General features: G+C 40.9%; 1 protein-coding gene across 1 annotated transcript; it reads right to left on the reverse strand.

Moving 5' to 3' along the window:
• Window positions 1–1,763: 1,763 nt before the first annotated feature.
• LOC114031666 (retinal-specific ATP-binding cassette transporter-like) lies at window positions 1,764–38,156 on the reverse strand. Its single transcript, XM_027846818.1, has 10 exons — window positions 38,071–38,156; window positions 33,362–33,455; window positions 31,805–31,946; window positions 30,266–30,405; window positions 27,540–27,596; window positions 24,562–24,689; window positions 20,591–20,788; window positions 9,555–9,644; window positions 2,782–3,022; window positions 1,764–1,786 (listed from the first exon to the last, which is right to left on the reverse strand). The coding sequence occupies exons 1-10, from the start codon at window positions 38,134–38,136 to the stop codon at window positions 1,764–1,766; spliced, it is 1,179 nt and encodes a 392-aa protein (XP_027702619.1). The 5' UTR covers window positions 38,137–38,156.
• Window positions 38,157–72,089: the final 33,933 nt, after the last annotated feature.

Raw genomic sequence — 72,089 nt, forward strand, 5'->3', positions numbered from 1 at the left:
GAAACTGAGAGTCAGAGAAGTTAGGTGACTTGCCCAGGGTCACCTGTGTGGTGCTAAGTGTCTGAGGCAGGATTCAAACACAGATCTTCCTGAATCTAAGGCTCATGCTAGAGCTCTCTCCCTCCTTATCTCTGCCTCCTGGCTCCCCCACTTCCTTCAAGGCTCATTTAAAGTAGAAGCCTTTCCTGGTCCTACTTAATTTAGTGCTTTCTCTCTGAGATTATCTCCAATTTATCCTGTCTATATCTTGTTTCTACATAGTTGTTTCCTTGTTGTCTCCCCCATTAGATTGGGAGCTCCTTGATAGAAAAAACAGTGACTATCTTTTGCCTTTCTCACTTAGCACAGTGCCTGGCCCATAGTAGGTGCTTAATAAATCCTTGGATCATGGATGGCATTACAGGAGCACAGATTTAGAGACGGGGGCCATGCTTGTTATATTTTTACCTTCATTTCAAAACCTGATGAACCTTTTCTGGTGAAATACAGAAGGGGACTCAACCTCATTCTCTTATCTGCTTCCCTCCCTGCCCCACCACACAAGAGCTTCCCATACTCGGATCATGGTGATCTGTGTGCTGTTGTCAAAGAAATGCCAGATCTGAGGCCCCACTTCTTCCCAAGCCTTGAGAAAGTTTCTAACACGCTCCAGTTCTTCAAAAGTCGAGTTGGCCTGAGAAACAAAGAGACGGACAGAGGAGCAAGGATAGAGCAGGGAGGAAAAAGAAAGAGTGCACGTGAAAATGCTTCTGTGGTTTGCTAAAATACCTGTAAGGGTGGTTACAGTGTTTGGGAAAGGCTGTCCATGGAAGTGTTTTTCCTTTTCTACATTGACCTGAAGATTCCTTAGTCTGCTGAGATTTCCCAGAAGAACCTACCATTTCTCAGGATCCCTGATTGGCAGAAACTAATGCTTTCTTGTTATCCTCAATGATCCATGGGATAATGATGGTGTTATTGTCTCCCTGAACTTCATGAAAACGTCTGGTTTCATTCTGTTAGTAAGCTGGTTCCTCCCTCTCTCTTCTCCAACCTATACTGATACCTTCTCATACAGCCAGGACACAGACACATTGGCTATTTGAACTAGCTAATAGCAGGAATGGCACACATTTCCAGTAAGGATAGAGCACAGGTGTCTGGTTGGGAGACCGCATCACTGAGATTCTGAGGCTGATATGCTACAATGAAGACCATAGCATGGGCACTGGAGTGGAGCATGCCCAGGCACAAGTGACAAGGAGAGGATGATGGAAATCCCAACAACCCACCAGCCCAAAATAAACATGACGATCATGAGGGGCAAATAAAATAGACGGGAAAAAAAAGTACACATTTTCTTGAGGGGCCAAAGGCAAGGAGGCATGAGGGGTGAGGAAAGAGGAGGCTTACGTGTTTTAATATCCGACGAACAGCAGGGGAATCTGGAGTAAAAAGGATTTTCCCCATCAGCAAGGGCTTTGCTGCCCTCCAAGCTATTTTAGTTAAAGGGTTTGCTTCCATGTTCTGGATCAATGAATTGCAAAAAGATGCTGCCAGGAGAGAGGAAGAGAGGGTTGTTGGAAGCACATCCACTATGCCAAAAAGCTTATCACCAAACGGTCATTATCATGTTCAAATCTGAGGCCCCATTCATTCAGAACTGAAGGACTGACAAATAGAGTAAGCTAATAGGCTGGGCCCATATAATAGCAAGTTCATCACTAGCAAGTAACCAAATGCCCAGTACAGTTCAATCAAGGTCTTTCCCCTGGAAATAAAAGCTAGGGCTTGCCCTGTTGTATTTCTTTAGAAGAGAAAAATTGGAAAGGTTGCTGGTGATTAGGCCAAGAGACAAAGGATATTATCCCCCCAAAGAAAAGGAGATGCAGAGCCAAACAGGCAGGGGCAACAGAAAGACAATGACAGTTTAAACCATCATTGATTTTTTCCATGAGTTCTATGCCTGACTTCCAAGGTGCCCTGAGCTGTCTTCCACCTATTCCTCATGTATCTTATATAGACCTAGTTATGTGGACAAGGTTGTCTCCCCCATTAGAATGTAAGCTCCTTGAGGGAAAGGATATTTGAGGGTATTTCTCACCTTTCTTTATAAACACAGGATTTTACATAATGCCTGGCACACAGTAGGTGCTTAATAAGTGCCTGTTGACTTGGTTTACCTTGATGCTGCCATCAGTGTCACAAGGCTGGCTTACAGCTGGCACCTCCCCCACTTCCTTATTTCATTTTTTAGCACATGTCAGTCATTTGCCCTGTTGTTATAAGAGCCAGGAAAGAAAGAGTGAAGGGTGGGGGGAGTTCCCTGGCAGGGCCGTGGCATTTAGAAAGTTAGACAGAGCTGCACACACAGCTCTCCCTTGCATTGTGTTTGTCAAAACACTCACAGTCATGTTGAATTGCCAGGGCCCTTCTAACTTGAGCTTTGATTGAAATTCTGTTCTGCCTCCCAATTCACCTTTCCTCCAACTTTTCCTCTAGAATTTAATCCTAGTTCAATTAGATCAGTGACCAATGCCCCCTCTGTTTTTTCCAGCCAAGTCTTGGCTCAATCCATGGCTCACGAACAAATTACTTTACAATTTCTATCCTTTCATCAATGGGGAAAGAGAGGCCCCTCTCTCCTGCCCTCACCTGCCCCCCCTAAACTGCCTAAGATCACTCAAGGAAGTCAATGTGTTCAAGCCAACACAGGATTCCCAACCACAGGCTAGAAGTATCTAACTAACCTGACCAACATGGTAGATGAGGAGTGCCTCAGGAACTTAAAAGAAAACTTACTTGTTCTTTTATCATAAGAATAGACAGGATCTTTTCTGGAAGGATCTATGCCTAGGAAGGCTTTGTAGTTGTTGTCTTCATACCAGTTGTAGGAAAACACTCTGGAACCACCCCGCTCTGGGTAACCACACAAGAGCTCAGAGAGGATCCTCATCAATTGGCTAAATGACTCTGGCCCTCCATTCTGCAGGAGGGGCCCTGTTACCCACAGCAGGTCCTGGACACTTGGCCGATGGGCTAGCTGGGGAAAAACAAAAAAAGTTGACATTTACCCAGTATTTTAAATTCTGAAATTTACTTTTGGTATGTATGTGTTTAATAACATTTATATCATTATCATATAATATATAATTATCATATAATATGACACTTATACATATATATTATAATCATATAATTATACCATAATTATTATAATTATATAATTTATATACACAAAGATTTAATATGGTATATTTAAAAGCTAGAAATGAATACATCAATATTACCAACTACATTTGCTTAATAACTATAAACATTTTAATTAATTCAAGTATCATGACAATTTTCAGTTACTCCCTCTATATATTGTATGAAAGAAGTATTTAATAAGTGCCTACTATGTGCTAGGCTCTTTCAAAATATTTTCTCATTTGATCCTCACAGCCACTCTGGGAGGTAGGTAGTGGTGAGGAAACTGAGACAGAGAGAGGTTAAGTGACTTGCATAGGGTCACACAGCCAGGAAGGCCAGAGGTAGGAATGGAACACAGGTCTCTCCTCACTCTTAAACCCAATATTCCTTCCTGTGTAAAAGCACCACAGATCTGAAGCTAGAAGGGGTCTTATAAGCCATCTAGTCTAACAGCCTAATTACACAGATGAGGAAACTGAGCCTGGGGAAGTTGAGCTACCTGCCCAGGACCTTGGGGAATGGACTTGAACTGAGTCTGCTGACTCCCGATCCCAGGTTCATTCCCCTGCATTCAGCTGAGTGAGTCCTTTATAGCATGTTGCTTTATTAGCAAGCAGAGCCAGAGCTAACAATGGAAGCAAAGCCTTGACTTGGAGCAGGATCTCCATGGCCACACAAGGATAGTCATGGTGGCGAGGAAACCTTTATGCAGCTGCAAAAATAAAGACAGACTGGTGTGCACAGGGGAATCAGGGTGGCTGGGGTGGCTGGGGGTAGGAGAGAGGGGTGGTATCTCACTAGTTGCATAAAGAATTTTAATAGTCTCCTTCTCTTTCCATTCCCCTTGTTTGTCTTTCCTGGAAATACATCCGGTGAGGGCTGGGAGAACCGGGGGCTGATGTGAACTCCTAGCCTACTCAATGTAGGCAGAAGTTTATACCCTCTTCTCTAGCAAGGAAGAGAGCTGTGGAAAGAAAGGTAGATTGCTAGAAAAGGCTAGTGCTGACCAGCCCAGGTAACCTAAGCACAAATCTCTCAGGCTGGACAAAGCAGAATCCAATCAGATCATTGGAAAACTCCCTCCTTGCACGATGAGAACCAATCTCACAACTTTGCATTGGGGTCTTTTTGCTGTTTCCGTTTTCTTTTGATGTCCTCTTTTTAAGGTTCCAATAAATGAAGAAATTAACTGAAGGGAGAAAACTCTCAGGCCTGCTGAGAGATTCCTTTCTCTGAGAATCCACAATTAAATTCAGCCAAAGACTCACAGAAAATTGGTTGTTTCTCTCTCTCCCTCTCTCCTCTTCTCTCTTTCCCTCCCTCTCCCTCTGTTTCCCTCTCTCCTCTCTTCCTCCCTCCTCCCTCTCCCTCTCTCCTTCTCTTTCCCTCCCACCTTTTCTCATCCCCTCCCTCCTCTCTCTCCCTCTTCCCTTCTCCTTCAGGAGAACAAGCACCACAATCTGAAGAAGAGAGATCTACAGCAGCAAGAAGAATGTGCAGGGCTTATCTAAGAGGCTCTATGATTCCTATTTGCTTAGCCTTTGGGGAAGGAGGGAGGAAAAGCCACTGTGCTTGCAAACAGTCCTCCCAACTTATCCTAAAAAGCAGTTGGGGATTTAAAACCACCATTGGAATTCAGTGGGGTGAGTCTGTGGCCAATCCTCCCACAGACATTCAGGGAGGTTTACTTGTCATCCCCTTCTTTGTCTGCATGCCAACATTTACCTCTGTAAACCGACACGTGTCCCAGAGAATCTGAGCAGTGAGCCACACCTGTGACGATAGTGTGCGCTTCACTAAAGCAAAGAGGTCTGGTTGTTTCTCCCACTGTGAATCTCATAATGCCTCTGGAAGGGATTATTATCATGATCATTATTATGTTTTGCCCATCTGGCCAAAACCACACAGGATGGGCAACACGGAGAGAATGTGGTTTCCCTTACTCAAGGGACAGCCCTGTGATCTAGGAGAACATTGGTCTGCTGGAATATTGGGGTCCTGGCTACAACAAACCAAAGGAAAGAGATGGTGTGCTTATCAAATTGGCAGATATCACAAAGCTGGGATGGGGAGCTAAGAAGTGACAGTCAGGTTCAAATGGACTTTTCTAGGGTCCAGCACAGGGCCAAATTGAATTGGAGTAAATCCAATATGGGTAAATGGTAAATTTACACTTGGGTTGAAATACCAACATCAAAAGTACAAGCTAGAGGAGGAAGCAATGGAGAATTCTACAAAAGATCTGGGGGTTCTAGTGGGACTGAAAAACCAGTCTGAGTCCTCTGAGCAATATGGCAGTCAAGATACCAAGTGCCATTGAAGGGTTCATAAAGAGAAGCTTAGGTTCTAGGAATCCAGTGATCATCCCACGAATTCTACCCTGAGGAGACCACTTGTGGAGGATCATGTGCCCTTTCAGGTGACAAGAAGATTGGTAGGACTGGAATTAAATACTGAAAGCACTGTCACCAGGGAAGATAAACTAGACTTGGTCTGCCTAGTCCCAGAGGGCATAACTAGGACAAATGGCTGAAAGTTTCATAGAAATAAATTGAGGCTTGTCATAAGGAAGATTTTTCTAAACAGTTCATTGTTGTTCATTAGGGCCTGACCCTTTGTGACCCATGAACCATCATTTTCTTGGCAAACACAAGAGTGGTTTGCCATTTTCTTCTCCAGTGGATTAAAGCAAACAGCAGTTAAGTGACTTGCCAAGGGTCATGCAGCTAATAAGTGATTATGAATCTGAACTTAGGTCTTCCTGACTCCAGGCCCAGTGCTCTATCCACTGAGCCATCTAGCTGCCCCTATCTAACAGATAGTCCTTTCCAAAAGGAGAAGAGGCTCATAGTCATAGGCTCAGAATTAGAGAGATGGAAGGGATATAACGAAGCCCCCTAGACAAACCCCTTCATTTTATAGATGAGGAAACTGAGGCCCAGAGCAGCTAAGTGAATTATTCAAGGGCTCACATATATTAAATCTTTAAGAAAAGGTTAGTTGACCATGGTTCAGGCACAGCTTAGACCAGATGCCCTCTGAGTTCCACTGTGATTATTCAAATCCATGACTCATATAAGGTCAAATAGTCATCAGCATTGGTTAATATGTGTTGGGTGCTCTACACTGGCTCATTTCACAAAGATTTGTCTTGCATTCTAAAGCAATAGAAGCAACTCCCTGTTAACCATATAAGGAACCAGAAAGGTTGATATGCCTTAAATTCCTTTACATACTATCAGGTCCACCCTTGTGTTGATAGGCACCAACTCAGAATTCTTGAATACTGATAAAGCCAGGGATGTTAAGCCAGAATACTCCCCAGACCTGGTAATGGGTCAGAGGCAATGTGTGCTCAATCTCCACATCCCACCTGCATAGCAGCTGTGTCTGGCCTTTGCTCATTGTGCCTGTGGAAGAATGACCTGGCTAAATTTGAAGTTGATTGTGCAAAGGCAAAGTCCAACTGGGAGTTCTTCTGGTCTTCCTTGGGAAGCCCAACTGATATATTCAGGGCTGAGAAGGCTGAGAGGTGAGAGGGAATAGGGGAAGGACTAGAGGTTAGCCAGCTTGTCTGGCCTATTTTACAAAATAAAACATGACACAGAAAAAGGGTCATTCTTGGTCTGAAAAAGTATCTTGGAAACAATGAACATGAACTTGGACAGACTTTGAGGGAGTGGAAGATAGAAGGTCCTGGCCTGCTCTGGTTCATGGGGTCACAAAAAGTAGGACATGACTGAAGAACTGAACAACAACAGAACAGGTAGAGTTATGACTAGAAGACCACAATATGGAATCAAAGCACCAAATTTAGTGAGCTCCAAAAGCACCTACATTCACTTAGGTGCTAGAAACAACTCAGCTTGATATCTAGTTAATAAAAACAACTGGCTGAAATAGAAAGCCACCAAGTGGCATATGCTTCCTTCTCCTTTTCTTTCTTCAGCCTTTGGTGCCACATAGTCCCAGGTTATCTCCCCAGCTCCAGAGTAGCCTCACTGTGTGAGCCTCTGTCTCCACACACAACTAACTGTCAGTATGCTCACAGTTGTGTGTAGTTTTTTTTTTTTTTTTTGATGCTTGCTCTGGGTCCTTCATGAAATTGGCCATTGGCCCTAAATAGGAAAAATGCTAGTTATCCCTCTGATAACATGTCACAGTGATGGAGGAGATGCGGGTCCAGGAGAGTCAGCTTTTAGTTGGAGAAGACAGATTAGTAATCTTAGAAGCTACCCAAACCTCCTAGACAGGTAGATTTCTGATTGACCTTGACCTTATATATAATTACTGAAATTATATATTTTTGTCCTTTATAAATTCTGCACTGTAGTCCTACTCTGATGCTTCAGCACAACAACCAAAATACCCTTGAGCTCTAGAAAGCTATCTCAGCCGAAGTTCTAGCAGGACCATATTTAAAGTTAGGCTTCAAATATATGTTCGGTGATGGATTTTGTAGGCAAGAGAACCAGGCTAGCAAAGTTTGAAGAAGTTCATCTCTAGAAGCTTGGCTAATGAAAGGAGGCTTTTTTTTTCTTCTTCGGCCAAAACAATTTGTTTTTTGACCAAAGCAATTCTCATACCCTCCCCCAGAGTGTGAAGGGGTCATGAGCTTCATCAGCAGAAGGAGTTCTCACATCCATTCGTGGATCTTTTGAAGAAATACCAGAAGATGAATTGTTTTGCTCATGAATAAACCCCTAGATAAAGTGGGCTTCAACAATTGTTGACTGAGGGGGAGAAGGGGAGGATGAAGTATACGCTAAATACAGAGGACTGGATGAACAGTGTTGGTGAGGACTGGAGACCATGTTAAATAAGGATGATTGCTATGGACAACTTGGGATGTCTGGCCTGGAGATCAAGAGACTTCACGGTGATATGATAAGATCATAGAACTATAGGACTTCATTTTACTGAGGCTCAGGGAAGTTATGTGACCTCCCCAAGGTCACACCAATCTTAAACATCGCAGGTAAGATATGAACCCAAGATAGATATCTTAAAATATTTGAAGTCTGTCATGCATAAGAAGGAGTAGACCTATACTGCTTGGTCACAGAGAAGAAATCACTAGGAGCAATGGGTATAAGTGGCAGAGGCAGATTTCAGCTCAATTTAAGGAAAAATTTCATAACAATTAGAGGACTCTCAAAGTACAGTGGGCTACCTCATTAAGTAGTGGGTTCCCATTCCTAGAGACCCTCAGATACAGAGGCTTGATGACCACTTGTTGGGGATATCATACATAGAAATGTGTTGGACTAGATCACCTATAAGGGCCTTTCTAACTGAGATTCTCTTATTCTATGAGCTCTTCAGTGCTCTTGGTGCTGCTGGTCTGTGAAACCATGGAATCCAGTGACTTAGGAATCAAGAATGCCCTGGGCCAAAGGGCCATGTCCTTCTGCAACATATTTGTAAGCAATACTACTCCTGGGAAAACTACAGCCCTTTGAAGACTGGGAGCAATTCTTTACAATAGTTGAGGAGGTTTTTTAAATAAGAGGATGACATCAAGTCCACCCAACACATTAATATTATGAATAGGGTCTTTTTTAGAAATTATAAGTATATATCTATGTTGCAATTATTTTGATGTTATATTAAAGGTTATATTATTATATGTTAAGAAAGCTTTTTTTTCCATCAAAATAAATTACATGAGAATCCTCTGACAAGAAAACAAGACTAAACTAAGGCTAATGGTACATGCCTATACTCCCAGCTACATGGGAGGCTGAAGCTGGTGGATCTCTTGTGCTTAGAAGTTCTGGGTTACAGTGGGCTATCCCAATAGGGTGTCCACATTAAGTCTGGCATCAACATAGTGAGCCTCTATAGGGGAGCAAGGAGTCACCAAGTTTGCCCAAAGAAGGATAAACCAACCCAAGTCAGAAATAAAGCAGGTCAAAATTTCAGAGCCAACTGGCCTATGAATAGTCCCTGAACTTCCAGCCTGGGTGAGAGAAGAAACCAGTCTTCAAAAAACAAAAACAAAAAACAGGACTGAGGGATCATAGATAAATTAGCAGGCTAATTTATAGCAGGCTTGAATAATAGCTCCTTTACCAACTAGAGATCCCTTGAGTCAGGTCGTAGGGCCACTGTTCACTTGTACCACACTTGAAAGTCACAGGGTGCTGGTGGCCTTGCTCAATGTATAAAACGAGAGAGATTCAGAAAATTAAAGAGAGGTAAAAAGCCTCTGAAACCCTTAGATGGGGCCATCAATTGCCACACTACAAATTGGAAGGCCAGGGAAGTCATGTTCTCCCAGGGATCAACTACTTAGTGAACCAAATGTGGGAAAATCTGGGAAAGCCATAAGATGTTTTCTTGGTCTGTATTATAATTACCACCATCAGACCACTTACCTCTTGCACTCTTGGAGACATAGTAGATAAAGCCCTTCCCCAGGATCTCAGATTGATACCTTGAGAGCTGCTGTCTAAGAGCGTGGGAAGCTATACGTGATAAGAAGAAAGAAAGGGGAAAAAAAGTTCAGCTGTAAGTTTCTGCATGCATGTATACACACATGCACATGCACACACACACACACACACACACACACACCCCAATAGTCACTCCACTCTCCTATGCCCATAAAAAACCATTTCCTCCCTGCTTTCTGATCATAGAGCCTATTTCTATGAGCTTGTTTCCAGAAACACAGCTAGTTGAGCAAATCAAAGGATATTGTTCTAGGCCACCCCACCAAGCAAGTCAATCACAAATAGTTTGATGGTGACATTAAATACACCAAAGTAATCCTGACTGCTGGTTTAGAGACACCAAGCAAGATTCCTGGAGGAAGGCAAACAGAGAGCAGCTGTGTGAGTGAGAGGAAGAATGTGAGTGGAGAGTTGCCAATGTGGTCACCTCAGTGGCTCTCTCCATCCTCCCTGACTTCCCCATAGATTGTTCCCATGTTTTCTTCCATTATGCTCTCTGCATTCAGGTTGACCCCTCTTCCTCTGTTCGACACCAGCTCTGATTTGTCCTGGGAGCTCTCCAGTTACGTGATCTGTCCAAGCTGCCGCCACTGGTGATTATCAAAGGGAAGGAGCACTCCTACAGATTCCCCAAATGCCAGCAACGCTCCCTTGGCCCTGAGTGCCACAGTGCCCAGCTGGGCAAGCATTCCCCACCTCAGTGGTTCGATGAGCTGCCTGTCCTGGCTTCAGGAACCTCCAAGGATTCCCAGGAAGCCCAAGAGCCAAACCTGACTGAACAAACTCAGTCTCTTTAATGTCATGATTATGACCAACAAAAAAATTCCCTACATCCCGTGCGCTTTTCACTTGATGAAAGCTGAACTCCAATCTTTGAGGGGACTAGATATACAAAGTACAACAGGACCTTTTGCCAGTGGATTTTGGCCTGTTCATATTTGTGAGGTTTTTAAAACAAATATTTATTGACATCGTTTGCTTTATATTACCCACATTTCCCTCCCCTTCTCCCTCTCATAGAGCCATCCCATATAATAAGAAGAAAAAGGACAACCCCCCCACAGTTGAGCAAAATTAACCATCACATCAAAAAAGCCTAGTATCATATAGTCTTCCACACCCACAGATCTCTACCTCAGCAAAAAAAAGTGGAGGCGGTGCCTTTGGGGCAGTTAGGTGGAGCAGTGGATAGAGCATCAGGCCTTCAGTCTGGAAGACCTGAGTTCAAATCCGGCGCCTCAGACACTTACTAGCTGTGTGACCCTGGGCAAGTCACTTAATGTTGTTTACCTTAGTTTCTACAACTGTAAATTGAGCTGGAGAAGGAAATTGCAAACCATTCCAGTATCTTTGCCAAGAAAACCCCAAATGGGGTCACAAAGAGTTGGATACAACTGAAATGAGCGAATGACAACAGAATGAAAAAGTTTTTTTTTCTCCCATTCAATAATATAGAAATGTTGTGAACAGCATTTTCTTTGGTGGTTTGGGAGAAGGTCTGGGATTTTTTCCATCTAAGATCACATTACATTTTTTTACCTCTCAGACCACTGGCCCGGAAGGATCTCCCTTCCATACACTTTGCAAATAGCTCTGACTTATATCAGATAAGTAGAAAAGAATGACCTTGAATTCTTACTACTGAAAAGACTGGAACAAATAAGCAGTGTCACTAGTAAATTCTTGGTACTCATTTATGAGGTTGCCTTAAAGGTTAAGATACACACACCACTCTCCAACAAAGGGACACCCAGAGAGACAATTCTAGTTTCAAGATAACATTGATTTCCATCTCTTCTCTCAAAGTCTTTTTAGGAAATCTTAGGTAAGAGAGAAGCAAATTTGTCATGAGGATGCTCAATTTCTCCGAAAAATATGACAATCCATTTCATAACAATAAATGCTCATTGTGTATTTTTCAGTTGTTTTTCAGTTGTGTCTGACTCTTCCTGACCCCATTTGGAGTTTTCTTGGCCACCATACTAGAGCGGTTTACCTTTTCCTTCTCCAGCTTGTTTTATACATAAAGAAATCAAGGCAAACAGGGTGAAGTGACTTGTCCAGGGTCACACAGCTAGCAAGTGTCTGAGGCCAGATTTGAATTCAGGAAAATGAGTGTTCCTGATTAGGCCCAATGCTCTAACTACTACTTCACCTAGCTGCCCTAGATCCCTCTTCAGATTTCAACAGAAATTGCCTGACGCCCAAATCCAGCACTTTTGCTAATATACTCTTCAATATTGGAGAGGATATTCTAATATGCTCTCCCATAAATCTCACTCAAGCAAACAAACCTAAAGGTAAAGCAATTAGGTTAAAACACAACCACCACCACAAGCTCTCCTTGCCTATGAGGAGGTTCTGAGCTCTTGGAGCTGAATTTCTGAAGGAGACATATATGTTGGCTCTTGGGCATGGCAACCCCATGTTAAACAGCCCATTACTATGGGGGATGTGGTCTCTTCTGTGCTGATAGAAGAGTTCAAAAGTGATGGGGGTAAGCTAACTTTTAAAAGATGTAATTCTCTGCCTCTCCCCCCTCAAAAAAGAAACCGAGATCAAGTCATTTTCTACTACTCGTGTGTGTATGGACAACTGTATTCCAGCTTGGAGCTGTTGTTCCAGGGAAGCCAGCTTTATCCGGGAGGGAAGTGTGTTGCTAGGTAACCAGGAGGACTGTGGAGTTGAGGAATGTTTGTTAGGACCTGACAGCAGTTAAGTGTCAGATGAAAAGAGAGGAAACTGGCTGCAGTGGTGAGGGGGCAACAAACAGGGACAATCTGAGACTGGGAAATGCGTCACGAGGAGAGAATTTAGACTAAGTCATTTCACTCAGGGGCAACAACAACAAAAAGGCCACTCTGTCCTTCCAGGAGAGGCCACAGAGACAAGCTGTTTCCCAAAGGCCTGGGGGAACAGAGTCTCTTTGACTCACCAGGGTGGGCATGTGAACAGACTGGCCACACGATGCTCTCAGCCTCTAGTGAAAATGGGCAAAGGGGCCTTTGACTCTTTGTGGGGACTTGAGTTCTGGTATGTGTGGCTTGTGGGAACCAGCCTGGGGGTCCAATTGTGGATGCTGTCAGGAGGTCACAGGATCACAGGAGAGCTAGAAGGGCTTCAGAGATCATCTCATACAGCCCCTTTCTTTTACAGTTGAGGAAACTTAGACCCAGGGAGCTTCATCCAAAGTCACCCAGGGAGCTCAGTAATAGAGGTAGTATTCTAAGCCAGATCCTTGGACTCCTTTTCTATTGCTCTCTTCACTATATCCCACCATTCCTCCTAATCTAAGTCTTGGGAGCTTGCAAGGATCTCCTCTACATCTACAAAATTGAGGTGCAGTATGGACAAAAACCTTCTAGCAATGGAATGAACTGCTTTGGGAGGTTGGACCTCACGGGAGGTCTTTGGGCAAAAGCTGGATCACCACTTGCTGGGGACGGTAGAGAAAATTCTTCTCCAAGTAGGAGCTGGATTAGATGGCCTCAGAGGTCCCTTCCAAGTCTGAGAGGCTCTCAGGAGGAATCTCTGACTTCCTTCAAAGTTCAGCTCCAAAGCCACCTCCTACCTGAGTTATTTCAAAAATGTGTGTGTGTGTGTGTCTATGTATACATACACATCTATTTATATTATATGTCTGCATATAGATATGCATATATGCATGCGTTTCATATGTGTGTATCTACGCATAGATATACATATGTGTACATGAACATGCACTATACATGAAAGGCAGCTAGATGGTGTAGTAGATAGAATGCTCAACTTGCAGTCAAGAAGACATTTGTTCAAATCTCGCCTCAGACACCAGCTGTGACTGTGGGCAGTCACTTAACTTTTCCCAGCCTCAGTTTCATCATCTGTAAAATGGGAATAACAACAGCACCTACCTCACAGGGTTGTTATCAGCATCAAGTGAGATAACACGTAAGGTGTTTTTGAAAACTCTATATAAATGTTGTGTATATGTATGTATATAGGTACACGTACATGTGTGTGTATGTCAGGATATGTGTCTCATATGTGTGTATGTACATGCACTTGCTATTTCCCCCATTACAATTTAAACTCTTTGCAAGTAGGGTTTGTTTCATTCTTTATACTTGTCTCCCATAATTGTTCATCGGTAGGCCGACCCAATATAATAAAAATGACAATTCTACCTAAACTAATTTATTTATTCAGTGCCATACCTATCAAACTACCAAAACATTATTTTGTAGAGACAGAAAACAATCATAAAACAATTCAACCGGCAGAACAAAAGGTCAAGAATATCAAGGGAATTAATGAAAACAAGTGTGAATGAAGGTGGCCTAGCTGTACCAGATCTCAAACTGTATTATAAAGCAGTAATGATAAAAACTATCCGGTCCTAAGAAATAGAGTGGTGGAGCAGTGGAATAGATTAGATACACAGGACTTAGTAGTAAATGACCAGAGTGGTCTAGTGTTTGATAAACCCAAAGACCCCAGCTTTTGGGACAAGAACTCCTTATTTGACCAAAACTGCTGGGAAAACAGCATGGCAGAAACTAGGTAGAGACCATCATCTTATACCATATACCAAGATAAGATCAAAATGGGTACATGATTTAAACATAAAGGGTGATCCCATAAGCAAATTATGAGAGCAAGGAACAGTTTACCTGTCAGATCCATGGAGAAGGGAAGAATTTATGACCAAACAAGAGATACTTGTCTCCCCAGCATCCAGCTCCATGCCTGGCACACTGGGGTTGCTTAATTTGATCTTCATAGCAAATCTGTGAGGTAGATGCTGTTGAATATTTGAAATGGCACTTGAGCTGATCGACTCCTTTGTGTGTGTGGGGGGTGGGGTATTGGGGTTAAGTGACTTGCCCAGGGTCACACAGCTAGTAAATGTCTAAGGTCAGATTTGAACTCAGGTTCTCCTGACTCCAGGGCTAGTGCTCTATCCATTGCACCACCTAGCTGCCCTAAAACTAGGGATTCCAAGAGGCCAAGTAGAGGAGGAAGAACATTCCAGGCAGAAAGGACACAGCCCTTGGAAAGTCTCAGAGAAGGAGATGGGATGTTGAATAGACAGGGACCAGCAAGTAAGCCACTTTGGTGTGAGGGGGAGGAAATCCTCAAGGAGCTAACATTATTCTGGGGGATGCCACATGGAAAGCAAATAATGTTTTAAAGAAGTAAATAAAAGCCAATTTGAGGAAGGAGAGACTTGGAGGGGCCTTGATCATTTTTGAAAACTCTTGGCTGAATGGGATCATCCTCTCTAGAATGACCTCCCTACTGCCTCATTTCTAGACCAGAGGTGGCCACCATCTAAACTTGACATAGAGGGACAAAAAGGGTGGGGGGAAGGGAGATGTTTGCTTTCTCGGGAAAGGTTATTTGGTCTTTCCTTTGCTTATCCCCAAGATGCCAGAAGCCTCAGCTGGAACTCTGTACCCTCCTTCAACCTGTAGCTATATTAAATGGCAAAAGGTTTGGGAAGGGGGAAAGCTAAAAGATAAGAAAGATAAACCAATATGGAACCTTGTTTCTAAATGCTGATGATTAGGGGCTTTTCCAGTGGACTTCTGCTCTCCTTTTGCCCTTGACAAAAGCATTTCCTAACAGGGACCTCAAATGGCTAGTTGAAATTTAACCAGCTCCAGTGACCTCCCAGAGGGCAGAGACTAGCTCTTAGTGGATAATCCACAAAGCCTTCTTTTTGGTGAACAGAAGGTCCAAGAATCTGGGGGGAGGGTGTGGAAAGGGCGGGGATTTACTGACACTGCTGAGCATTTAAAGGGGCAACCCCTTAGGGTTCCCACTCCTCCGGCCTTTACTCCTTGGAGAACAATATATGGTCTTCCCAGGAGTCAGCAAAGAAGGGCAAAAATTAAGTCAGAAAAGCCCAAAGCTGGAACCATGGAGTGGTTTGGGGAAAGAAATGGAAGCTGAACCATACTCTACTAGAAGCTTTCTCAAAATGGGTATAGAGAGGGCGGGGAGGGAAAAGAAATCATGAGCCAACCCTCTGGGGAGGCCAGATTCCCTCTATCAGCTCCTAGTGACTGGGGGGAGGGGAGGGGAAATTCAGGTTTCCCAGCAGTGTGGCAGGTCTTGGCACCAAGCTCAGTTCCCCTGCTGAACTTCCACAAATAAACATTCGACACAGAAGGGACTGATTTGCTTCTCAGCAAGATTTCAAAGTTGTTCAGCCAGAGCCCAAGAGAAAACAGGATGAATAGTCAGAAGGGGGAGGAGGCAGAAGGAGCCAGGGAGTGAGGAAGAGGAGGAGGAGGAAACGGTGGAGGAGGAGGAGGAATAGACCCTGGGCCCAATCAGATAGGAATCATCCCAAATCTCTTACCCAAAACCAAAGGAAAACTTCTTTTAAAAAAAAATTTTATGAGGTATGGAAACAACTCAGTTAGCTTTGCAAGAAGCACATATCTTGCCCAACTCTGGAGTTCCTGCTTTCAGCTAGGGGTGAAAGTCCTCCAACACAGATGACTGACTTTCTCCCCCAATCTAGGTAGGAAAGGAGACAGTGCAGTGGACTGGGAGCCAGCAATGCCTGGATTCACATCTGGCCTCAGTCACTGACTAGGCATGTGACCCTGGGCAAGTCCCTGGAGGCACTGGAGCAACAAAGAGAAAATGAAAACAGGAATGAGTAAAAACAAAGTAATTTGGGGGATGGGATGCCAGAAAGTGGGGAATCCTAGGTGGCCTGGCAGGTAAAGTGCCTGAGAAAAGACCCAAATTCAAATCCTGCCTCACATTCTTACTAGCTATGTGATCCTGGGCAAGTCACTTAACCTTTCTCTCAGTTTTCTCATGTGTAAAATGGAGATAATTAGAGCACCTACCTCAAAGTATTTAAAGGGCTTTGCAAGTCTTAAAGTGCTATATTAGTGCTAGCTAACAACAACAGCAATGATAATAATAGTAACAATAATAATAAACTATGTTGACCTAAGACAAGCCAGAAAGCATAAGAAATCCTGACACAAACCAGTCCCATTCACTTTATACTTCTCTCTGTAGGCTGCCCACAGGACTTTACATTCCATGTTCCCTCACGGGAATATGTCATTGTGTGCCTCATTTCCCCATCTATAAAGTGAAGGGGTTGGACAAAATGACCTTTAAGGTCTCATGACTCCTTGCTTAGGGGACTTGAGGGTCATGGGGAGAATGATTTAAGGACAATCTCATTGATATTGAAGGGAAGGGTCATTCCAGATGAGAGCTGAAGAACAGGAAAGCTGGTTTCACTGGGTCCCAACTCCAGGTTGCCCCTTTCCTCTTATCTAACCCTAATACTTTGGGCCTCAGATGCTGGCACTGAGCTCAGAGCTCTACCTGGCAGGGGTACTTAGTGGTTTAATAAGATTTTCTTTCTTTAAAAGAATTTTTTTAGAATAATCACTAACATGGCATTTAATAAAACTATTTCTGTATTTGTGTGTGAGAAATAGCATATGTAAACAGAAGACCCAGCTATCTCTGAACTGGAGGCTTCCCAAGCTTGAGTGACTTTGTGGTCAGATAAACATGGCATCCTGCCAACCAGCTGCAATAACAACGCTGCTACAGAAAGAGATTTCCTTCCCCTGATGGCAGCCCCTGGCTGGGCCCACAAGGACAAGCCAAGGCCCCCTGGCCCCTGCTGCCTGGGCCTCCACAAAGGCTCTGGCTGCTGCTTGGTCTTGCCAGCCTTTTCTCTTTTCCATGCCTTTGTTTGTTTGGAGTATGTGTGTTTGTGTACTTGGTCATCACACTCAATTGAGGAGGATTAAAAAGAGACCCTCATTTGTGGCTCAGAATGTATGAAGCTGCCACCCCCAGATTCATCGAATGTAACCATTCATTTTGGAGGCACCAGGAGAGTAAAGGGTCTGTTCTCACCTTCTTCTAGGAGCTGGGTTTCTTGGGAAGTGAGTTTGCACAATCCAGGAGCCAGGAAAAGAGAGTACTAGTAGTAGTAATAATAATAACAATTATTGTAGTTGTTATTATTATTATTAGAGCCGGAATTAATATAGCACCCTCAGGTTTCCAAAGCATGCCACATATACTATCTCACTTGACCTTCACAACAATCCTGGGAGACAAGTACTATTATTATCCTCATTTAACAGATGAGGAAACTGAGGCTGAGAAGGGTTCAATGATTTGCTCAGGGTCACACAGCTAGTGAAAGTCTGAGGCAGGGTGAAAACTCAGGTCTTCCTGACTCCATGTCTAATACTCTATCCACTATGCCACCAAGGGAAAGAAAAGCTGTCTCCCACAGTGCCATCTTCCATTTGGAGTCAAAGAAAAAAACCTTTTCTGCCCACAGAGAGTGTGTGATTATGTCCTGATCCAGCCCACTTCCCAGATCCTTCTGGATATAAACTTTGCTGAATATAACCTCTCTGAGAGCAGAGACTTCTACTTTGTTCTCCTCTTTGGGTCTCTGCTTTTGCACAGTACTTGGTTCATAATGGGTGCTTCAAACAAGTTTGTTGAAATGAGCTAAATGCTTCTAACTGAGAGGAAAGAGCTGAGGCTACAGGGTTGTAGTGGAGCTCAAATCAGTGTTTATTAAGTGCATACTATGTGCCAGGCACTTTGTTAGGCTGGGTAGGGGTGGGGGTGGGGCACAAAACCAAAATTGAAAAAGCCTCTGCTCTCAGGACCTCATATTCTACTGGCTTTTTAAAAAGAATGTTAATCTTGCTTTTTTAAGGCTTTTAGGAGAACATTTCTGGGAACTCAGAGAGAAGAGGTCTCTTACTAAAAAAAAAAAAGGGGGGAGGAGGGCAAAAGATCCAAATACTTGAGCTCCTCCAGGAAAGATTCCATGACAATCAATCCAATTCAATTCAATTGAACAAACATTTATTAAAGTGTCTGCTCAGTTTTAGGCACTGGGCTAGGACATAATGCCTACCTCAAGGAATTTCCATTTTTAAACATAATACACAGTAAAACTTTAGTAAATATTGTAGCACCACTTAGAAATATGTGATGGGGGAGTCCTACACACACACACACACACACACACACACACACTTCAGACCTAGTGTAGACATCCTCTGATTACTCCCTGCCATCCATAGGACTCTTTTTATTGCCTGCTGAGCTAAAACTCCAAGGATCTACTAGAGACAATGGCCACCTCTCTGGCCTCTTCTTCCCTCTTGCCTTGAGGTTTAAGGATGACTTCCTGATACGTCCCCCACAGCTGGCCCAATCAGTGAACTCACAGGCCTATGCCTGAGATGAGACCACCTCCTGTCTATGCTTCCTTTCCTTTGGTAAAGGGCTTTGATCTTCAAAGGCAGCAGCTGTTGTGGACCGGCCACAGCAGAGGCAGCAGCAGGACATTGCCTCCCCCCATCCCCATCCCTGCTTACACACACCTCAACAGGAGGAAAAGAGTAGCCCACAGAGAGAGACTAAAAGGGCCCTCTTGGTATAATCAGGCTGTGCTTGGGGGAGGTGAGGAAAAGTTCTTCCAAAGACAAGAGCTATTTACAAACATCCCAGTGAGCCTTGAATATTAACCTAGCAATAGATGGTAAACATTCTATGATTCTTTATTGCACAGCATTCTCTTTCTGTGTAGGAATAAAACTGTCTGTTCAATACTTGATTCATGTTTGTACTCTGGACGCCTTTCGGACTTTCTCCCACCCTTGCTTGGGAGGACCCTGTAAATTAGGACCAATAAGAAAATTGTTCCTCAGCAATCCGAAGTGGAGGTGTAATTGATGAACTGGGAGCACAGTTGCCACTATTGAGGAGACAGGCCACCCTAGAGTATTAAACTTAGGAAAAAGGCGGAGGGGCAGGACAAGGAGAGGGATTGGTGAAGTCCCAGGCCCTTTGGCCTCAGGATCCCTATCAGGGCCTACCAGGACCTACCAGGCTAGAGTAATGTTAATCTCAGCAGCAAAGGATTGAATTCAGGTCTTCCCGGTTCCCAGGGCAGCTCCATTGCAAAGCATTCCTTTCTTATAAATTCTCAAATACTATGTAAACGAGGACATGGTCATTATTCTAATCACCTTTATTATCAAAAGGCAACATGGCACAATGGATAGAGAGCTGGCCTCAGAACCAGGAAGACCTGGGTTCAAGTTGTGCCTGTGACACACACTCTGTGACCACTGGGTCATTTAACCTCTAAGGGCAGTAGGCAACTCTCTAAGATTACCAATTGCAGACAAGTTGCTGATTTCCATCAGGGGAGGGAATTTCTAAAAAAGAATTCCCTACACAGATAAAAATCAAAGATCTAGAAACAAACATCTATATATTTATTATTCATAAAATCTTGGATTTAGAATCGGAAGGGACCTTAGAGGTCACCTACTCCAACCCCCTTAATTTACACAGAACAAAACTGAGGCCTGGAGAAATTAAATGACTTTCAAAGTCATACAGGTAGTGAGTGGCAGGGCCAGAATTGAACCTAGAGCTGGAGAAGGAAATGGCACACTATTCCAGCATCTCTGCCAAGAAAAGTCACAAAGTCACAAATACTTAGCCACAATTGAAACAACTGAACAACCACAATGAAAAGAATCCATCACAGTAAAGATCAGGAGGAGCCTACGGAAACACATAAAGGAAAGGATATGTCCTTTGGTATCCATAGCCAACCCTTTGTGTTTTTCTAAAGGTAAAGCACTAATCCTGACCTCTGAAAATGTGTGTGTGTGTGTGTGTGTGTGTGTGTCTGTGTGTGTCTGTATATCTTATAGGTACAACCACTCATGTAACTTTGGCTTTCTATAGAATGTAGCTAAAGAATGAATATGACAATGACTTCTCAAGGCTCATTCTTGCACATGATTCAGTGTTGATTCACCACCTTGGAGAAGACATTGCACGAGTATTCATTCAAAAAGTTGGCTCCATGCCCTCCAGCCCTGGGGATGACTCCTGCCATGGGGGCACCAGCCAAGTCATTCACTTACCAGCTGAAAGAGCTTAAAGAAGTCCACATTGGAATACAGGGCATCTTCCACCCACTGCAGACTGCCTTGGGACAGGGGACACATGGCTCTCTGGACAGTTTGGGCCCCTCGTCGCTGGCTGAAGATGATGAACCGGTTTAGCAGAGCTTCACTGCAGGCAATGTCTTTCAGCATCAGGTCTGGGACACCATAAGCAAACTGTGGGGAATAACACCATATCCCCTTAATGATTCAAAGGCTTCTCTCCTTCTTATCCCAAGTGAGCAAACCCTATAGGCACTTGAAGCAAGGGATAAGGATCAATCTGGGCCAAGCGGTTGTGGCCCAGCACAGCAGCTGGGACAGCACTTTTTGGTACCAGGACTGCTGGCCTCCAGGGCACCAAGTTCCAAACAAGCTTCTAAGTAGATGAATTACTTTGTGAAATTCAGGTAATTCCCATCTGCTTAGCCTCTCCCGTACTTCACAGTTGGCCCATGGTCACACACTGAAGGGACCCCCCTGGCTCCAGGTCAGGATCTCCCCTGGACTTTACCTAGGAAACCTGCCCACCCAGTACACGTAAGTCCCAAACTGGGAAACCAGGTCACTTTTAAGTGAGGTCACAAGGCCACAGGCAGGATTTTGTATCAGTCTGGGCTACTTACTATCCCAACGGATTGTGTCTAGGTTTGTTTTGTTTTTCCTCTATGCTCGAATCCTCAAATGATCTTCCAGCTGAGAAAGTGGATATAGGAGCCCTTAAGTAGGCCCTTGGGAGTGGAATCTAATAACCAGTATTAAGGGTTTAAAGCCCTGTGTTTGATGATGAAGCAAATAGGCTGAGATGGTCAAGGAGGTAACAGAGCTAGAGCGAGAGTAAGATGTGTCCTTAGAGATCACAGGATGAGAAAGAAATGACTGAAGACGAGATTAAAGAATAGGGACTGAGACAGAGAAACTGAGATAGAGATAAGTGGCCCAGGGACACATGCACATAGGGTGAGCATGGTCGGGGTGTAGGGGAAGAAGAAATCCTAGTTTGGAGCCACACTTGGGCTCAATTTGTGTTCAGAACTCCCAGTGTGGACATACCAAGGCAGATCAACAGCTCTTTGGTAACTTCAGGTCTTAGAGAGTTGCCCTTGGACACTAAGAGGCTAAGTGATTTGCCCCGGGGCCACACAGCTGGGATGTGCCCAAGGCTGGACTTGAACTGGGGTAGTCCAGACACCAAAGCTGGCCCTCTCTCCATGACCCTAAGCTGACCATGTGGGACACATGTGAATAGAGCCCTTGTATGTGTCTGGTTGACCATAACCTTTGCTTAAGTTCCTGGGTTTGTCAGGTGAGCTGGAGCCTGGGGTACTGGGACCTGTATTGTTTGTTCTTTCCTCAGGAAAGGTTTTCAGGCCCTAAAGCCTGCAGAGACTGGGGCTCCAAATGTAACTGGTCTTGTTGGAGGGGAACCGGAAAGAAATTTCCCCCAAATTCCTCTTAATTTCTCTATTTGCCTTTTATTACCAACTGGAAACCAGCACGTACACTTCCAGGAGTACAGTTTTATGAGCCATTGAGACAGCAACGAGGAAAATGAGCAATCAGTGCTGACACATTCTTCCTCCCTACCCCCCCCCCCCCCCCAAAGCAGCAGGGGGCCTCAGGCCTCACACCGAGCCTCCCACAGAGCAGGGCTACATTCCAGCTGGAGGGGCAGGCAGCCCAAGAAGGACAGCACATTCAGGGGCAGCTGGCACCAGGATGCCCTGGACTGACGGGCTGACTCAAGAATGGTCTGACCTGTAGGACCCTTTGTCCTGTTTCTGAGAACACCTGACTCAGAGACAGCGAGAGAGAGAGAGAGAGAGAGAGAGAGAGAGAGAGAGGCCTGGATTTTTCTCCAAGTTTGTTTTAGCTCGTAAGATCACGAATCAGAAGCCATAGAGTCCCATCCCCTCACTTTTCAGATCAGGAAATGTGAAGGAAAGCATGACCTAATGGACAGAGGGCAGAATTCGGAGTCAGGAACACCTGACTCAAAGGGCTTAAATCCCTCCTTGGACACTCACTACCTATGTGACTCTGGACAAGTCGCTTCACTTCAGCCTCAGTTTCCTCATCTGGAAACTGAGGGAGTTACATGAGATGGTCTCTGAGATCTCTTCCAGACAGCCCTTAAGTCTATGGTCCTAGGAATCTGAGGCCCAGGTAGTGACTAGCCCTAGGTGATGAGTAGCAAATGGAAGAGGTAGAATTTGAACCCAGGTCCCCTGAGCCCCAAGCCAGTATTCTTACCATGAAACCAGCCTGAAAGTTCTTACCACCTCTGAGCAGATGCTGGGGGGAATGGGGTAGGCAGTTTCCAGCCACAGTCCTTAGAGATGGAAAAATGAACAGGAAGGCTGCATAGTGGAAGAGCTGATACAAGGCTGAGCTGGCCAGGGCCTTAGCTAAGAGGGCCTCACACATCTCATATGCAGTCTCAGCGTTCCTCATTTGCCCCACCATTTTCTACTTTGCTTTGTCTTTACAATCTTTCTCCAATGCATCACTGTGACATGGAGGTGACCATGGGCTCTGGAGAGCTATGCCTGGATAGCAAAAGCTTATGCAAGTCCTACCAACTTCAAAAGGCTTCCAGTCAAGCCCAGGGCACAGATGTAGGCTTGTCCCAGGAGGTTCACCAAGACAACTTTGGTGAGCTTTAATACCAGGTTGGCTATTGGCTGCATCTGAACAAGTTTTTCAGCCACAGAAGCTTAGGAGACAATTGACCAAGAAACAGAAGATATCAGAGGTCTTGTGATCATCAGATTATAGGTCTAGAGCTGCACATCGTGACCATCTCCCTCAATTTACAGATGAGGAAACTGAGGTGAGAGAGCAGGGTCACATGGCTAGTAAGTGTCTGAGGTGGGACTGGAATTCAAGTCTTTCTGACTCCAAGACCATTCTATCCATTCTACATCCTTCCTCTCACTCATAATATAAATATCACAGGTTTATACCTCATTATATAAATAACATATACACACATAACGCTTGGCTAGGCACAGTGCACAATTATGCTACAGGCCTAGGCCCTGCCTTCAGTGAGCATATGAGCCAACAGGAAACAACAAAATGGGTTGGATCCTGGTCAAGGAGATTTGGACCCAAATAACAAATGATTCACTGCTACCTGAGAAGATGGAAAGAGGGCCAGATCTCCTGTGAATAAGTTATAGGGAAATGTAAACAAGAATTGTGTAGGCTTGGAGCTATAGAGGAATTACAGCCTGCTTGAAGAAGGGGAGTGCCTTTTTGTATGAATTGGGATCCAGGTGGCACAGTCGATGGAAACGGGGCCTGAAGTCATGAACATTCATCTTCCTGAATTCAAATATAGCCTCAGACACTTCCTAGCTGTGTGACCCTGGGCAAGTCACCAACGCTGTTTGTCTCAGTTTCCTCATCTGTAAAATGAGCTGGAGAAGGAAATGGCACGCCACTCCAGCATCTCTGCCCAAAAAAGTCACAAAGTCACAAAAACTTAGCCACAACTGAAACAACTGAACCACAACAATAAAAAGAACCCATCAGAAGAAAGAGCTATCAGAAGGAACCTACAGAAGGTCATAGAGGAAAGGATGCATCATGTGGTATCCAGAGCCAAAATTTGCATCCTCTTCTTCTTGTCCCCTTTGTGTTTTTCTGAAGGTAAAGCACTAATCCTGACCTCTGAAAAGTAAGAAGGCTAAATAATGCAAAGTGTCCTCCTTTCTGCCTCTCCCGGCTTGGGTTTCTCTCGTGGCACCTTGGTCCAAACTAGTAAGTGAAATCATAGCCATTCTGTTCTCATCTCTCTCCTCCTCCTCCAAAGACACCCCCCCCCACTCCCACCATCATTCATGTAATAGGTGATAGAGCTGGGGAACACCCATACGCCCACAAGCAAAGGGCAAAAGCACATGCCCCTTTCTACCATCCTCATTACACTCAAGGCCCCCCACCTGCTCAGGACGGACTTGGGAGTTCATCAGAAGATAGACCACAGAGTCAGGCAAGCCAAATGTGTGCACCAGGAAGTGTGTCAGTGTCTCCTCTTCTCTCAGAATGTCCTTGATTCTGATACCTCTTCCTGCATATCAAGGAGAGAAAAGAAGGGTACAGAGAGAATATAAGCTCCTTGAGGGCTGAGTCAATCTCACTTTTGTAGTGTATCCACAGCAGCATTTACAGTGTGTGAGTGTGAATGAGTTTGAGATTCTTTCCTGAAAACTGATTTTCAGAAGCCCTGGGGGCAGGGCAATGGGGAACAGTAACCCACAGGGAAAGAAAAAGAAGTAGATACTGCAGAAGACACCCTTTTTTTTTTTTTTTGCAGAAGACACACTTGACTGACTCAATCTCCTCATCACACTCAGCTGTTACACATCAGCCAGTTTGAAATGTAGTAAGTGCTCAATAAATGAATATACGTGCTTCTTGATTAATCAATCAATTATAAGGCTGAGCAGAATTAAGTTAGAAGAATTCATTCAAGATTTTCCAAACTTGGGGTTCCTACAATTGAAACTCCACAGTTTTATTGATCATCTGACCCAATGAAGTAGGCATGAATACTAGAAGGGGTCCACAAGAGTGAGAACAGTAGTAAGAGGCAGTGTAGTGTACTGGATGGAGTGTTGGATGTGGAGTCAGGAAGATCTGGGTTTGAATTCATCAGAGGCACTTGCCTTGTGTTCCTGGGCAAGTCACCTCTCAGTGAATTCCTCATCTGTAAAATGACTCAGTGACTTCTAAGGACCTTGCCAGCCCCAAATCTGTGATCCTCTGGCCCTAGGTAAGGTATGACTAGTGCCCAGGCATTCTCTGTGTCTCAGAAATAGGTCCTAAAATGCTTGTTTAAATATTTACACAGGCTGAGCATCTCTTCTCTGGAATTTCTTTCTGGATACCTACACCAAGAGCTATCAGAAGATTTGAATAAGATGGAAAAGCACTACAGGTATGAAATGTCTTCAAGCTGCTGATAGACCCCAGCAAGGTCAGCCCTAGGCAAGACAGCAAAATCAGAGAAGTTTGTCTTCAGAAGCTGCCAATCTCCAATCTTTTTCTTCCCTTGGTGGCCACACTGGCCCCACCTTCTTCTGGGACCCATCACAATCTCTTCTCAGGAAAACATCCAAAACAAATTCAAAATAAAGTATAAATGACTCTCCCCTCAAGAATATGTGATTTTCATGGCCTTGCCCAGATACGTAACTAGGGCAAGGCTATATGAGCTTTGTCTCTGAGCATAAAATTTAGAGGGTATCCAAGGCACTGTCTAGAGATGGGCTTCCACAACCCAGTGTCTCTTTTACCTTATCCAGCCCCACCCATGTGGTAGCCTCCACTTGATGGCTCAACTCTAGATGAACCTCATTCTGTTTCACCCCTTTTGATTTGCCCCAGGCAAAGTATTTACTAGTAACTTATCCTCTGGCCTTGATACTCCTCAACTATGTGGACTATAGTTAAGGAAAAATTCGTCACCCTGATGCCAATTTGTTGAGGACCCTGTGGAAATTTAGCTAAGCTAGACTTGTCCTTAGATAACTGATATGGTCTACCTGAAGCCTTTATAACTTGGTAATAATGGTAATAGCTAAAATTTAGATAGTTCTTTAAGGTTTGAAAACCACTTTACATGCATTATCTTTCAATTCTCACAACATCCCCTGTGAAGTAGCTGTTAAATTATCCTCATTTTACAGTAGAGGAAACTGAGTCTAAGAGAATGAGTGACTTGCCCAGGGTCACAGACAGACAGGGTTGGGGATGGGATTCAAACTTAGGGCTTCCTGAATCCAAGCCCTCTATCCATCATCACCCCACCTAGCTGCTGCTAGTAGGACCCTCTAGACCTCAAACACTACTAGTCCTGAAGTCAGGCTAACTACCCTCCATGCCATAAGGAATCATGGAGGAAGACTTCAGTGGAGGTGAGTGATCCATAACAGCTTAAAGAGTTACCCCTCTCAAGGATGTTGGCATCTACCAGGGACTAAAGATTTTATTCTGCTAAAGGAATAAGGTCTATCAGCAAAATTCCAGTCAACAGCCACCAAGGGTAGGATGTTTTTTATGGGATGTGGGGCAATAGGGCCTCCCAGGTCCTCAAAGTCCTAACACAAAGCCCCTTTATTCCCTTTTCCCAACCTCTCATCAATTTGGGGTTGGCTCGGGAAGCAGTTTGTGGCCTGAGGTTTTCTAAGGCTGTGAAGTTGTCTGAGAAGGCAGTAGCAATACAGGAAGGTTTTGGGTTGGGTGGTTACTACACATCTGCCCTCCTGGACAGAACTCTAAGCTATTGACTCCTCTATCAAATGCCCCATTCAGCCTAGGACCATCTTCCTTTGCAGCCACTCCAGAATATCCAATCTGAAAATTTCTCTTCTTCTAGACAGCTCAGAGGAAGGAAGGAAGGAAGGAAGGAACGAAGGAAGGAAGGAAGGAAAGAAGGAAGAAAGGAAGGAAAGAGGAAAGAGGAAGGAACAGAAGAAAAAATAAATGGAGGAAGGAAGGATCGAAGGGAGGGAGAAAGGTTGTTGCTTGTCCTCTGTTCTCAAAGAGGACCATGACATTGAGAAGGTGATGTCATGACTTGCAAGTGAATTGGATTTAAGTGAAGCAGGGCTTTGAAAAGTCAGCAGCCTCACTCTCTCCTCCAGAGCCATCGGGGTCCAATGGCAAGATACAGATCAGGATGACTGGAGATGGCTTTTTTGTCCTTTTCAAACTGGGATGCCTAGAACTGAACCCAGTGCTCCAGAATTTGTTCTGACCAGAGCAGGTACAAAGACTCCTTATTCCCAGAAGCTATGCTTCTCTTAATGCAAACTGATGAGACTGGATAAGGAGGAACCCTTCCAGGCTGAGGGAGATGAAAAGGATGGGAGTTGGGCAGGCCACTGGAACTCAGTTTTGCTAAAGTCTTCCACACCTTTGCTACCACCCAGAAGGCGGGGCTGCTGATTTTGACACCTGCTTTCCATAAGCCCTGGGGGAAAAGGGGCAGGACTTAGATCCATCAACAGTCATCCATCTGAGTAAATGAGGGAAGAGTCCTCTGGCCCTCCCCAAGATGAGAGTCTGGGGGCCCCCCGAGAGTATGAGAGGGAGCTGATACCAGACAGAGGCTTAACCAGAGTCCTGAGGGAGAAATGTGAACTGGGGGGCCTGCAGCGAAAACAAAATAAATTTGGTTTAAAATGTCGTTCTTCTTGTTTCCTTCCCTGCTGAAGGTCAGAGGGGCCAGGGGGTGGGGTAGGGGTGGTGAAATGGGACGGGAAGAGAGGAGGAAGGTCATTGAGAGCAGAATGCTCAGGGTTGAGGTGGGGGTGCTTCCAAACTTAGGTGGGAGGATGGGTCTCCTGCAGAAGACTGAGAGACCACAGAGCTTGCTTGGTGGTATGGTGAGGAGGGGTTGGGAAGAGGAAGAGGGGGAGTTTGTGCACTTTTAGCCTTAATCTTCCCCTGCAGAGAATGCAGTAAGGCAGGTTTACTATGAAAGCAAAATGCTCCCTGGCTGCAACCAGGCTTTCCCAGGGGAAACTGACAAAACAAAAGGCTATACTTTTGAAGGACTAACTCTTCTCCCCTCACATCACATAGTCCAAGGCTCATGGGTGACTCTTCCAAAGCTTATGAGCAACAGGGTGTTGTCTTCAGGGTTCCAGGCATGGATCTGAGCAATTCTGGGAATGTCCTCACTTGTCCTCTCCTCCCCATCTCCTGCTCCCTGTAGCCTTGAAATTTGGGGATATTCAGATCTGGGGGATACACACAGATGAGTGCTAGAAAGCCCCAGCTGGTCCAAGTGGACTCCTCTTTTCTAGGATACCCAAATAATTAATAAGTGTTTAGAGTTGAGTGAACTTAGAGATAATCCAGTCCAATCCCCCATTTTCTGGGTGAACAAATTGAGGGTGATTTGCCCAAGGTCAGACAGATTGCATTAGGCAGTGCTGGGACCTGAGCTCAAGTATTCTGATTCCAAATTATTTTATTTTACACCCCAGTGATTGGCAGAAGGAACTATCTGTTCCCCAATTCAAAATCAATCTTTCTTTGTCTCCCACTGATTTATTTAATAGTCTTTAAAAATTCTCACTTGGACCAAGCTTTGCCCTAGAGAAGAGAAGCTTCACATCCCTCTCTTCTTTGCAGGTATGGGAGACTGTGAGTATCAGATATTGTATGTACTGTCAGACTCACAATGCGATGTTTTGGTTAGCTTTGCAGAAGTGCTCTCTCTTTCTCCCTCTCCCACTCCCTCTTTTATTTTTTGGAACAAGGATCAATATATAAGGGAGAGGGGAGGGGGTACATTAAGGAATAGATATGATATAAAAACCAAAGATACCGATAATTTTTAAAAAAATCCTCATTTGGCCAATTTAAAGAATACAAAATAGCATAAAATGTATTACTTTGAGCTTCCTGCCTCATACAGCCTAAATTTGATAGATATTTGAACAAATGTCTGTACCATTATTATTTTAGTCTTTGTATCTTCAGCACCCAGCATTGCACCTGGCATATAGTGAATACTTTAAAAACTGTTTGTGGGATGGGGTGGGAAAGAATGGGATGAAATGGGGTGGAATGGAAGGGAATGGGACAGAATGGAATAGAATGGTACTTTCTGGATTCCACTAGATTGGGGTCTGGAGGACTAGATTTCAGTCCATTTGTGCTGTTGACTCTCTGCCTGCTGTCATGGAGTTGACATGAAACATTCACATACTCATAGAAGCGTTGTCCTAGAGGTGTGGGGAACTTCAAAGGCCCTCTGGTCCAAACCTTTCACTTTATAAATGAAGAAACTGAGGCCCAGAGAAGTTGTGTCAGAGGTGGAATTTATACCCAGGTCCTCTGACTCCAGGACCAGTGCTAAAGTGTTTTGATTAAAATGCCATAAAACATCATCAGGGATGGAGGATGGCTCTAGGTTCTCCAATGTCATGCCAGCTCTAGCAGGATCTGGTCAAGGATGAGCCTACCTATATAATCTCTCAAAGGCTCTTTCGCAGCTTGGCTGCCGAGCATTAATTTTCAGCAACAATAACTCATGGAGACTCTCTCCTAAAGTGTAGAGGATCAATTCTTGGCCATATTTATGTCATGGCAATCTGATGAAGCCCGTAGACTCCTCTCAGAGTAATGTTTCTAAATACATAAAATAAAATAATTGGATTACAAAGGAAACTAATGGTGTCACAATACAGTTATCAATATATTTAAAAAAAACAAGTTTATAGACCATCCCCATTTAAGAACACTTGACATAGAAGCTTTGCCATCTACATAAGTGAACTAAATAACTACACCAATGAAATTCTAGTTCCTTAAAGCTAAAAATTCTTAATATAAATTATATGGAACCCAGTGTGGTCCTTTGGTAGTTCAGAGAAGAGGGAAATGGGAGAAATTTAAAAAAAAAAACCAAGGCAAAAGAACATAGGTACTGTGTGCAGTGGTTTTCAGCAGGTTGTAAGTAGTCAAATGAAATAAAAAAGCTTGACCAAGCAGAACTGGGCCACCATTCCATCTGACGCTTAAGATGACATAGGCCTGTGGCTTCTCCATAACAGTTTTAGAATTCTGGCTTAAGGAAGGAGAGTGGCAACTACACAACCCCACCATATATACTAAACCCCAACTTGCCTGCTATTCTCTCAGGATGAGTCCTGAGAGTTTCCATGAGCTGGGATAACAAACGTAGCTCATTCCAAATCTGGCCAAGGACTTTGCTTTCTGGTGCATTTATCAGGAGCTCTTGAACATCTTGGTAGACCCTTGCCAAGCTAGAGATAAAGGAGAAAGCTATGGTAATAAAGATTTTCTTTTATATTAATTATTTCCTAAATGACAACAATAGCTTGAGCTTGAAACAGCTCCACCTTTGTTTGTCCTGGAAACATCCTGGGAGTAGCATTCATTACCATCATCATTATTATTATCATTCTTATTCTTATTATTCCCACCTAGGAACAGTTGCAGAAAGAGATCTTCTAGTCTATCTGTTCCATCCATGCTGATGAATCAATGACTGGGGATTTGTGGCCCACATGCATCCAGTTGGGCCTTTGTTAGTGAGCCAGGGTCATCCAGACTATTCAAGGATCCATGTAGATATATTCTTAATTTCAATAATATATATGTATATTTGTAAATGAGAACTACTTCCATCCAGAAAGGTCTGTTTTAATTTTATTTGACAAAGGTTCCTGCTAAGAATTTCACTCCAGCTGAACATTTTGTGAAACATTTTTCACCACTCCCTTCTCAGGGCGGCATTTGTCCTAATCATGTATGAAGGGACTGGAAGCTGATTATAGATCTTATCGTTTCAAGTATAAACAGCTTTGGCCAAAAGAGCAGTTCATTATCACTTTTCACTATCTCCTCTACAAAAGGAGGCTTAACTCAGGATGTCAGGGCAAGTCTGGGAAGAAAAGGCTCCTCACCTTCACTCTCCACCTCAGGCAATAATATAAATCAAGTAGTTTTCTTTTTCCTCTAGATAACATTCACCTGCCAGGGATATCGTAGAGAGGAATCCATGTTTCACATGGCAGTATTAGTCTAGAAACAGGGGTTCCTAAGCAAGTATGTGTGAATTTTTCTTTTTAAGGTTTTTGATAACAACTTCAATGTCATTGGTTTCCTTTGTAATCCTATGTATTCTGATGCATTTAAAAACATTATTCTGAAAAGGGGTCCATAGTCTTCACCAGACAGCCAAAAGAGCCCCATGATACAAAATAAGGTTAAGAACTGCTGTTCTAGAGGACCTCTGAAGGTCCTTCCGGCTCGGGTTCTAGATCTTATGGGGCCCTTTGTTGTTCAGTCATGTGTGACTCTTCATGACCCTGTGGACCATAACACATCAATATTGTCCATGGGTTTTCTTGGCAACCATACTGGAGTGGTTTGCCATTTCCTTCTCCTAGCAGCTCTTGGGCATGAGCACCTGACTAATAAAAATGTTAATAAGGCCATAAATTCAGAGGTCATCTAGTCAAAAAATCCTTTTAAATTTATAGATGAGGAAACTGAGGCCCAGAGTGATGATAGCTAGAGATTTTGTCAGGCTGGTTCATATCAAGCTGAAAAAGGCCTACTCTGACCCTGGGTACATTTCCTTACTGATCTCCATCCTCAATCTGAACAGAGTGGGGGCTGAGGTCTCATGGTACTTACATGGAGTTGTTATAGTTTGACACGATGCCAGGAGATTCTCCCTGGGTGGGGCTCTGGAAACAAGGATTATTCACATTGCAAAAAATCCCTTGGAGCCATGGTAGCAGTCCAGCTGAGGGCATTGCCTTGTTGGGGAAATGGCCTTCAAGATGGAGAACCCAGACAAATAGAAAATCAGCCATTGAAACTTAGGTGCACAGAGCCATGGTGACTTAAGCATAAGAGCTAAAATGCCACCCCTCTGGGTCTTATAAGATATGGGACCCTATGAGGGTAAGCTGAAGAGACAAGATCTGGAATCCATATTTACCCAAAGCATTGAGTGCAGAAATAGAAACTCAAAACCTATGATCAAAAAGGTACTGATCAAGGAGTCAAGCATACCTCCCAACATTCTTGTGTCTTCCAAACACACATGCCAGGTTTTCAAGGTGTAGTAATAATATTAATAATAATGCAGCTTGGTGGGTACAGTGGATGGAACACTGGGCCTAGAGTCAAGAAGACTTGAGTTTAAATCTAGCTTTGGATGCTGAGACCTTGGGCAAATCTCTTTACCTCTGTTTGCCTTGGTTTCCTCAACTATAAAACGAGGATAATAATAATAACACCTACCTCCCAGGGCTGTTATAAGGATCAAATTAGATAATAATTGTAAAGTGCTTAGCACAGTGCCTGGCATTATATAAATGTTAGCTATTATGAGTATTCTTAATATTATAACGAATAATAATAATAGTCACAATAGCTAGTATTTCTATAGTGCTTCAAGGTTTGAAAAGTGATTTATAAATATCACATCACAACAACCCTAGAAGGTAGATGCTATTATCTCCATGTTACAGATGGGAGAAACTGAATCAGACAGCTGTTATGTGACTTGCCCAGGGTCACACAGTTAGTAAGTGTCTGGAGTAAAGCAATCTTCCAGGCTAGAAACCGAGAGGCTGCATTAATTAAGATCTTCATAGAGTAGCACCATATAACATTGCCCAGGCAATAGAAGAGACACTTTAAAATGTTCAGCAGGAAGCCACTGATCCCCTGATAAATATTTTATTTTTAAGCGGTATTGATAAACTGTATCTATAGCATATTCCATTTCCCTAAGTCTGTTCCCAAAATATTCAGACACTTTACTCATAATTTCTATCTTTTAAAAGAAAAATCTGTGAATCTAGAGACAAAGAGCTTCCAAATCCTTCAATTAGTTTATGTGCATAAAATGCACAGAGGTGAAAAAACATTACAGTTCAGGTAGCTTACACTATATGCATGAACATAAAGACAGCAAAAATCAGTAAGGAGGACAGAAAAAGGCCCCACAGGGATTTTCCAATTTTGATTTCATGACCAGGATAGATGAACGAATGAATGAATGAAATGCATTCACGAGCACTTACTACGTGCCAAGTCCCATATAGCATTCGAGACACCAATACAAAAGTTAAACACTGCCTGCTTTGAAGGACATTCTGATAGAGGGAGACAACATATACTGTGTATGAATGAATGAGTATTCCTAATTACTGCCCAAAGTCGAACCCAAATCCTTACATTCATGCTGGCTGTAGAGTGGGTTGGCATTCCTTAGCCAGATCAGGACAACGAATAAAGACAAAGGCCACACCAGTTCCACAACAAAACGAATCTGGTAACAAAGCAAAATTAGAGGAAAAAAAGAGAGAATGGGAACTCACACAAGATTATGAAAAAACTCACTTAGGATCAGCCCTCCACGTATGATGATTCTGTACTAGAAGACAGGTTAAAAGAATGAAACCAACATGAAACTGTCACAAGAAACAGTGTGATTTCTGTCTAGGACCTTGGCAAGTGTGCTGACCACCACGGTGTAACCAAAGGAGCAGTGGAGTAAGGGTCAGGAGATCTGGGTTTGAATCTTGGCTCTGATCTTCACTTACCATGTGACCCTGGGCAATTCACTTGGCAATCCTCTTTGAGTACCTATTTCCTCATATGTAAAATGGGAATAATAATAGTTCTGATACTCTACCAGAGCTGCTCAAGAGAAAGCATTTTTCTTTTTTCTTTTCTTTTCTTTTTTTTAGCATAAGGCTATATCTTTAGATAAATTTTATTCTGCAACTAACACCATTATGAATAGCTCAGTTAGTGAAAGGATATGATTGTTCACTCCCAATAAATACTTCATAATTGGGAAAAATATGACAGCTCATCCTATAAAATGCTTCCCAACAATTTTCATTTTCCGTGTGTTTATGTGTATGTGTGTGTATTTGGGAGTATTGTTGCAGTTCATCATCAGAGAGTCAGCATGGCACGGAAAAAACCCTGAATTCAGCATCAGAGGACTTGGGTTCACTTCCTAGCTTTACCACTTTGAAGACTTTGAGACTTTGCCACTTTGAGACTTTTCTTATCTTTTCTCATGACTTGCCTCAAAATCATGCCTTTTCTCTAGTTGGAGAAAGCACTTTTCAAAACGCTTTATAATTTAAATGTGATCTTTTATTAATAACTCCCCTATTTTTACCTTCTTTCTACTGTAAAATAGGAGAAAGGTGATAAAAGATGAGATCTTTTAGGTCAAAAACAGTATTAGAATTAGTATTTTAGAGCTGGCAGGAACCTAAGAGAACCCAAGTAACTGCTATTTGTGGCGAGGTTGGTTACAATTAAGATCTCCTAATAATCCTCCTTGTCTTCAACAATTCACTCCTGCCTGGAGACTGCCTCTAGTAGCCAACATGTTTGTAAAACAGATAAAGTGAAAAGGAGATGTCTTACAAAATAGTTGAACATTAGTTTTTATATTTAGGATAGTTCTGGCACTATAGAACCCTTGATGCTGAGGGAAGAAGGACCAGTCTGCTAATGAAGACTGAGTTCACTGGCATCTTCCCCAAAATGCACAGCAAGATATTTCTGACCCAAGGGAAGGAAGAAGGAAGCAAATAAGAAAAAAAAGAATCCAGAAGCAGACACCCCCAGTAAAACCATCTGGGTAGACAGGCTAAACCAGGATAAGGGTACTAAGGCCTCAAACCCATCTATAAGTTAGTAGGGAGTCTACTCCAAGCGTGGGAAGACTTCATGCAGTGGAATGAGTGCATGAGAACAATTTATTCCAATGGCCATGAAGGCGGATGAAGCAGGCACTGTGGACCACTTACAACTGGGTCAGACATCAAAGACACCAAGGTCATCCACTGCATCCCCAACCATCACCAGTCGTCTTGACTTCTGTCTTGCCACTGGACTTGGATGACTGGAAAAGAGAATGGAGCTGCCAACTTTGCACCTCTGCCTCACTTAAATCCATCACACCAAGATGTCAGTGGCCCTCTTTGAAAACAGACAAACAACAACAGCTGAGAGTAGAGGAATGGGTGCAGATTAACCCTCTCTCCTTCCCCATTATTTCCTCTAAGGGAAAGTAGTCAGACCCTCCTTGAAGTTTTTCCAGTTCAACTCATTGTCCTAGCAAGAAGAAATAGCATCTGCTTAGGAGAGTCTCTACTGACTGCCTGACTCTATTTCAAAAGAGAAAACACGGCATGCAGACAGATGATGTGTAAAAGTTTTTAAAAATATAAAAAATTATGCAGTAGATTATGTGGAAAAGTTTTTGAAAATTTATAAAAAATTCAAAGTGTATCCAGAAAAGAATGGGAAGGACGGGGGGAGAAAGCAAAAGAAACAGAGAAGGAAAGCAGTAGTCAGTCTGCCTGACTTCTAAGAATTTTTCCCTTTCCACACTTTCCTAAAAAGTAATAAAACAATGACCAGAGGTCACACATTTCTATTGCAAAATGCTTTCTTCATAGCAGTCCTGCATTATGTATTATCATCCTCATTTTACAGATGATGTCAGAGTGGTCAGGGTCACATAAGAAGGGAGAGTTCAGGCAGAGTTTAGAACCTCTGTGATGAGGAGTGAGAATGGTGAAAAAAAAAAAAAGATAAAAGAAAAGCACACCAATGGGCAAGGTACACAGAAGAGAAAGGAAAGAAGTTTGGGCAAGCAGCGTAAATTTGTTGCTAATGCATTACATTTTATTTACACTTAAAAAAACAAAATTGGATTTAATAGAAGCTCACAGTTTCATGTACTATCCTGCTTTTCTTTTTGCTTTATATTGAAATGTTTGTGTTGGGTGATATTTGTTAGTCTGTAATTATTAAAATATATAATACACACATACATACATATATACATATATATATATATATTTTACAGACAGTTCTGGATTTGAAGTCAGCTGCTCTGTCACGAGCTATTTACATGACTTTGGGTAAATCAGGTGCCCTCTCTGGACCTCAGTTTCCTTACCTGTAAAATGAGGGGGTTGATCTTGATGGCCTCTGAGGTCCCAGTGAGTGATGTACACACACCCGAAGCATCTCTCCTTCCCCTGAAGTCCAGGGGTACTTGTTGTCTAGGCTCCTCATTTAGTACTTAGCTTATAGATGTCCATCTGATTCCTGACACAAAACCCAATCTTTTTAATACGAATATTCCTCCTGTGATGCTGTGTGGCTGTGGATCATGGAATGGCACTATCCACAAAGAATCAAAATGGTGGATAACCCCAGGGGGAATGGGAAGACACCCAGTGGGCTGAAGGTGGTTGCAGCCCAAGACAACTGGGGCTCAAGTGTCCTAAAGGGAATGGTCCAGGAAGCAGAGGATCAAAAAAGGAGGTAGGCTGGTCATTTAGTGAAATGAAGGAATGCCAGATGGAATCAACAGAGTGGAAAGACCAAGAGGTAGATTCTGTGTGGAATACTCATGGCAAGATATGCACTGCATGAGAAGGTAAGCGCAGCCTGTGTTTAAACTGATTAGATGGAGTATTCACATGAATCATGATATGAGCTGTCATCTCCATAGCACTTTAAGGTTTACAAAGCACTTTACAAAATCATCTTATTTGGGGGCAGCTAGGTGGCACAGTGGATAGAGCACCGGCCCTGAAGTCAGGAGGACCTGAGTTCAAATCCGGCCTCAGACCAAACACTTGACATTTACTAGCTGTGTTACCCTTGGCAAGTCACTTAACCCCAACTGCCTAAAAACAAACAAACAAACAAAAAATCATCTTATTTGATCCTCACGACAACCCTGTGAGGTAGGTGCTATTATCATCCCCATTGAACAGATTAGGAAATTGAGGCACACAGCTAGTAGTTCATAGGATTCCATGATCACAGAACTAGAGGTAGAAGGAACCTCAGAAAGTCTAATCCAACCCCCTCATTTTACAGATGGGGAAACTGAGGCCCAAGAAGTTTCAATACCTGGCCCAAGGTAACAGAGGTAATGACTGTTGAAGGAATGGTCTGAATCCAGGTCTTCCTGACTCCAGGTCCAGTCAATCTATTTACCATACCCCATCAATTAACTAATGAAATCATGGAGCTATTGAAGTATTCTGCATTCTATTGTTATCTATCACAGATGTATGTAAAGTGTTCAAGAGAGTCAGAGAGACGATATGAAATATCAGGGCAGGTTTCTCCCCGGCCAGACTCTAAGCCACTTGAGGGTAGGGATGTTGTCCCATACCTTTGTGTCAAGTAGTGTCCTCAGCTAACTGTGTTCTTATTGTATCTGTGTTTGGGATTATGATTAATCAGGTGTTCCTGGGAGCAGGGACTGTGCCCTATCTGTTGTTGGCATTTATTCCTCCCCACCCCACCTAAAGCATTCTGCACAAGGGATACTCAAAGAGAACTTGCTTATTTTGCAGACATAATAAATAATAATGATGATAATAATAGTAAAACCATCTTGCTGGTGGACAAAAGTAGAGCGATTCCATGAGGGCACCTGTGGTTCTGGGCAAATGACAGCACTGCAGGGCATGGGAACATTTCTGCATATGGGACGCTTGTCAGATGGGTTCACAGCACCATGACCCTGGTGTTTTAATTCATTAAGTGAAACCACAGCTCTTCCTAAGCAGGAACAGAGCAATTCCCTGAGGCCCATCCCCAGGGCCTGCCATGTTCTCCTGACCCCCAGCTGCTCAGATTTGGATTTCCCCAAAGCAGGGGTCCTGAAGGGCTGCATGTGGAGCCACAGGCACCTGACAGGGTCTTCTTGCTCACCCCTTTCTTTCCACAGAGCAGCAAAATGAGGTTCTAAGATCACATGGGTAGCAAGGGGTCGAGTCAGGATTGGAACCCATGGCCTCTACCAACACATGGAGCTAGCTTTCCCACTGCCTCATCACTCTCAGGGCTATAGGGGTAGCAGAAACCTGGGTCCACGTTACCTTTTGCCTTTTCCTCAGTGTCCAATTCTTCCAAAGCAAAAGTCTTATCTGCCTCAGGAAGCCCATGCCCGTCTCCAAATGATGGCCAGGATGTCACTGGGGTGAGGCCTTCCTTGATGGAACTCACACCCTAGAACAGCAAAGGACACAAAAATGCTGCTTGCTGCAGGCTGGACAGGTGTTGGTGCTTTCCCACAACAACTCTGGAAGGGGAGTAAAGCCCATTTTTCTCTTCAGAGAAAGGGTTCTTCACCTGGGCTCCTTGGGCTCCTTTGAAATCTCAAGGGACGAACTTTCATGGGGGGAAAATTCTACTGTATCTTTATTTTCATAATCCTTAACTTAAATTTATGTTTTCTTTTCATTATTTTTTTAAATATACGTATATATTTTTATTTTTCAAAAATTTCTTTCAATTTTTTAAAATATTTTTCTGAGAAGGGGTCCATAGGCTTCACCAAATGACCACAGGGATCCATTAAAAAGATTAAGGACCCCTACCTTTGAGGCTTAGACCTTTTAAACAATAATTATGATTATAATAATAATAATAGCTAATATTTTTTGCAGGGTTGGGGAACCTGTGACCTTGAGGCCACATGTGGCCCTCTAGGTCCTGAAGTATGGCCCTTTGACTGAATCCAAACTTTATTCTGTGAAGTTTGGTCACACTTGAGGACCTGGGGGGCCACATGTGGCCTCGAGGCCACGGGTTCCCCACCCCTGGTAAAGCTTACTATGTGTAAGGCCCTGTTACAATTATGATCTCATTTGATCCTCATAACAAACTGGGGAAGCAGGTACTATAATTATCCCCATTTTACAGATCACCTTCGAGGTAGGGTGCTGTTATCCCTATTTTATAGATTAAGAAACTGAGGTGAACAGAGGTTAAGCGACTTGCCGAGGGTCACCCAATAGGTAAGTGTCTGAGACTGGCTTTGAATTTGGATCCTCCTGACTCTATCCATTGCACCATCTGGCTGCCATATCACATGATCTCAAAGCTCTTCACTGAAGGTTTGGTTCATAAGCCAAAGAACATCCAGAGGAAGTAGATGTGTTTCCTAAAGAGTGCTGGAAAAAGTGAACTGAATATCCTTTTTCTCACGTGATCTGAACATCTCCTCTTCTATTAGAGTCTGTCTTTTAATCTTTGCTTTATCTACTGACTGTGTGAAAGTTGGATATAGAGCTTAGAAACTGAATTCAAAACAGATGAAAGATGACCTTGGAGGGGATGGCCCAGGATCTGGAAGGACCACAGATTAGCTGAGTCTTGAAGAAAGCCAGGGCAATCCATGATATCCCTATTGCTTTGGGGGATTCTTTGATAAAAACATGGCAGCCCAAGGGTTGGCTCTTATTGATACTTCTCTACTTATCTCTTCCCTCCTGTTTTGCTGCTGGCTCTGCCTTGGGGGATTGCTTCCAAACAAGGGATGAAGGAGACACCTTTTTATTAGAGGTGAAATTGGAGGCCTTTTTAGGTGAAAGCCCTGACCCAAAAAACAAAACAAATCCTGCCCTGAGATGGTTATCAGGAATCCAGGCATTCAGACTCCACAGAAGAGGTCAAGCTGGGGAATGGTAGACACCAAAGGCCCCAGGCTGAGGAGTTAATCCTAAAAGGCCTCGAATATTAGGGGTTTTAAGACACCAAGGATAAATCCTCCTTCCTCCCTCAGCCTTTGGGAGCCCATGAGGTATAAAAGCTGATTTTAATCTGAGATACTAGGTGCAACTTCCTGCAGATAGGAACAGGCTCAGGATCTGGGGCCCAGACATATTCTTTGGTCAAAAGGTACTTAGACGCATTCATGCAGACACATAGAGTCCTCTTGAATTTGGCAGAAGGGGAAGTGGGGGGAGTGTGTCACATCACATATGCAAAGGCATATATTAATAAGCTAACACCAGTCCATCAGTTTCACGTATTTCCATTGAAGGGGAAAACTGAGATATATATACACACTCATACATATGTACATACACACACATACACACACACACATATATACATACATACATTTATATATATATAGTTATTGATATAAACTGGAAAGGTTTTCTTAATTTTTATTGATACCTACTGTTTTTATATCATCTTATTTTCCAATGTAACCTTCCCTCTCTACAACCTGGGACTCATCTAACAAAGAATAAAAAAAAAGAAAAAAAAAATGGGGAGAGGAAAGGGAATGCAGTTCAGCAAAATTAACCAATGCATCAATCAGATCTGACAGTATTTTGTGACATTTCATGCTTCTAATCTCTCACCTGTGTTGGATGACACTGGACTTAAGAGTAAGGCAGACCTGAGTTTGAATCTTGCTCCAGATAGTTACTAGCTTTTTTTGTGACCCTGGAAAAGTGCCTCCATTTCCACATCTACAAAATGAAGGGATTGGACTTTATGGATTCTAGGGTCCTTCTACCTCTAGATCGATTATTGTAGGTACAATTTCCCATCTCTTCTTTGGTACACAGTATTCATTTTCATTTTCTTTTTTTGTTCTTTTCACTTACATGGTTATAAAGGTATACAATGATTTCCTAATTCTGCTTGCTTTGCTTTACATCAGTTCACATGTCTTCCCATGCTTTTCTGAATTCTTCATATTCATTGTTGCTTACAGTACAGTCATATTCCCTTCTGTTCATGTATGACAATTTGTTTAGCGATTCCCTAGTCAATGGGCATTTGTTTTCAGTTCTTTACTACCAAAAAGAGCACTGCTATGGGTGTTTTGGAAAATATTCAATGTTTTTTACTTCTTTGGGGGTGTATACCTAACAGTGAGGTCAAAGGATGTATGGATTTTATTCATTTTTTTAAAGCTCTTCTTTCATTATCTTTGCAAATTTTCTGGATGTGAGGCAAAACTTCAAAATTGTTTTCATTTGTATTTTTCTTATACTGTATTATTAGTGATGTGGATTGATCTGTATATATGGATAAAGGTTTGTAATTCTTTTGAGAACTGTTTGCTTATAAATTTTGATTATTTATCTAATGCAGAATGCATCTTTGTCTTATATTGTTTCAGATACCTATATAACTTGGATATTAGAGATATTTTATGCCAATATTTTTTCTTTGTTGGCAGCTTCCCTTCTTATACTTATTGCATTTAAAATGATCCATTCCATCTTTTGTGATCATGTCTATACTTTGTTAAGAAGGGATAGAGCTGCCATCTTCCTTCTTTGCTCTGATTCACTTGCTGCTGAATGGTACTGGAGGAAGCCACACAATCACTACAAATTTATGTTACTTAATCTCAACTGAAGAGAAGCTGGGTGGATAGAGTAGACAGGTGGAAAATCCACTGCCTGGAGTCAGAAAGATTCATCTTCCTGAGTTCAAATCTGCCCTCAGACATCTACTAGCTATCTGACCCTGTGCAAATCACTAAACATTGTTTGCCTCAGTTTCCTCATGTATAAAATGAGCTGAAGAAAGAAATGGCAAACCACTTTAGTATCTTTGCCAAGAAAACCCCAAATAGGGTCACAAAGAGTCAGACATGACTGAAAATAACTGAACATAGACAACAAATCTCAACTGAGCCCTCAGCAGCAAAGCTATCTTTTTATTCCTCCCTTCACTATCCTACTCACTATAGATGCTATTTCAAACTTTTTCTTTTCTCTACAGGTTTCCCTCAGTCCCCCTCCCCATCTCTCTGAGAACCTTACCTGATAATTTACTAAGAAAATCAAGGCTATTCACCTCAAATTCCTTCTTCTCCTTTTTTCCTTATCTTGTAACACCCAAATACCCTCCCGCACCACTGTCTTTTTCTTTATTCCAATCTCTGATGAAAAGATAACCCTTCTCATCTTCCTTTATTCTTGATCCTATTACCTTCTGTATTCTCCAACAGACTGTCCCCACTGCCAACCCCTCCCCTTTTAATTTTCAGTCTTTCCCCTTCTACTGGTTCTTTTGCTGCCTACAGAGTCAAGTCACCTCCATCTTTAATAAACCTTCACTAGACCCTACCTCTCTCCACTAGCTATCAGTCTACATTTCTTTCCCTCTCCTCAGGGTAAACTATTTGAAAAAGCTGTCTATATTTGCTGCCTTCCTTCTCTCTCCTTTCACTCACTTCTAAACTCTCTGCAATCTAGTTTTCAATTTTATCATTAACTCAATTGAAACCGCTCTCTCCAAAGTTCCCAATGATTTCTGCCAGTCTAAATGCCAAATCTAACAGCCCTTTCTCAATCCTCATCTTTCTTGACTACTCAGCAACATTTGACTTTGTTGACAACCCTCTCCTTCTGGATACTCTCTTCTCTGTGCATTTCCATGATGCCTTTCTCTTTTGGTTCTCACCTAACCCTCCCTTAGTCTCCTTCACTCTATCTTTATCCTTTTCAGGCTTAACTGTAAATGTACCCCATGAAATTGTTCTGGGCCCTCTTTTATCTCTGCATTTGCTCACTTAGTGATCTTTACCAGCTTTCAAAGGTTCAATGATCATTCTAGCTGATGACTTCCAAATCCATATATCCAGCCCTAGTCTCTTTTCTAAGATCTAGTCTCATATCACCAATTATTTATTGGACAGTTTGAACTAGATGTCCTGTAGGCATCTCAAATTTAACAAATATAAAACGGAAGTCACTATTTTTCCCTCAAAACATAAGCCTTTCCTGAATTTCTCTATCACTAATTAGGAATTATACACAAAAATTTACCAACAGTACACTTCCTTCTTTCCAGCTATTCCACTGATAGGCCTTTACATGAAAAAAAATCAGAGAAACAGGTAAAGATCTTAGTGTACAGCAATATTTATAACAGTTCTTTTTGTGGTGGCCAAAAAGCTGGAAATTGAAGGGAATCCTCATCAGTGGTGAATGTGAATAAATTGTGGTATATGAAGGTGAAGAACTACTATTACATTATAAGAAATGAAGAAAGAGGTGATTTCAATGAGACATAGAAAATTTATGGAATCAGAACATATAATAATTGTTATGAATATATTGATATATGTATATAATATCAATATAAAAATGAATACTTTTTAAGACTCAAAATCTGATGTAGAGCAAAGTGAGCAGAAACTAACAATTTATACTATAACAACATTGAAAGTACTAAGAACTCTGTGAAACACAATTACCACTCATTATTCCTGAGGACCAATGATGAAACAATGTTATCCAAATCCTGACAGCGAGGTGATAGATTTAGGATTCAGAAATATATATATTTGTATACAGTCAATGAGAAGATTTGTTTTGTTTGATTATGCATGAATATTTGATACAATGATTCTGTTTATCTTTTTTCTTTTTCAATGGAGTGAGAGAAAACAGATTTCTTTTAATTAAACTAATATGAAGGGATGTGCTAAAGATTTGGAATGTTGTAGGAGCTTTAAGGTGAGGTCACTGTATTGTTAATTTTACTTAATTACATTGTTAGTTAACTGCATTGTTAGTTTTACTTGTTTTATTTTGTTATAAGACTTCTCACAGAGGGGAGTAATCTGTATAAAAACAAAATACATTAATAAAAACTAAAAAACCAAACAAACCAACCTTTTCTATTACTATTGTTGACTCTGTCATCACCCTGGTCACCCAGGTTCACAACCTTGATATCATCCTTATTATATCAACCTTGTTATCACCTCATTTTCATTCTTACTCATCCTACACATCCAACCTTTTGCCCAATCTTGTTAGATGGCCCCTTCTCTCTTACTCATACAGCCACCAATCTTTTCAGGCCCTCATCACCTCCTGGTAGGACTACTGCAATGGTTTCCTACCTGGTCTTCCTACATCAAGTCTCTGCCCTCTCTAATTCATTATGCATACAGCCACTAGTAATTGTCCTAAAAGGAAGCTCTCTCCATATTACCATGTTATTCAGAAAATTATAGTGATTATTACCTCTAATATAAAATATAAATTCCTCTAGTATTTAAACTTCTTCATAACCTAGCCCTATTTTGCTTCTCCAGGCTTCTTATATGCCACTGTACCATCCAGGCCAATAGGCCTACTTGCCATTCTTCACATAAGACCATTTATCTCCCAAATCTATGCTTTTGCATAGATTGTACCCCATTATTGGAATGCTTTTCTTCCTCAACTTCCTATATCTCCAATCTAACTTACTCCCCTTCATGTACTCTGAAAGCCAGTAACATGAGGTTCCTTGCTATTCCTCGCACATACATGACACTCCATATTTGTACTGGCTGTCTTCCATGTCTGGAATGCTCTCCTTCCTTATCTCTACCTCCTAGCTTGCCTGGCTTCCTTCAAGTGTCAATGAAAGTCTCACCTTCTGTAAAAAGCCTTCCCCAGTCTTTTAATCTTGGGGCCTTCCACTGGAGATTAATTCCAATTTTCTGGTATACATCTTGTTTGTACATAGTTGTTTGCATGTTATTAGACTGTTATTAGACTGTAAGCTCCTCAAGGGCCTGAACTATTTTTTGCCTTTCTTTTTATCCTCAGAAGTCAGCAGAGTGCCTAGCACATAGTAGATGCATAATAAATGCTAGTTGACTTACTGACTTTTCCTCTTGTAATCCCTGTTGTTTGTGTGTTTTTCCCCCCCAAGATAACATGGCAAGGGGCAGGGGGCTTGGGGTGGTGGGAGGTTTCAGCCAAAAGTTACAATAAGAACAATAATAGCTAGTATTCATATGGAAATTTAAAGTTAGCAAGGAGCTTTACAAATATGATCTCATTTTATCCTAACAACTCTGGAAGGTAGGTCCTATTACAAACCCTATTTAGTAAGTGAGGAAACTGAGGTCTGAGGAGGTTGAGGTACTTGTTCAGGGTCACACAGCTAGGAAGTGTTTGAGCTCTGGTTTTCCTGACTTCAGTTCCATCACTCCATACACTTCAACACCTACCTGTTACCACCTTCTGGCATTCAAGGCCTTTCCTGGTCCTTTACCTGTCAGTGTTTGTACGTATATTGTTGTAACTACATATGTGCATGTTGTCTCCTCCAAAAGAATGTAAAGTCCTTGAGGGCAGGGACCACTTCACTTTTGTATTTATATCCCCAGCACTTTGTACAGTGTCTAGTACATAGCAGACATTTTTAAATGCTTGTTGATTACGAGCCAAACTAAATGTAAAAGATATCTACTTAATTTAGTTCTCTTCTAACTTTTTTTTTTATGGTGTGACCTTTAATGTTCAGGTCATGTATCAATTTTGAGCTTATTGTGGTATAGAATGCTAGTCTAAATCTAATTTCTGCCAAATTGCTTTTTGGACACTTCTGAGGCTGCTGGAGTTAAGGAGCTACTGAGTGAATCCACATTTGCTCAGAGACATCCCTGTAAGTCTCCTCTGGAACAAGTCTACATTCTCACTTACAAGAAGCTTTAAACAATATTTTTGCAATCTTTCCTGAATAGAGAAATTCTTTACAGGCTACAGAATGCCTTCCCCCACCTCACCTTAATTCTATAGTCTTTCCTCTTTTGATTGTTACCAAGTTATCCTGTATTTGGCTTGTTTGTACACAGATGTTTACATGTCTCTTCCATTAGATTGTAAACTTCATGAAGTCAGGGACTGTCTTTTGCTTCTTTTAGTATCCTCTGTGCTTAACACTGTGCCTGGAACTTAGCAGGGGCTTAATAAATGCTAGTTGATTAACTATAAATCATACTCTCCCACCCCCAACAATGACAACAACAGTCTAACTCAATCTTTTTATCAGATGCAGAAATTTCTATCATATAATTTATACTTGAATGGAACTTGGAGATCTTCTACTCCTATTTTACAGATGAATAAATGAATGAAAAAATTATTAAGTCCTTATGATGTGCCAATCACGGTGCCAAGTAATACTGGAGATATAAGAGCAAGTCAGTCCCTGCTCTCAAGGAGCATATACTCTGATAGAGAAAGAGGACACATTTAGGAGAGTGGTGGCCAGGGAGGGATGTTTCAGAGTGGGAAGACCCAGGGAATGGTGCATGGAGACACAGCCTAATTGATTGATTCCTCCTTTGCATGAATGACAGCGTTGATTTTATGATATCTCCTAGAGGGAGAAAATGTGTGTGTGAGGGGGGTGGTCTCTGGGTCTATGGGTTGGGGCAGGAGGCTACATGGGAAAGGTATGAATGGGATGAAATGGGATAAAGAGGAACAGAGAGCAGAATGGTAGGTCTGAGGATGGGCAAGGTATGGAGAACTCTCCCCAGTCAGGAGCTCAAGACACCAGGGCAGGCACTAGAGTGCCAGATCAAAGATGAAGGCTGGAATAAGTAGACACAGGTTGAAAGTGGGCAGAGAGTAGGAATGGGCATTGTGATATAGATTTTGGCTCGGGAGTCAGAGGATACTGAGTCAAAACCCACCCTCTAATGCTCACTAATGTTGTACAAGTCTCTTCACCTCCCTGGGACTCTGTTTTCTCACCTGTAAAACTGATGGAGGTGGGGGATGGACCAACTGAGTTCCCTTCCATTTCTGGATGTATGATCCTATAGCAAGTGATTTGTTAAAGGTCAACCAAAATTCCCCATTCAGTACATTTTTTAGTACACCTCGCTATTCTTTCCAATGCCACTATCAACTGAAGCCCCACTCTTCCACCAATTTGCACCTATGTTTCAGCTATGAATGGAAGATCTGATTAGCTCAGATTCATCAATATGAGAGGCTCTGTCACTTGGATTCAAAGGCCTGGAACTACCAGGGTGTTTCAGACAGGACTTCAGAGGCAGTATTCTCAGTCTGCAATGTTTTCACGATTCTAGCATCTTTTCAGATCCTTATTTCAACATTTTCTTTTTAAATTATATATAAAACAATTTTAACCTTCTTTTTTTATAATTTTGAATTCCAAATTCTCTCCCTCCCACCCTCCACTCCATCCTTGTTGAGAAAGTAGGCAATTTAATAAAGGTTATATATGTGCAGTCATGCAAAACACATTTTCATATTAGTCATGTTGTAAAAAAAATTAAAAAGTAAAAAACAAACACCAGTATGCTTGGATCTACATTCAAAGTTTCATCATTTCTTTTTCTAGAGGTGGATAACATTTTTCATCACAGGTTCTTCAGAATTGGCTTAGATCTTTGTATGACTGAGAATAGCTAAGTCATTCTCAGTTGATTACTGTACAATATTTCTGTTGCTGTGTATAATGTTCTCCTGGTTATGCTCCCTTCACTTTGTATCACTTGATGTCTTTCCAGATTTTTCTGAAAGCTGTCCATCATTTCTTATTGAATAATAGTATTCCATCACAATCATATACCACAACTTGTTCAGTCATTCCCCAATTGATGGTCATCCTCTCAATTTCTAATTCTTTGCCATCACAAAAGAGCTGCTATAAATATTTTTATACATATAGGTTCTTTTCCTTTTTTTTTTTTTTAAACACTCTGGGATACAGACCTAGGAGTAGCATAGATGGGTCTTAGGATATGCAGTTTCATAGTCTTTTGGGCATAGTTCCAGAATGGTTGGATCAGTTCACTACTCCACCAACAACACATTAGTGTCCCAATTTTCCCACATTCCCCCAACATTTGTCATTTTCCCAATCTGATAAGTATGAGGTAGTAACCTCAGTGTTGTTTTAACTACTCAATGGTGATTTAGAGCATTTTTATATGACTATAGTTTTGATTTCTTCATCTGAAAATTGCCTGTTCATATCCTCAGATCATTTATCAGGTTGAAGAATGATTTGTATTTTTATGAATTTGACTCAGTTTTCTATATATTTGAGAGATGAAGGCCTTTATCAGGGAAACTTGCTGCAAAAAAAATTTTCCCCAGTTTTCTGCTTTCCTTTTAATCTTGGCTATATTGGTTTTGTTTGTGCAAAACCTTTAAAATTTGATGTAATCAAAATTATCTATTTTACATCCCATAATGTTATCTCTGGTATGGTAACAAATTCTTCATTTATTCATAGATCTGACAGGTAAACTATTCCACACTCTCCTAATTTGCTTATGGTATATGTTGTGAAGTGTTGGTCTATACCTAGCTTCTGCCAATCTGCCTTCCAGTTTCCCAGCACTTTTTGTCAAATAGTGAGTTCTTGTCCCATTTGTGTTTATCAAATGCAAGATAACTATGGTCATTTCCTACTGTGTATTGTAAACCTAATCTATTGCACTGATCCACTACTATATTTCTTAGCCAGTACTAGATTGCTTTGATGATTACCACTTTGTAATGAAATCTGGTACAGCTAGGTCACCTTCCTTCACATTTTTTTTCACTAATTCCCTTGATATTTTGTCATTTTTGATCTTCCAGATGAATTTTGTTACTATTTTTTGTAGCTCTATAAGATATTTTTTGGTAGTTTAGTATGGCACTGAATAAGCATATTAAGTTAGGTAGAACTGTCATTTTTATTATAGTGGCTCAGCCTACCTATGAACAATTAATATTTTTCTATTTGTTTAGATCTGACTTTATTTGGGTGAAGTATTTTAAAATCATGTTCATATATTTTCTGGTTTTGTCTTGGCAAATATTTTATATTGTCGGAAGTTATTTTAAATGGATTCTCTATCTCTTGCTGCTGCACTTTGTTGGTAATATATAGAAATGCTGATGACTTATGTGGATTTATTTTATGACTTTGCTGAAGCTGTTAATTACTTCAACTAGTTTTTTAGATGATTCTCTGGTATTCTCCAGATACACCATCAAATCATCTGCAAAGAGTGATACTTTGTTTTCTCGCTGTCTATTCTAATTCCTTCAATTTTTTTCTTCTCTTACTGCTATAGCTAGCATTTCTAATACAATATTGAATAATAAATAGTGGTGATATTGGAATACTAATGCATTGCCGTTGGAGTTGTGAACTGATCTAACCATTCTGGAGAACAATTTGGAACTATGCCCATAATACATTCTGCTCCAGCCCCTCATCTTTACTCTGTCTATGCATCTTAGCTTCAAGTGTGTTTCTTGTAAACAACATATTATAGGATTCTGGTTTTTAATCCACTCTGCTATATGCTCCCATGATACTATTTTTTCCTTATTTATCCTTCTCTCTCACCTTGTCCTTCCTCAAGCATTTTACTTTTGACCACCACCTCTCTCAGCCTACTCTCCCTTTTATGAGTTCTCCCCCTTTTTTATTCCCCTTGTCTCTTACTTCCCCAAATAGTAAGATAGATTTCTATGCCCAACTGAGTGTGGATGTTACTGCCTCTTTCAGACAATTCAAATGAGAGTAAGGTTTAAAATTTGCCTATCACCCCTAACACCAACCTTGCCATCCATTGGAAAAACTTGCTCGCACCTCTTTTATGTGAGATAATTTTTTCTTTTTCCTTTCTTCTCTTTCTTTCTATTTTTTTTTTTTTTAGATAGCATACCATCATAGTCAATTCACATTTGGGTCCTCTATGTATACTCCTTCTAACTGCTCTAATAATGGTAAAGTTCTTAGGAGTTACATGTATCATCTTCCCATATAGGAATATAAATAATTTAACTCAATTGAGTCCCTTATGATTACTCTTTGATGTTTACTTTTTTATATTTTTTTTTTGAGTTTTGTATTTGAAAATCAAATTTTTCTATTCAGCTCTGGTCTTTCCATAAGGAACGTTTGAAAGTCCTCTCTTTCATTAAATATCCATTTTCCCCCTAAGGGATTATACTTAGTGTTGCTGGGTAAATAATTCTTGGTTGTAATCCCAGGACCTTTGACCTCTGAAGAATCATATCCCAAGTCCTCCAATGCTTTAATGTAGAAGTTACTAAATCTTGTTATCCTGACTCCATGATATTTGAATTGTTTCTTTCTCACCACTACCAGTATTTTCACCTTGACCTGGGAGCTCTGGAATTTGGTTAAAATATCTTGGGAGTTTTCATGTTGGGTCTCTTTCAGGAGGTGACTGGTAGATTCTTTTAATTTCTATTTTACCCTATGATACTATGTTATCAGGACAGGATTCCTTGATAATTTCTTATAATCTGATGTCTAGGCTCTTTTTTTGTTATGGCTTTCAGGTCATCCAATCATTCTTAAATTATCTCTCCTTAATCTATTTTCCAGGGTCTCTAATGTGATATTTCACATTTTTAAAAATTCTCTTGATTTTGTTTGATTCTTATGTTTTGTAAAGTCATTAGTTTCCATTTGTCCAATTCTAATTTTTAAGGAATTATTTTCTTCAGTAAGCTTTTGTACCTCCTCTTTCATTTGACCAATTCTACTTTTTAAGGAGTTTTTTGGGTTTTTTTGGGGGGGGGGCTAGGCAATGGGGTTAAGTGATTTGCCCAGGGTCACACAGCTAGTAAGTGTTATGTGTCTGAGGCTGAATTTGAACTCAGGTCCTCCTGAATTCAGGGCCAGTGTTCTATCCACTGCACCACCTAGTTGCCTTAAGGAGTTATTTTTAATCAGTGAACTTTTGTACCTCTTTTCCCATTTGCCCAATTTTACTTTTTGAGGAGTTGTTTTCTTCAGTGAATTATTTTACATCATTTCCCATGTTGTGACTCTTTTTTTATTATTCTCTTGCATCACTCTCTGTTCTTTTCCCAATTTTTCTTCTATCGCTCTTATTTTTTAAAATCCTTTTTGAGGTTTTCTAGGAGTTCTTTGCAGTTTGACATGAATTCACATTTTTCTTTGAGGCTTCACAAGCTATTTTGACGATGTCATCCTCTTTTGAGTTTGTGTTTTGATCTTCCCTGTCACCAGAGTAACTTTCTTTGATCAGATTCGGTTTTTGCTCATTTTCCCAACCTATTTCTTGATCCCCAATTTTGTGGTAAAGTTGGGTTTTACTCCTGGGGTGGAGGGGTCACTGTTTAAAGCTTCAGGTTTTTTTTTTTTTGTTCTGTTGTTTTCAGAGCTAGTTCTTGGGGTAAGTTTTCAGTTCTTCTGAGGTGGCATGATTTAAGGCGAGGTGTGGTCACTATTTACCTGCCCTGTGCTCTGGTGTGTGAGCAACCACACTATTTTCAGCCCTAGAACTGTGCCCACAGTCCCTGCTCTCTTGTGGCTGAAAGTTCTTGTATACTAGTACTCCTTCTTGCCCTGGGACTGTGAACAGGATCCTTATATGGGCAATGCAACAGTCTTGCACCATGAATTAAGGGTCTTTTGTAATCTCCTTCTGATCAGTTGTCTGACCCACTTACCAACTGTGGGTTGAGAGCTCTAGAAATCACTGCTGCAAATTAAATTGCCTCTAAAGTCTGCTGCTGGCTGCCTTGTGCAGGGGCCTGGGGTCTCACTACTGATTTATATGGGGCTCAGGCCTCACTGCTGGCTTACTCTGGGAGGGTAGAGCCACAATGATGGCTTACCATGCATAGCATGGGTTAGACTGCGCTTTCCTCATACCCCAGTGAGACAGACCTTTCCTGCCAACTTTCTAAGTTGCCTTGGGCTGGAATATTTTTTCACTGCATCCCTTTATTGGTTGTGCCATTATAATTTTGAGGTGTTATTTTAAAGTTGTTTAGAGAGGAATTTGGAAGAGGTTGGGTGAGTCCCTGTCTTTACTCTGCCATCGTGGCTCCACCTCTTATATCCTCCTTACTTTTCATGGCCTCTCTGCGTGATACATTGAAAGTTTACTGGATTTGCACTATTGATTAGAGAAATGCAAATCAAAACAACTCTCATGTACCACATCACACCTATCAGATTGGCCAACATGACAAAACAGGAAAGTGATAAATGTTGGGGAAGATGTGGGAAAATTGGAACACTAATGCATTGTTGGTGGAGTTGTGAAATGATCCAACCATTTTGGAGAGCAATCTGGAATTATGCCCAAAGGGCTATAAAAATGTGCATGCCCTTTGACCCAGCAATAGCGCTTCTGGGGCTATATCCCAAAGAGATCATACAAATGGGAAAAGGACCCACATGTACAAAAATATTCATAGCAGCTCTTTTTGTGGTGGCAAAGAACTGGAAATTGAGAGGATGCCCATCAATTGGGGAATGGCTGAGCAAGTTGTGGTACATGAATGTAATGGAATACTATTGTGCTATAAGAAATGATGAACAGGCTGACTTCAGAAAAACCTGGAAAGACTTGCATGGTCTGATGCTGAGTGAAGTGAGCAGAACCAAGAGAATGTTGTACACAATAACAGTCACGTTGTGTGATGACTAATATTGATAAACTTAACCCTTCCCAGCAATACAAGGATCTAAGACATCTCCAGAGGCCTTGTGATGGAAAATGCTATCCACATCCAAAGAACTATGGAAGTTGAATGGCTATTTTTTTCTCTTCTGTTGAGTTTTGTTTCCTCTTTCTGATGGTTCCTCCTATTGGTTTTAATTTTTACTTACAACTAATGTGAAAATATGTTTAATATGAATGTAAATATCAGATTGTGTGCTGTCTTGGGGATGGTGGTGGGGAGGAAGGGGGAGAAAAATTTTAAACTCAAAAGCATATGGAAGTGATTATTGATAAATCAAAATAAATTAATAAAAAAATAAAATGAAAAAAAGAGGAAAAAAAAGAAAGTTTACTGGATTTGGAGTTAGGAAGATACTAGAGTTTAAATTCTATAAGTGGGTGAATGTAGAGAAATCACTAAACCTCCTTGAGACTCAGTTTCCAAATCTGTAAAACAGGAGTACTATTTGTTCTGCCTCCTTCACAGGGTCATTATGAAAAAAAGACTTTGTAAATCTTAAAGCACTAGATGGGAGCAGCTAGGTGGCACAATGGAAAGAGTACCGGCCCTGGAGTTAGGAGCACCTGCGTTCAAATCTGGTCTCAGACACATAACACTTACTAGTTGTGTGACCCTGGGCAAGACACTTAACCCCAAGTGCCTTGCCAAAAATAAATAAATAAAGTGCTATATGAATGTGAGGGCTACATATGATCAGCCTCCTTCCAACTACATCTTTGAGCTTTTCTTCTTGTTCCCAAAAACAATGTTAGCTGCAAAGACCATTTTGTGTGTGGGGAAAGTGGGGGGTGGAGAGCTATTAAATTCTATAATTTCTCAGACATTCCTGAATACCACAGAGTAAAGATTAATACATTTTGGCGGGTCTCAGTGCCAGGTCTCTAGAGAAGCAGATTTTGTGGTGTGTCCAGCAACTGTAGAATTCAAGGATTATTTGAAGTAAGGAGAAAAAAAAATCAGAACGTCAAAAGAATTCCATTTTCCCTAAATCAAGAATTTTCAGCAGATCTACTCAGAAGGCTTCAAACCACACTAAGGGACTGTGACAATCAAGATTTATTGCCCTGACCAAAAATATTGAGAAAAGAGACAAACACTGGTTGCTTTTCAAAGTGGAACTCGATATTTTCATTAAAACCCAATCCAAAGTGATTCACTTTTAATGCACATGCTGCTTACTTTATGTCTTGAAATAAAGGAAATCAATGGATAGCTTTGTAAATCTAGGTTTATGTCATAGAGATGTAAAAGTCAATGCCAAAACCTGGAGTTGTGGGATAGAAACCCCTCTAATAATATAAAAACAAATTAGCTAACATCTATACTATACTTTATCAGAGTGCTTAACAAATATCTCATTTGATCCTTACAACAACTTTGTGCTATTATGATGCCCATTTTACAGATAAGGAACTGAAGTTCACCATGATTTACATGTTTCACTCAGGGTCACAAAGCTTTTAAGTGTCTGAATCAAGATTTGAACACGGGTTCTCCACATTCAGCACACATTTATGATTATCATGAATTTATCTGTCAATCACTCCCTGACTCAGCAGTCACCAGTGAGAAAGTATTTGGGGTCCTGGTATAGAAAAGAAGGCAATAAGTTTCAATGACAAAGCTGAAAACAGCTCTAGGCTGCTCTAAAATAGGTTTTTTAAATCTGCATCCTTTCTAGATACATTACCTGAGCTTTTCCCAGAGGGCATCCTAGAAGGATAATAAGCCTTAAGAGTCTTTCTTTTTTTTCCACCAAAACTTGCCAGTATTTAAAAAAAAAAAAGTGAAATCTGAGGACCACCATAGACTGTTCAGAATTGTCTAAGCAATGAAATGGAGACTGATTCTACTGTGTCTTCAGTCATGGAGGTGGCAGAGGTGGCGGCGGGGTAAAGCTGTTGCCATCAGATCACTTTGTTGTCAGTTCATGGCTGCAAAATACCTTAAAGAACACATTTTTCAAAACAAATTTATTTATTTATTTATTTAGTGAGGCAATCAGGGTTAAGTGACTTGCCCAAGGTCACACAGCTAGTACATGTCAAGTGTTTGGTCTGAGGCAGGATTTGAACTCAGGTCCTCCTGACTTCAGGGCCGGTGTTCTATCCATTGCACTACCTAGCTGCTCCTAAAGGACACATTCCTAGTTCATTTGGATTGATAAAGTATCTTCCCTGTTCCAAAGGTATAACTTCATAATCATAACAGTATAGGAAGTGAGAATGGGACAGGCTTTAAAAAATGAATTATGCCCTTTCTCTCCCAAAGATGAGTCTCCTCCCTAACCCAGCTCTGGGGACCTTGCAAATGCTACTAAGAGGGCCTGTGTCTTTAGGAGTTCCTAGGAACACCTGAAAAGACCGTGCCACTTAAGGACCTCCACAAACCAATTCTGACCTATCTTTCTAGCCTGATTTTGAATCCCTCCTTTTATACTCATGAAGACTCTATGGGAGTAGGAATTCTTTCATCCTATTTGCATCCTCAGCACCTAGCACGGTGCCTGACACACAGTAGGCACGTTCCAAGTGCTCATGTCTCAAGCAAATTAGATTACGCGTTGTTTCCCAGAACACCCTGTAATTTCATGGGTGCCCTTATTTCTGTTATTCCCTATTCCTGGATTACCCTATTGTGATCTCTGACAGTTGAAATCAGACTCATAGCTGCCTCCTCTATGAAGCTCTCCTTGATCTCAGCTACAAGTGACACCTCTCTTTGTGTCTCTCCAATGGAATGGAAATATTCCATTTTATATTATTTTTGTCAATGTGTTGAAGCCCTCCTTGGAATATTACCTCCTTGAGAAAAACATTGCTTAATTCTTTCGATCTGTATACCCAGCTCCTAGTACAATGCCTGGCAAGTAGTCAAAGCCTATTACATGTTTGTATGTACCCATGTATATCTGTTGTCTTCCCCGTTAAAATGTAAGCTCCTTGAAAGCAGGGACTAGTTTTGCTATTTCACTGTATCTCCCTCTTCCCTTTCTAGAATACAGCCAAGCACATAATACTTTTTTTTTCCCTTTTGCTAGGCAATGGGATTAAGTGACTTGCCCAGGGTCACACAGCTAGTTAAGTGTCAAGTGTCTGAGGCCAAATTTGAACTCGGGTCCTCCTGACTTCAGAGCTTGTGCTCTATCCACTGTGCCACCTAGCTGCCCCTCACATAATAAATACTTAATGCTTCTCCTTCTCACCTCCCCCTTCTCCACTGTTAAGTTCTTTTGGGGGCAAAGTCCATGTTTCAGCCATAGTTGGTTTTCCTAGTACAGGTGTGGGAAACCCAAAGCCTCGAGGCCACATGTGGCCCTCTAGATCCTCAAATGCGGCCCTTTGACTGAATCCAAACTTCACAGAACAAATCCCCTTCCTAAAAGGATTTGTTCTGTAAAACTTGGACTCAGTCAAAAGGCCACACCCAAGTACCTAGAAGGCCACACGTGGCCTCAAGGCCACAGATTCCCCACCCATGTCCTAGTACATACTATGTACTAAAACTGAACAGTCAAGGAAAAGGAGAAAGGAAGAACAGAAATAGGCATATGGTTGTAGGAGAGTTAGACTACCCATGCCTCAGGCAGTATGCTTGGGGCCTCAATTGGAGGTATGGGGATCTACACCACCAAACATCCAATTTGAACATATTGAAAACTTTACTCTCAGAATGTTTTGCTTTTGTTCCCTTCTCTTGTACACAATTTCACAGGCTCCATTAAAAACTTGAAGCTGGGCCATTTCCAGTTGTTCTCTCTATCCGACCACTGGACCCAGATGGCTCTGGAGGAGAAAGTGAGGCTGGTGACTTTGCACAGCCTTCCCTCACTTAAATCCAATCTACTTGCAAGTCATGGCATTGCCTTCTTGATGTCACAGTCCTCTTCCAGAACGAAGGACAAGCCATAAAAGGACACATAAAAATTTGAAATATCTTTCTGAGAGCCGCTTTTAGAATACCACCAGTAAACTGGGACCAAGCTGGTGCCAGATTGTACAGCAGTAATCTCTTTAATTAGATTATGAATTATATTTGAAGTCAAGTGAATGTTTTACTCAAGCACTTCTTTTAGCTGAGTCTGACCTACTTTCATTCAGATTAAAGGGTGGGATTTATGAAAACATTCCCAATAAGCTTTGATAAGGCATTTTAATTCATTCTGGAATGGCAGGATAAGTGGTTTTAAAACCAGGAATGCCTATTTTCAATAAACATGGGCAATATCTTTTGAAGACACCATAACTGACTTAGTTAAAAGATTGCAAACAAATTTTATTTTTAATAAATATTCATCCTAAGCTTGGAGGAAGGCAACTCCCAGATGATGAAAGTCAGACGTTTGCCTTTGGCAATGATTTCCCCCTTCATTTTCAGGAAGCTGAAGCAGAAAAGGTCAAAGGCAGGGGGCAACTAGGTGGCACAGTGGATAGAGCACCGGTGGAGTCAGGAGAACCCAAGTTCAAATCTGGCCTCAGACACTTGACACTTAACTAGCTGTGTGACCCTGGGCAAGTCACTGAACCCTATTGCCTAGTTCCCCCCCCCCCCAAAAAAAAGGTCACGGTGGTCAGAGGCTAGATGAGTTACCACCCCTGACCTAAAGAGCCCAGGACTTTACAAAGGAGCTGAGCTATGGCCAGACTGTCAAGCCAGGAGTTCTCTGACTGGAGAGGTTGGAGGGCAAACATCTGAGATCTCCTTTCAGATCCTCCATTTAAGGAGAGTGCCCAGGGCATCACGTCACCATTCCCCACCCAGCTGCTGGACCTCATCTTGGCATGTTGCTGGGTACCCTCTTCCAGCTTCTTTATGTGTTGGTTTCTCCCGTTAGATTGTGAGCTCCTTGAGGGCTTTATTGCTCAGCTGTGTCCAAGTCTTCATGACCCCACTTGGGGTTTTCTTGGCAGAGATTATCATTTCCTTCTCCAGTTCATTTTTACAGATGACGAAACAGAGGCAAACAGGGTTAAGTGACTTGCCCAGGGTCACACAGCTAGGAAGTGTATGAGGCTGCATTTGAACTGTATCCATTGTACCACCTAGCTGCCCAATAGAGAGAAGGCATGCTGATTAGGAGGCTTAGGAAAGGCTTCTTGTGGAAGACAGGATTTTAGGGGGGACTTTAAGGAAAGAGAGAGTGTCAGTCATGGGAGACAGCCAGTGAAGATGCCTAGAATCAAGATGGAGTATCTTCCTTAAGGAAAAGCAAAGAGGCCACCATCACTGGATTGTGGAGTATGTGGGAGTAAGGTATAAGAAGGCTGAGAAGGTAGGAGGGGCACAGGCTTTGAATTCCAAACAGAGCATTTTATATTTGATCCTGGAGGTGATGGGCAGCTGAGTTGAAATGTGGCCTCACTTACTAGCTGTGTGATCTTGGGCAAGTCACTTAACCATTTACCTCTGTTTCCTCACATATAAAAGAAGCTGGAAAAGGAAATGGCAAACCACTCCAGGATCTCTGCCAAGAAAACCCTAAATGGAGTTACAAAGAGTTGGATCCAAGTAAAATGACTGAAGAGCAACAGTAGCAAAAACCTGGGGGTGATGGGCAACCACCGGAGTACACTGAATAGATGAGGTGACGTGGTCAGATTTCTACTTTAGGAAGATCAATATGACATCTGAGTGGATGATGGATTGGAATGGGGAGAGATCTGAGGCAGGGACACCAACCAGCAAGCTGTTCAATTCATGTAATTTGATAATCAGACAGTTGGATCATCACAGAAAGTACAGACGTGACAAAAGCAAAACCTTCCCTGTGGTGAGACAGGCAGACTGTTTCTGAAAAATTTGCCAACTGGGGCAGCTAGGTGGTGCAGTGGATAGAACACCAGCCTTGGAGTCAGGAGGTCTTGAGTTCAAATCCGACCTCAGACACTTGATACTAGCTGTGTGACCCTGGGCAAGTCACTCAACCCCAATTGCCTCACCAAAAAACAAAAAAAAATTTGCCAACTATCTCCCATGTTCCACGAACCATTTCCCTTTCCCTACTCCCCCTTAGTGAAAAAACAAGTCAAACCACAATCTCAAACATTAGCATCATCTCATCAAGCCATAGCTGCAAGACTTCTGAAGTGCTACTTGGAGCACAGTAAGTGATCTACATTTTTACCCCATATCCAAGGGGGAAGACTTTTACTTGACATTTTTTTCATACTTGATGGACTCATGCAGGCACTCAGGGCTTAAGGTGGAGGGAGAACTCATACTTCTGAGGATTAACAGGCTAAGTGCCCTTTTCATCTTACCACCTTGAGTTTGAGAGACACACAAGGTCTTTAATGACAACTTAAGGATGAAAAATTCAAACAATTGACTAGGATTCTCCTGTATCCCCTTGCCTTGGTGCCCCTCTAGAAAAAAATTGGTTCTTTAGGAAAAAATTAAAGAAATCACTAATGGAATCCTAAGACAAAGCATGAGGCTGTTCAGGGGGCTTAAGTGCTTACCAATATTGCTTTTAAAGCAAAAACTTGGGGGTCAGAAAGATCTTAGTTAAAATCCTGCTTCAAATACTTACTAGCTTTGTGACCTTGGGCAAAACATTTACCCTCTCTGGATCTTAGTTTCCTCAACTGTAAAATTAGAGGGTTGGATTAAGTGTCTTCTGAGATTCCTACCAGCTCTAAATCTATGGTCTCTGGGCAAGTCACTTAACTCTTCTGTGCCTCAGTGTCCTCATATGTATAATGAGAGAGTTCATCTTCAAGGTCTCTGCTTTTCCTTCTATATCAAGATCCATGAGCCTATGAACCAGAAAGGGTAATTCTTTGCCTTCCCCTAGTGCAAAGATCAAGTATTTATCCAAATGAGTTGTCTATTTCAACCATCAGATTTTTACAAAGAGTTCTTTAAATGTCAAGAGCCAAAAAAAGCAGACAATTTTTCTGGGATCTTGCTGGAGGTCAATTTTCACCACTTTTTCTATAATAAAACATATTTAGGAGGCGACCTTGATTTCTTTTATTCATTTAACAAACAATTTTGTCTTACTCATCTCTGTATACAGACTCAATAACAATAACAAACAGCTGTTTACCCTAGCCTGGCATGGCATATCCTTTAAGGTTGTTTTTTTTTTTTTTTTTAATGTGAGTTGCTAGTCCATGAGACTACATACAATTCAAATTTATGAATTGTACTATATCTTTTGAATGCTTTTAAAAAAATGAGATCCAAACTTTTTCCAAATTTAGCAATAAACTGTACTGAGGCACAATCCTTTATCTCTAGTTCCAAATAATAAGCAAGTACAATACCAAATGAATATTTTCCTTAATTTTTTTTAAACTTAGTCACTAAGGCTTCTAATATTTTCCCAGCAGTGAATTACCATTGTTACAAAGTTAGCTATTGGAATTTCACAAAAACTATCTGAATATCAAATATGCAAAATAAAATTTAAAAACCTTTCACTTGGCCATGGTTTCCCCCTTTATTTTATGTAGCCTATTTTCAAATTGCCTTTTTGCACCAAGTTTAAATTTTCTTATGTTCAAATAAGATATTTCATTAAGTATCTAGAAATTTTGTGGTGTGTTAGATGGCCCATGAAAAACTACATAAACATAATACCCTCTGGGAGTTTATAATATACTACAGACGACAGTGGCTTAGATGTAATTCAGAATAAAAACCATAATACAAGACATGAATATAGAAGATCAATTAAGAGACAAAGGTAGATGTCATTTAGGAATCAAAAGGGTGCAAGGGTAACTATTTAATTGGGACAAAAATTAGGAAAAATAACTGTGGATGTTCTAGATACTGCTGGTGGGGAATACTCTATTAACTATTTTTTTGGGCAAATATTAAGGAGTCCTTCAAATTTTCAAAATAAAGGTTAGTCTGTAAAAAACTATACATATAAAAATGGGTACTTGTTTTCAAAGAAAATACCTCAATTCTCTGATTCTACCTGATTTTGATTTGATTACTATTACACTAAAAATAAAAAGAAAGTTATATAAAATACAATTCCCTTGGAACTTCTTAACTTATCCTAGAGAACTTTTTTTTTTTGAGAGGGACACCAAAACAAAGGATACATGAGCATCCTAACTAATTATTTGAATTTTTAATACTTACATGATCATTAAAGACCCCATGCCTCTCTCAAACTCAAGAAGGTAAGATTAAAATGGTTCTGGTACAATCCTTGTACCAAAAATCTGTTTTCTCTCCAGGTTTGCCATGTAGAACATTGATTTAGGGAGGCTCTGAAGTCAGTGACAATCAGGTATTGGTTATACAACAGAAGTACAAATAAGTAGACCCTGACAAAGGGCAACAATATCACCGAGTAAAAGTGAGACTATAGTATGCTATGCATACATATACATATATACACATTTACACACATATATAGGCACATCTACATTTACGTATATGTAAAAATAAACCTCAATCTTACCTCATGTAAAATCAAATCCTATAGCCTTTTTGACTAATGAGAAGGTTTCTGAAGAGCTACTGAGAAAACAGTTTCTCTAAGGCAGCTCAATTCTAAGTAGATTTCTTTAATCGCTAAGCTTTTACTGTGTCAGCTCCCTGATTAAGCACTGCCACATAAGTATGTGATAGACATATTCTAATAGAGATAATGTGGACACTGGCTTTTCCCTCAATTGTTTCTGAAGTTTTTTAAAGCAATAAAAATCAGAAAGCACATTAGACAATACCACCAACACCACTGGCAGTAAAATTAGTTTAATAATATACACAAACTCCTTGGGCCTTGACTAACAGGCTCCTGGTGACAGCACTTAATTATTGTCATTTCTTGGCATCAGGAAGTAGGATGCAATGGAGAATCAGGATCACCTTCTACCCACTAGTCTCTGTATTAACACCTTAAAAGGTGGATACTTCTAGGCAAGACAAGGAAAATATGGTCTTAATTAGACAGCACGCAAAAGTAGGAGCAAAGAACCTACATTAGATTTTCTACCAAGGCTGCTGATTTTGCAGTTCATAATATTTTTTTTCTCCAAAGAGATACAACATAGGCCAAACAATGGTGGACTACAGAATGACAACTGGGTCCTAGTGATTTATTTAGGTAGGCAATAATTGTCAGAGCAAAGTCAAAATCCATACTAAATTATAAGAATTAAAGTGAAGAGATATGGGGCACTCAGTTGCGACTTAACATCTACTGACCTATTTAAACAAGGTGACAAGAAGCAATGAGAAATCAATACAAGAAAAAACTATCACCATTTCCTGAGAAATGTTAACTTGCAGAAATCAATGGCCACCATTGAGAAGGCCAAAAGAGCCTAGGGGCTGCCTCCATCAGCAAACACTTGTCCTTTTTTTAAAAAAAATTTATTTATTTATTTATTTTTAGTTTTCAACATTCACTTCCACAAGCTTTTGAGTTTTAAATTTTCTCCCCCTTCCCCCCTCCCCAAGACAGCATGCAATCTGATATAGGCTCTACATATAAATTCCTATTAAACATATTTTCACGTTAGTCATGTTGTAAAGAAGAATTAGAACCAATAAGAGGAACCACAAGAAAGAAGAAACAAAACAAAGCAGAAAAAAAAGAGCAAATAGTATGCTTTGATCTGCATTCAAACCATAATTCTTTCTCTGGATGTGGATAGCGTTTTCCATCATGAGACTTTTAGAGATGTCATAGATCCTTGCATTGCTGAGAAAAGATAAGTCTATCAAAGTTAGTCATCACCCAGCATGGCTGTTACTGTGCATAACGTTCTCCTGGTTCTGCTCACTTCACTCAGCATCACTGGATACAAATCTTTCCAGATTTTTCTGAAGTCCACCTGCTCATCATTTCTTATAGCACAATTCCATCACATTCATATACCACAACTTGTTCAGCCATTCCCCAATTGATGGACATCTCCTCAATTTCCAATTCTTTGCCATAACAGAAAAAGTTGCTATAAATATTTTTGTACATATGGGTCCTTTTCCCATTTTTATGATCTCTTTGGGATACAGTCCTAGGATACTTGTCCATCTTGTCAAACAGTGAAATATAGCAGCCATGAACAAAATCGGCTTAGAATATAAAGTTGTTTGTACCATCTTGTACAGAAAAAAAATGGAAGATTTGAGAAGTATCATCCCATAAAGTATTGAAAGGAAAAACGTTTACATTTACAGACAACTCAGGGAAAGAGAACAAATCACTCCATGAGGCTGAAACTGGAAGGACAACAGATGAAAAAATGGAAAAGCTATATCAAGATGTATCCAGATATCCATCTATCGATCAGAGCTACTACATCTAGATTTTTCATCAAAGTTCCTGATGCTCTGCCTGGAAACGGCACTTAAGGAAATAAAAACGAGAAAAACAGGTAGACTAAGTATGTAGAGAGGAGATCTTATATGTCTGGAGATGAAATTTTGAGGAAATGGAGGGAATGATTCTAAAGATATTCTTCAATATCTTGTTTGGGTGTATTTCATCCTAGGAAAATTTCAAATACCCTTAAATTAATTCCCCTCAACAGAGAAAGAAAGAATAATAACTTAACTGTGACCAGTAAACAAGAGAAGCCTAGCCAATTCTTTGAATTTTTAACACTTAAATTATCATTAAAGATCCTGTGCCTCTATCAAACTCAAGATGGTAAGATTAAAAGGGTTCTGGTACAATCCTTGTACCAGAAATATCTTTTCCCTTCAAATTTGTCATCTATCAAGCCAGGCACCATATTAACTTCTTCTCTACCATCTTCTCTCATCTACGACACCTCCTCCCCTATTAGTAATAAGCCAATTTCCAAGCTAATTGCCCTCATAACTTAATATAGTTCCAGGGCATCTTAAATTTTAAGACCCTCCTTGTACCTCATATTTTATGGCTGCATATTAAATTAATAGCAACATTACCTCAAGGAACATCTCTATTCCTTAGGAATAAACTAGAAAGCATTCAGGGAGGGCAGAAAATTAACTCCAACCACAACACCCTATGTCAAACCTTACCAGAGCCTCTGTATATATTTGCTGCAGCTTAGGAGTGTTGAAGAAGGTGCGGTACAGATACCAAAGCACTGGTAACAAGGAATACTATTCCTATTCACAGTCAAAAAATGCAACAGTCATGACTTAGATTGATTCATCCTCTGATTCTAAGAGGTTGCTGAATACCTGTACCTGTCTTCCAGTATACTACCTTCTTATACTACTCAATTTTTACACAAATTACAAGTAATATTCTCTGATAAGTAACAAAGTAAGCCCCAAATAGAAACATGACGTAGATATAAAGATTCACATGGTGGACAAATTTGAGCAGCGAATCTATGGATAAGAGTTCATAACCAAGCAAGGTATAGAGAAGATCATGGAAGATAAAATGGGCAAGTTTGATGAAACAAAATTTAAAAGTTTTTGCACAAAGATTAGAAGGGAGACAGTTACACAGAGGGGGGGAGTCTTAGCAGTAAATTTCTCTGAAAAAGGTCTGAGATACACACACACATACATACACACACATGGTATGTATTCCAATTTATAAGAATAAGAGCTATTTTTCAATCATTAAATGGTCAAAGGATATGAAAAGGCAGTTCTCAAAAGAAGAAATCCAAGTTATCTATAGCAATATGAAAAAAATCTTCCAAATCACTATTAGAGAACTATGCAAATTAAAACAATTTTTGAGTTTCCACCTCACTCCTAAGATTGGCAAAGCTGACAAAAAAGGAAAATGACAGATGTTGGAGGGGTTATGAGAAAACTTTAAAGAATTGGTCAAGTCATCTTGGAAATTTGGAACAATGCCCCCAGTTGCTAAACTGTACTCAAACTCTGATCTGGTAAAATTAGTATCAGGCCCATATTCCAAAGAGATCAAATAATAAGGAAAAGAATGCATATGCACTATATAGTTACTGTAGAGACAAACAACTCTGAAAGACTTATGAACTCTGACCAACATAATGACCAACCATGATAAAGCATGTTATTCAACTCCTGGCAGAGGTGCAATAGACTCAGAGTACAGATTGGAACATATTTTTTGGACAAGGTTAATGCAGGAATTTGTTTGACAATGTGTATTTGTTACAAGGCTCCACCCCCTCTCAATACACACACACACACACACACAGCCCTATTTTTTTTAATGGGGATGGGAAGGAGAAAAACAAAAAAGGTATTTAAGTAAAAAATAAAATAAAATATTGGGTACAGGGTGGTGCAATGATACTTAAAAAAAAAAGGAAGAAACATAAGTTCAGAAGAAGACACAGATAAGCAGGGCAATACTGGAATAGCCATGCTACATTTGAAATATATTATTTAAAAAACCAAGATATACAAAGTGGAGACCCATGGTTTCACACGAAATCCTGTTTTTCTGTTCTTTGGGAACAGGTTTCTTAGGGAAAAGGTTCAAATTTGCTTATGTTTGGCACATTCATAATAATAAAAAGGAAAAAAAATTCAAATTGAATTGAATGGTAAATGGGTATCAACATAGTCTACTCAAAGAAGAGTAAGCAAACACTTCTTTTGAAAAAGGACTTCAATATGACTGTCGCAATCGGGTAACTGACATTGCAGAAAACATTAAGCAATGCAAGACTAGATAAAGTAGGGTTTCTTAGGAACTGAATAGTCACATAAAATAGTTGAAGGCAGCTTTCTCTAACAAAACTTGGGCTATGACAACCAAGACAAAATTTGTCTATCACTATCTTTTAGAAACTTTAACGCTCACATCTAGCAAATTGGCAAAGATGGGGGGGAAAAAAGAGAACAGTCAATATTGGAGGGTTTGTGGAAAGACAAGCACACCAAAGCATTGTTGGTAGAGCTGTGAATTGTTCAAACCATTCTGAAAATAAATTCTGAAACACAGGCATACCTTGGAGATATTGCCAGTTCAGTTCCAGTCTACTGAAATAAAGCAAGTCACATGAATTTGTTTTGTTGACCAGTGCATATAAAAGTTATGTATACAGTATACTTTAGTCTATTAAGTATTCAATAATATTATGTATAAAAATGTATAAAAAAACCCCTTAATTTAAAAACACTTTATTGCTAAAAAATGCTAACAACCTGAGCCTTCAGTGAGTTGTAATCTTTTTGCTGGTGGGGTGTCTTGCCTTGATGTTGATGGTTGCTGACTGATTGTGGTGGTGGCTGTGGCAATTTATCAAAATAAGACAAAGATAAAGTTTGCTGCTTCGACTGACTCTTCCTTTCACTTGAAAACTTAGAGGTCATTGCAAGGCTATTAGTTGGCCTAATTTCAATATTGTTGTGTCTCAGGAAGTCAGGGGAAGGCAGGTAAATAGAACACTCAGAACACACACAACATTTATAGATTAAGTTCCTTGTCATATAGGGGCACAGTTTGTGGCTTCTCAAAAACAATTACAATAACCCAGCAAAATTGAGTATAATCTTTCAGGGGAAAAAAATGGACATTCAGTGAAATAAAAGACTTTCAAGCATTCATGATGAAAATACTAGAGCTGAATAGAAAATTTGACTTTCAAATACAAGACTCAAGAGAAGCATGAAGAGGTAAATAGGAAAGAGAAATCAAAAGAGACTTCCTAAGGTTGAACTGTTTACATTCCTACATGGAAAGATGATATCTGTAACTCACAAGATCCTTTGTCAGTATTAGGGTAGTTGGAGGAAAAAAAATTATATGTACAAGTAGATTGATAGAGGGCATAGGGTGAGTTGAAGATGAATGGGTGACATCTGGAGGATCAAATTAAGGGGTGAGAGATTATATTGGGAGGAGAAAGGGAGAGGTAGAATGGGGTAAATTATCTCACATAAAACAGACAAGAAAAGGCTTTTACAGTGGAGGGGAAGTGGGGGAGGGTGAGAGGGAAGAGGTTAATCTTATGCTCATAATATTTTGCTTAAGGAGGGAATAACATACACACTCAAATGGGTATGGAAAGCTATCTTACCCTACAGAAAAATAGGGGGGAAGAGGATAAGAGAGCAGCAGGATGATAGAGGGGAGGGCTTATTGGGGGAGGGGGTAATCAGAAGCAAACACTTCTGAGGAGGGGCAGGGTCAAAAGAGAGAATAGAACAAATGGGGGGGTGGAATAGGATGAAGGGAAATATAGTTAGTTTTTCACAACATGACAACTATGGAAGTGTTTTGCATGACTACACATGTATAACCTGCATCAAGTTGCCTGCTTTCTCAATGAGGGCAGGTGGGGAGGGAGGAAGGGAGAAAATTTGGAACCCAAAGTTTTAAAAACAAATGTTAAAAAATTGTTCTCACATGCATCTGGGAAATAACATGTATAGGCAATGGGGTATAGAAATCTATCCTGCCCTATAGGAAAATAGAAGAGGAAGGGGATGGGGGGGTAGAAGGGAGGGCAGATTAGAGGAAAGGGTATTCAGAATGCACACTGTCTTGTTGGGGGAGGGACGAGATGGGGAGAAAATCTGGAACTCAAAATCTTGTGGAAGTAAATGTTGAAAACTAAAAATAAATAAATGAATCTCAAAAAATAATAATACAACTTAAAAAGACAATTACAATAGTAACATCAAAGATCATTAATCAGGTTACCACAACAGATATAATAATAATGAAAATTTTTGAAATATTGTGAGAATGACCAAAACGTGACATAGAGACACAATATGAGAAAAGGCTGTTAGAAAAATGGTGAGGAAAGACTTGCTTGACACAGGGATGCCACAAAACTTAAATTTGTTTAAAAAAAAACCCCACAATATCAGTGAAGCACAATAAAGCAAAGCATAATAAAATGAGGCATGCGTCTATTTAGTCAGTCAATAAACATTTGTCATACACCTAGTATGTGCTGGGTACTGTGCTAAGTGCTAGGGATACCAAGAAAGGCAAAAGAAATTCTCTGACCTCAAGGAGCTCACCATTGAATGCAGACAAAATGCAAACAACTATGTATAAAAGATAAACACTGAATATTCAACCTAGGGAAGGCACTATAATTAAGTGGGATTGGGAAAGGCTACCTGGACTGGAAAGAAGTGCCGGAAGCTAGAAGGAAGAGGAAGGAAAGCATTTCATACTCTTTGAATTAGAGATTCCACTGCTGGGCATATATTCCAAGGAAGTCACTGACAATAAGAAAGGAACACTCTCTCTTTCTCTACACACACACACACACACACACACACACACACACACACACACACAAATTTCTAGCAGCATTTTTTTTTTTAATAAAAGAATTAGAAACAAGAGATACCTATTGATTGGGAAATGGCCACAGAACATGTCAAGTTAAGTCAAGAATCATTTATTAAGGACCTACTATGTGCCAGGCACTGTGCCAAGCTTTAGGGTAACAACTCCCCCACCCCACAAAAAAGAATGTAATTGATTACTACTATGCTGGGAAAAACAAAAACAAAAACAAAAACCAATGAACATGATGAACATAGACAAGTGTGGAAAGATTTACATGAACTCAAAGTAAGGGAAAGGAAGCAGAGATAGGAAAACTCTATAGTGACTATAACAACATAAATTAAAAGAACCACCAAACACAAACCAAAACTACATGTTGTGAAATTAGAAACAAGAAGCTTCGACCTAAGGAAGAAATGAGAAGACATCTCTTCTCATCTCTTTGTAAAGTTTAGGGTCCGTGGGTGTGAAACATGGCATATCATGTCAGGCTTTTCTCAATGTAGTTGATTGGTTTTGCTCAATTTTAATTTTTCATTTTAAAAAATTGTTATAAAGGATGGCTCGCAAGGAGGAGGTAAAAGGAAGTACAAGAGGAAACCTAGGTGATGTAAAAACAAAAATACATTGGTTCATTCAATTTTTTAAAGTTTTAATAAGCAGAGTTAAACTACGGGATATTCCAAAGGTCTTAAGACAAAGCTTAGACCTGCACTAAGACCAGCTATCTACTTTCAATCTGAAGTTCCCTTTTCTGTAATAAAGTGGATGCAATCAAGGGCATTTTTAGTAGCAACTGGAGCCAATTCCACACTGAATAACTAACTTGCCATGAAGTTTACTGAGCCCATACTCAACAGCTAAGATTTCTAAACACTCTAAGATTCTTAGAGTGGGTGGGTCACTTAAAACGTTAATAAATGGAGGGAGAAAAATTAAACGGTGTCAAGCAAAGGATGAACTCAAATGATACATTTTCATATACTCTCCCTACAAGTCCCACTCTCATTTCTCAACCTGTCACAGAACTGACCGTGGATTCTCCAAAGTTCTGTGAGAGCTCACTGGCATTCTGGTAGTGTGTTCAGTCCTATCATGTTGGAAAGGCTTGGTTCCAGGGACAGATTGTATCTACTTTCCAAAGGCCGGGCTTTGCCATTGGCTGGCCATTGGGTAATGAATGCTTTACATAAGGCAATTCATGAAGGCAATTCATAAAACACAAAATGGTCCTTACTCCTGGGTTGCCTTCTTCTGAAGTGTTGGTGGCAATGACTGAAAAGGCAAGGGTCCCTAAGAAATCAGTTTTTTATTTGGTCTATAAATATGAAGGAACTGTAAGATCCCAGTTCAATAATCAGCAAGTTGACATAATGATAGTGAACATATCAATCCTGGTATTCTTATTACAAATGATTCTTCCTTTGTTCCAAAGGCTGTGTAAAGGCATTTTGGGGCAGATTTTTTTTTGGCAGCAGGGAGAAGAAGAGGGGTTCAAAACATTGTCAGAAGTGGTATTTGAACCTGGATTTGATGCTGGCAGGGCTCCAAGTCATGATTCTCTATCTACTATGTCACATAACTCTGCATTCTTGATATAAATGAAACTTGACACAAAAGGGAACTTGCAGGAAAACGGAAGGATAGCTCACAGGTTCTTTTCAAGGGGGCAGACAAATAAAAGGAGTTAGCTGAGCATGTTTTGTTGTGTGGGCAACAAAGAAGACTGTTTCATGAGACACTTGGTCATTAGTAAAATTGGAGGATGGGAAACACTCAATAACCTCTAATGTACCTTCTAATACTAAATCAATGATCCTAAGTTAATGCTATGATTGTTTTGCATCATAGGGCCATTGAAGATCACCGTGAAGATAACAGCAATTTATGTGCCTTCACCGCTACTTCAGAAAATGAGGAGGCAAAGAAATTCTGCAAAGAACTACCTAGATTCAATCAATCTGGAGACTCCAATGCAAAGGCAGACATAAGGGAGGATGACAAATTCCTGTAGCAAACCTTTTTCTCCAAGACCATCAATTTACTACCACATTTGGGTTCTTTCCTCCCAGTTTCTCATAAGGAAATAGAAATATCAATAGAGAGAACTAGAGCACATCAAAGTATCTGTACCCAGAAGAGTTCAGTATCAGGAGACAATTTTGAAGACATGGAGATATTGATTCTCAAGATATCCTGCAATTTGCTATCTATTCCCCATGATGAAGCAGTTTCAAATACCTATAAATTCATTCACCTTAATTTCCTCAACAAAGAAAGCAAGAATAGTTACTTAACTATGACTCAACCCTAGTATAGTACTTATTAACTATATATACATTTCCTATGAGGCTTTCTGGTGGCTCTTGAGCTCTCTCTTTATGAGACTTCATCACTACTACATTCTACTAAATGCTACATGTGGTCTTGGCCTATTAGTAATAAACGAACTTCCAGGCTAATTGCCCTCATAATGTGATATTGTGCCAAGATATCCAACCTTGTGGACACTATTATATACGTGATAAATAGCAACATCCCCTCACTTGTGCCTTAGGAGGCAAAAAGTGTTTATAGAAAGCAGAGGGCTAGCTAACCTCAACCACAACACCAATAACAAACCCCTGGCAGAGACTATTCTGCTGGTGTAGTTCGCATGTGAGGACAGAGGATGGGGATGAAGATACTTAAGCAACAGTACCAAGAAGTGAAATTCCTTTCACAAAGTGCAATTTCTGGTCTGCAACAGCTTCTGGTGGCTGCTGAACAATGGTTTCCCATAGGCTAGCGCCCTATAAAACTCTACCTGATTTTCGTAACAGTTTCAAGCAATGTCCATTGATTTGACTAAAAACATTTTTAAATTATAAAAGTAGTTCTAGAGGCAGATGTCTTCATTTTTCAGGGTCCAGATGTGATATAGTATTTTCCATTTTTCTGCATCATGGGGAATATTAGTCTTGATAGCATACAAAAACAGACTTCATTTTGTCTAGTTTTTCAAGGCCATGTAATAGAAATAATAAAATACCTTTTAATACAAAATCAGAAGTTGCTGTGGTCTAAAAGACAAAGGGACCAATGTCTCAGAGCAACAGTGGTTGTATTTCAGTTCTTTTCAGACACATACCAGAGTAGCACAACCATGGGGCAGGTCATTTAGCTTCTGAGTGTAAGCTACAAATAAGTTGCTGATCTATATCCCTGGTAAGAGTTTCTATCTCCATCTCTAACAGAGATGAATTATCAGATCCAAGTTAGCAATAATTTTTACAAACATAGTTTCCCTCATCCCTCTCCCATGTTATATTCTAGAAAGACATGAGTCCAAATATTTAACACAAAACACTTAATGAGCCCCCAAATCCCTAAGTTAAAAGACAACAAGTCCTTGAAACAGGTTAAATAAAAAGCCATGAGTCCTTTAAGTAGGTTAAAAAGTTAGTATATTTAAACAATTTTAATATGATCACATAAAAATATCGAATATGTAAAAACATTGAATATTAAGTGAGTATCAGGTACACATACTAAAGGAAGACATTCTCTTCATTTGAGCCATACTGTGTACTCAGTTTTAGATAAACTGAACAAAACGCAGCAAACATAAACTGGAGATTCACTGACTTTAAAACTAGGAATTCTAGTACCATTCCCAATCACAAAAGGTCAATGCTACTGCTCCAACATCTAAGGAGACTAGAGAGAACATGCCACAGAGGAGATATTGCACTTAGCTTCAGTTCCTAGAGATCATGCTTCTTCATCCTGGCGGCCTTTTCCCACTCTACCAGCCCACCCTCAAAAAGAGCCTCCTAAAACAATGGGTGGGAGAAGCTTATACCTCTCAGTTATATAAGACCATGCTTCCTCATCACAGTAATTTTCTGCCCTCTACTGAACACATATACTACCACTCTTTCTGCCTCTGGTTCTGAGAATTGTCACTGTTGACACAATACTATCATTGCCTCGAGATAAGAAGTTACAATCAACTGCCCTATCAGTCTACTCATACTCACAATCCCTGGAACTTTCAGGACAAAAAGACCTTTTCCATGATAACCACTTCCCTATATGTGTTGTCTGCCCCTATTAGAAACCCAGTAATCTAAGCCATGGCAAGACAAAAGTCAAGACGACTGGTGACAGCCCAAGATGAAGTGGATACCCCTGGCATCTTTGGTGTCTGATCAAGCTCTAAGTGCTCCACAGCACCTGCTTCTGCCACCTTCGTGGCCCATTGAGAAAAATGTTCACATCTGCCTACTCTACCAGGGAAGCCTTCACATGCTTGAGGTAGGCAACCCCTTAACTCACCTATGGGTTTCTCATCAGTTATCCTCAAACTGAGTTAGCCCATCTGCCAAGATGGTTTACCAGAGTGTTGCTGCTGTCCATGCTATAGCTTCTTGGAGCCATAGGGGAGAGCTGGGTAGCAGGTGGATACCAAAGGTGGATGAGCAACCCTGAAAATGGCTTGGCAAGCCTTCACACACCAGAATGCTAGTCCTTCCTGAGCACCTCATAAACCCATGGTGAAATGTGGTTGCCTAGAAAAGTTAACCAGTATTGTACACCAGTTTCATGACAGCACCCTTGTACTTTTTCTGGGTAATGGATGATGCTCTCGCACTTTCCCTGTCAC

Source organism: Vombatus ursinus, unplaced genomic scaffold (assembly GCF_900497805.2).
Source record: "Vombatus ursinus unplaced genomic scaffold, bare-nosed wombat genome assembly UNPS02015205.1, whole genome shotgun sequence".
NCBI classification, from domain to species: Eukaryota; Metazoa; Chordata; class Mammalia; order Diprotodontia; family Vombatidae; genus Vombatus; species Vombatus ursinus.

Excerpts from the sequence above, each read along its gene's own strand:
- LOC114031666 (XM_027846818.1), bottom strand. The coding sequence starts at position 38,136 with ATGGGCTTCCTGAGGCAGATAAGACTTTTGCTTTGGAAGAATTGGACA. Across the intron at positions 27,597-30,265 it reads TCATCCTGAGAGAATAGCAG|GGCTTATGGAAAGCAGGTGT; the intron begins GCAAGTTGGGGT and ends CTTTTCCCCCAG. Across the intron at positions 24,690-27,539 it reads CCTTCTGGGTGGTAGCAAAG|GAAGAGGTATCAGAATCAAG; the intron begins GTGTGGAAGACT and ends CTTGATATGCAG.